General features: G+C 31.5%; 4 protein-coding genes and 1 long non-coding RNA gene across 9 annotated transcripts in view; 4 read left to right on the top strand and 1 right to left on the bottom strand.

Moving 5' to 3' along the window:
- Positions 1 to 28: 28 nt before the first annotated feature.
- LOC145320282 (uncharacterized) lies at positions 29 to 1,474 on the top strand. Its single transcript, XM_080162704.1, has 2 exons — positions 29 to 138; positions 559 to 1,474. The coding sequence occupies exons 1-2, from the start codon at positions 124 to 126 to the stop codon at positions 1,279 to 1,281; spliced, it is 738 nt and encodes a 245-aa protein (XP_080018830.1). The 5' UTR covers positions 29 to 123; the 3' UTR covers positions 1,282 to 1,474.
- Positions 1,475 to 14,997: 13,523 nt separating this feature from the next.
- Positions 14,998 to 45,315, top strand: LOC145322174 (uncharacterized). Its single transcript, XM_080164379.1, has 12 exons — positions 14,998 to 15,038; positions 16,779 to 16,858; positions 17,328 to 17,485; positions 18,113 to 18,196; positions 20,681 to 20,757; positions 20,995 to 21,131; positions 22,494 to 22,594; positions 23,192 to 23,278; positions 24,177 to 24,216; positions 28,364 to 28,387; positions 43,737 to 43,854; positions 44,945 to 45,315. Coding segments are annotated over exons 1-12 (1,020 nt in total). The 5' UTR covers positions 14,998 to 15,037; the 3' UTR covers positions 45,058 to 45,315.
- On the top strand, positions 29,955 to 32,896 carry LOC145320273 (uncharacterized). Its single transcript, XR_013880143.1, has 2 exons — positions 29,955 to 30,351; positions 31,083 to 32,896. It is a non-coding gene; the product is annotated as an uncharacterized LOC145320273 (long non-coding RNA).
- Positions 45,316 to 53,035: 7,720 nt separating the features above from the next.
- Positions 53,036 to 65,142, top strand: LOC145320305 (organic cation transporter protein-like). Of its 4 annotated transcripts, XM_080162723.1 has the most exons (7): positions 53,107 to 53,192; positions 54,250 to 54,440; positions 55,550 to 55,855; positions 58,431 to 58,595; positions 61,642 to 61,920; positions 62,593 to 62,850; positions 63,159 to 65,142. In XM_080162723.1, the coding sequence occupies exons 2-7, from the start codon at positions 54,433 to 54,435 to the stop codon at positions 63,943 to 63,945; spliced, it is 1,803 nt and encodes a 600-aa protein (XP_080018849.1). In that variant the 5' UTR covers positions 53,107 to 53,192; positions 54,250 to 54,432; the 3' UTR covers positions 63,946 to 65,142. The 4 variants fall into 4 exon arrangements, with proteins under 4 accessions (XP_080018852.1, XP_080018849.1, XP_080018863.1 ...); XM_080162726.1 differs by lacking the exon at positions 54,250 to 54,440 and having other exon boundaries at positions 53,036 to 53,192; XM_080162737.1 differs by lacking the exon at positions 54,250 to 54,440 and having other exon boundaries at positions 53,176 to 53,196.
- Positions 65,143 to 67,362: 2,220 nt separating this feature from the next.
- LOC145320255 (uncharacterized) overlaps positions 67,363 to 72,089 on the bottom strand; it is an 8,739-nt gene continuing 4,012 nt past the window's right edge. Inside the window, exons 5-7 of one of the 2 annotated variants that reach the window (XM_080162687.1) lie at positions 71,185 to 71,256; positions 70,488 to 70,668; positions 67,363 to 69,585 (exon numbers count right to left, since the gene is read on the bottom strand). In XM_080162687.1, coding sequence (XP_080018813.1) covers positions 69,332 to 69,585; positions 70,488 to 70,668; positions 71,185 to 71,256 — 507 coding nt within the window. In that variant the 3' untranslated portion in view covers positions 67,363 to 69,331. Of the gene's footprint in view, positions 69,586 to 69,866; positions 70,102 to 70,487; positions 70,669 to 71,184; positions 71,257 to 72,089 lie in introns of those variants that run through there. The other variant, XM_080162692.1, reaches the window with a different exon arrangement.

Raw genomic sequence — 72,089 nt, 5'->3', positions numbered from 1 at the left:
GTAAATATTAACCCCTGTTTTCAGAATTGGCCAATAGAATGGATTGTATTTGTATATATAAACTGTAGGTTGAGTTGTTATGGTCAGTATATTGCCCCACTACTCCAAAATAACTGCTACACAATGGTTGCAACATATGTAAGCTTTAAGATCATTTTTCTTAATTTTATAAATCTTTTAAACTTAAGATTCTATTTGCTTATTTATAGTTTCTTTACAGCAAAGCAAACAATAAGTATTACTAAATTATTTTCTATTTTAAAAAACTCTTTCTTATTTCACTTTTAAATAAAGTCTTTATAGTAATACTAGTCGCTTCGCTCTTAGCCTCTAGGGATGGGCAAAAGAGTTGAGGAAAACCCCTCAATGACAATCTTAACGCTTCTATTAAAAGTACAACTAATTTGGACCAGCACTTTCGGAGATCTTTAACTTCAGACAAAAAATAATAACTGCTTTATATTATAGGATATCACTCGTAATTTCTTTCAATTCTGGTCCTCTTATACAAAAATCAAGACATTAAAAAAACTTATTAGTACAAATTTTCAATTTTAGGTGTTGATATCCCTGTGTATGTCTGGCTTGACCGCTGCAGCCTCCACCAGGCCGAGAACGGGACGCCAAAACAGCGAGGCCCTTATTGTTAACCAGGTTGTTTCCACCCTCCAGCCTGAAATAGCCAACGCCGTTGCAAATGCCCTGGCTGGCCTTCAATTTCAACAACAGCAGCAACAGTCATTCAATGCTGACAGACAGTTTAACAATGGTTTCAACGGTGGCGCCGTCGAGGAGGTTGACAACAATGCCCAGTACAGCTACAAGTATCAGGTGAGAGACGACGAGGAGGGAACCTACATCTTCAAGAACGAGGAGCGCAACGGTCTTGATGTGACCGGCGTGTACGGCTATGTTGCCCCTGACGGCACTCTGATCACCGTCAACTACAACGCGGGACCCGACGGATTCTACCAGGAGCTGGAGCGCGAGGTTGACTTTTTGAGAAACGGCGGAGCTAACAACCAGGTTAATACCCGTGTCCCTGTCCGTCCCGCCCCTGCTCCCTTTGCTCCCGAGCCCAGACAACCCGCTCTTGACGAGGCTGCCCTTATTGCCCAAATTGTGTCCGCCCTCCAGCCTGAAATTACATCCTCCGTGAATGCCGCCATCTCACAGACACAGAGACAGTCTTTTAACAGCGCCAGCAGATCTGTGTCCGCAGCTGCACCTGCTAACAGCGGTGACAGACTCGTCCCTCTGTTTGGCTTCAACCAGGCCTAAGAAGTAGATATGTATAATAGAATAGGGTAACCAACTTAACCTATCCTAATTATGTATGGGGAGATTATACCACAACCCTACAACCCTTACATGAAAGCTTTAATATTTTCCATATTTGTATATTTGTCACTCTTTGCATTCATCCTTTGCTTTGTTCAGTAGATATTTGAAAAAATATATGTTATACCACAGAGTTGAAATTCATTATTATGCGCCATTTATTTTATCACAAATATATGTATTATCATAAAATTTTGAAATTTTGTGTTTTTTACTAAATCAATATAAAGACTAAACTTGTTTAATCTTTATACGTAATATTATACTCGCTGCTACGCCTCTAGGGGCAATTGAGATGGGGCGGTGTCCAAATCCCCACCCACCTCAATTATTTGGGAATTTTTTTCTAGGTTAAATTTCTCTAGGGAGGGTGGTGGTACCATTCCTAAAAATAGATTTAAACTTTCCCAGGACCTATGAGAAGCTAAACTCTAAAGCAGAACCATATCGTTTAAGCGGTTAACGACATTCTTCGCTGCAGACAAAAAACTTACTACTTTGTATAATAGAAAAGTAATTTACAAGAATGACAACATCTCCAAGAAGGTTGCTACAAAAAGACAGAAAGATAGATAAAGAATATTCTTCAAATCTAATTTTTACAAATTAGATTAGCATATTATTTCTTTGCATGGCCGCGACATTTGGATAATAATAATAATGATTTTTGAAAGACAACTTATATAAATCATGGATAGGGACTTTTTATAGTTTCCAGAGGCAAATATGATTTTTTAAAATCTCTGAAAAACATCGAAGCTACTCTTATATTGTTTGTTCGTCCGTCAGTCAGTCCAGAAAGCTATAGAGGAAATGTGATTTTCTCGGCTACAATTGAAGATAAACAGCTGAAAAAATTATTCAAGATTCCTGTGAAATATGGGCATCTTTTCTAAACATTGTTTTGTCCGACTGTCTTCGGCCATGCCTCAAAATACACAAACTTTATTTTTTTTTGCATATTCTATCTCTTTTTTTACTTTGTTAAGACAACTGAACATATGTCTGTTTGTCCATCCCATTTTTGTTGCTTCGTTGCTTAATATGGATGTTTTCATCCTTTTTTTAACTTTTGTCTCAGTTTTTTTTCGCTTTCTGTCTTTCATGATCAATTTTAGATTGAGTTTATCCACTTGTATAAACTTTTATATTCTTTCCTATAATATCCTCTCTCCCTTTTCTTTCTCTTGTTATCTTAATTCCTGTCATATTTTTTTTCACCTCTGTATTTTAAAACCCTTTCCTCAATTCCTCCTCATTACATTCCCTAAATAATTCTTTTTCTCCTTTCTATTTTCTTTCTCTTTCATTCTCTTAATCTTTTTTATGATTTTCTCTCCCCTTCTTTCTCTTTCTCTCCCCAAGTTCCTGTCTCTTTCTCTCTTTATCCCTCTGTCTCATTTTTATTCCATGATATTTTTACCTCTTTATGTTATTTTGTTGTTTTGAGCAGGAAAGAGGAATAAGGAAATACCTTTCCATAGTTTAGTAAGTGGAAATTATTAGGCCGATTACAAGCCAACAACACAAGTATAACAAGGCCACGAGTAGTAATAATAATAGTAAACACAAAAGTTGTAATATTTCATTATAATAATGATAAGAGTTGTTATAGTAGAAGTGGGGGAATTTTTTATTAGCAATCCTTTCAACACAAATGAATGTGTTTTATAATTGTTTTGTAACAGTGTGCTGGCGTATACTGTGATTAATTTATTCATATTTAACCTTTTTATTGTCCTAGTGGTGTATTTTATAGCTGCAATTTAATATAAATTATAGAGGTAAGGAAAATAAAATAAAAAGTCACAAAATTTCAGCTAGGATGTATTTTTTTTATTTTTATTTATCGAAATACCTCCTCTTTAAGGCATTTTGTCTGCCTTGCTGTCCTAGACATGTCAATTTTATGAGTTTTCTTTTTTAAATTAAGGTTGACAACGTCCACAATTTTAGCCGACAGGACAAACGAACATTCATACTTGTAGAATGTTAGCATTTAATAATCAAAATATTTATTAATAAGTTTAAAACAATTGTATATTAAAATTTAAATTGTTGCAAAATTGCTCAAATACATGATACTGGACAAGAACATACATTGCCTTTTCGCAGATTTTTCATAAGGTCATTTGATTAATAAATCAATAAATAGTTTTTTAAAAATTAAAAAACAGAAATTTTTTTTTAATTCTGAACTTTTATCCTTTTTTAAAAATATCTTTTATTTCTGATAACCTTTTCTTTGCATTTTATAATGTTGTCCCTTGATAGTAATAATTTTGTGATGAAGGCAATGTACTGTCAATTAAAAAATACTTATTATTGTTGGTAGCAAAACAAGCATTTTATTTGTTTGGTTGGGAGGAGGGGGGGGGGAGCTTCATTGGCCTTTTTAATTAACCTAACCAGAAATAATCAGATACAAAATACAGAAGACAATAAAGATATATTTTTCGAATAATAATTTTTTTTCAATCATAAATAATAATTTTGGATCTACTGCAGTTCATGGTAAAATATTGCTGGTAACGCAATTTTCCAAAAATCTATGAATTTTAAAGGCTGCTAGCTGTCAAACAGCTGAACATACAGATCATACCCGCACACCATTTTAAGCGGCATAAGGCCTACAAATAATCTGGAATAGCCAAGATCTAATGATGCACAGGGAAAGCTTCACTGAAGAAAAAATGCGTAAAATAGGTCTTTTTTTGCGCATTTCTCTGCACTGCGAGATAATTATGCATTATTGATTTATGGCTATTCCAGATTATTTGTAGGCCTTCTTATGCCGCTTAAAACAGTGTGCGGGCATGATCTGTACGTTTCAGCTGTTTGGCAGCTAGCAGCCTTTAAAATTAATAGATTTTTGGAAAATTGCGTTGCCAGCAATATTTTACCGTGAATTGCAGTAGATCCATAATTTTTGTAGAATAACAGTTCAGGTATAATCCAGAGGAAGGGGACATTGGACTGCTAATAACACCTGGTACCCAAAGATGTACAACCACGTTATTTTATTGTTAGCTCAAAAACGTTAGGTACTTTTGATTGGTTGGTTCCAAACTAGTAGTGTCCAAACTTTTCATCAATAATTTTAATCTTAAGAAGAAGTAATTTTGTCTGTCATCTTTGGGGATGTACCTCATTTTTTTTGTCCATCGTCTTTTCACTTATGATCTCTGATCACTCGAACCATGATTATGGGTTAAAACTTTATAACTAAAAAATAATTTATATTTAAAAGATTATTTTTTTTTCAAAATAGATAATTTCTATAAAAAAAAACAATTAGGTAGTAAACAAACTATTGCCATTAAATATTTTGTAAAAGTGTAAAGTCTAGAATTATTAATAAACCGGAGTGATTGTATGGTAATTACTAATTACATGATAAAACTTACCAACAACTTGAAAACAAATATTAGAAAAGTTATTCCAAAGAATGCAAAGAATGATAATTTCCTTTTATTTTATTTTTGGATGGTAACTCTACTATTTTTATTGTTTTTTTTTCCAAAGGTCTAAAAAGAATCTTGAATACGTACTTAGATAACAAATTAAAAGTTGGATAAAACCAAAAATCTGTGTATACGCTCTTCGACCGCCTTGACTATTAGAATGTTGAAGAAAATTAGTCTAGTCCAACTAGCATCTGAGAAAATCTCATTTCCTCCATTTCTATATGAACAAAGAGACGGACGAACAAAGTTAGCTATAGAGTAGCTTATCTACGAAAAGCAGGTTTCATCAATGTATTTTCAGAAGGGAATTTGAAAAAGAACATTTCAAATAAATGAGAAAATACCCAAAAATATTATCATAATTTGATGGATGAAAAATTATGAAAAGTTTTGTTGTTGTCCTGTTCTGATGACTAATACAAACAAAACAATTCAAACTTTGTAATATCCTGTCTATTCAGGGCTGATTAGGTAATCTTTTATAAATAAAGTCATAAAAAATATTTCACATTTAAAATTGTAATACAAAATTAATTGGTTATTTAGCAAATGTTAAATGAGATATTTTGTATTTGAACCTTTATCTATAAATATGTAGAAACTAATGATTTTTAAATAAGCAATGATAATAACTATGATTTGTAGATAAAACTTTAAAACATATATAAATATTATTAAATCCAAGTATTATGTTTCAAAAGTATATTTTCTAAAGGAAAAAAATAAGAATAATTTATCAGCTCCCAACCCTCTAAATCAAACTTTTCTCACTTTTTTACTATTGATATAAAAATGTACAATTATAGGATTAAAACCAGTTTTTTAGCCCCTAGAGCTCAGGATATTCCTGTTAGGAACGGACTAAAAAATCATATTTCAATCATATGATTATGTACATTTTTCTATTTGTAGAAAACTGGATAAAATACGATGCTATTCATAATTTTTCAGTATGGCTGAGAACCGGTTATTAATCGGTTTTAATGCGATATTAGAAAAAAGTTTTTCAAAATCTTACACCATTCCATTATCAGTTTATTGAATCTTTTATTCCATTACCAATAATCATTTAACTATTGCACTTAATTACAGACTTGGTATTGTTTTCTAGTAAAACAAGAACAAACAAAATAAAAGCTAACAAAGCTGGAACTTGCCATAGTAGAAATATAAAGAATAGTTATTTTAGTAATATTGATCTTGCTGGAATGGATATTCCAAATGTTCTGTCTATATGTGATACATGGTGGAGTTTATCTCTCTTCTTTCAGAGACGAAAAAGGTAAAAATTATAATTTTTGCCATGTTTTATATTGACTGAAGCATTTTGAAACCTGTTTTCGTATGTGCGAAATGCATTACATAATTATTAATGAGTAGTAATTTTCATACTGGAATTGATAGAATTTATTAGAGTTATTTTTTTCTTTTGAAGATTATTTTGTAGAAACGAGATGTAAATGATTTGTTTAAAAAGTATTAGGTTTCATTGTAGTGAATGAGAAAGAGAGAAATAATTAAATAGAACGCAGCATTACAGACAGACAAAAGGAAAGAAAAAAGAGACAGACATAAAAGGTAACTTTTAGAATAGCTTTGCAACACTGAATAGTAATGCAATAATGAGGTGTCTAATGGCCAGCCATAAAACTTTTCAATTGAATATTTCCTTTTTAAGTTGATAGCTTATGGGAATAAAAAGTTTTATTACAGTTTCAAACTTAATTGTTTATAAATATTTTCTCGTATTCATTTGAAACCGATTATTATCCGGTGGATTAGAACCGGTTCTCATCCATACGAAAAAATATATGTCTAGCATCGATTTATATCCAGTTTTCTACAAATATAAAAATGTACAATCATAAGATTAGAACCAGTTATTTTAGTCCTGAGATGCCGAAGGCACGGGCTAAAAACTGGTTTTAATCTTATGATTTTACATTTTTATATGTGCATTTTATATCCGCGAAAAGCTATTTATAATACTATGCGAGAAAAATTATTTTTGACGGGTTAATCAGATTTGTTTTTAAAAATTTTGAGTTGGGTAAAATGAGGGGTTTTAAAGTTTGAGGTAATAAACACCCCTAATAATCCCCACTACCCGTCCTATAGGACATCTATGGCTGCTGCAGCTGTATAAATTCTCTTCTTAGTGCTATATTTCAACTAAAAGCTTTGGCGTTATCCTCTTTTTTCAATTTTGAAAATTTGAGTACCCCCTCCCCCCACCCCCCCCCCCCCCCGACAACGAACAACTATTTTAGGTTAGGTTAGGTTATAGGCTAGGGAGTCGAGCGCTGCGGTCAGAGTTCATAGAGTTCCTGAAATGTGTGCATCTTTTTGATTCAGCTCTTTCAAGATAGGATATCTCTACAAAGTTGATTTTTATCTGAGAAATAAGATATCCTTTGCATTAGAGAGATAAGACCGTATAATGTCATAAATGTAACAATATTAAAAGCTATCATAAAGTTATAATTCAAAACCTATCAAATTAATATTATTGAAATATTATTTTAGTGTAATAATGGCTATTAGCTGCAATGTTTTTATTCACGTCATAGACAGCGTGCAGACTAATTAAAGAAATGTTCTTTTTAAACTTGAACTCTATTTGTAAGAAGTATATTTCCTTCGAAATTAATTTATTTCCTGACTTTATTATTTGTCAAAGTTTTTCCAATGGATTAACTGATTATGGAAACAACATCGACAAAAAAATTAATTAATCTGAAATATGGGAATAAAATGTGTACGACGAAATATTATAGAAATGGTGATCTTAAATATTTCATTTAAAAAATTTATCTGTTCGTTAAGAGACTTTTACTTAAAGGGCGAATATAGGTTTAATATGATATGGGCTCAAAATTTAGGTGCAATTCTACTATACTTTTTGAATATCTATGCCAAATTTAAAAATTCAAAAAAAAATCCTTAAGTAGATATTGCAATTTTAGTGGCAAACTCAACATATAATCGGTGACATTGCCAAGAAAATCGGCTTTTTTATCCTTTATAAGACTTTTTTTTACTATTTTTCTTAAGTTTAATTAATTATTACATTGGCATGCATCTTAAATAATAATTTCAATGTTTATTTTTAAAATTATGCACAATTTTTTTCAATTTTTAATTTCCATCAAAACATTTTGCGTAAAAGTGCGTCATGAGGTCAAATATTATATTTTGAAATCTATTTTCTCTATGACAATCTCTAATTAATTGATGATGATATATCAACCCTTCAACACACACACACAAACATACAGTAATGGAATACAAAACTTTCTCCAGATAAAATATAAGAAAAAAGAAACAATATTCACTTATTATTTTTGTCCCCTTAAAATTAATTATAATAACGATTACCATATATTTTTCATACGACTATTATTTTAACAAAAGCTTTTTTATTCAACCTTCCGACGAAGCCTTGTGTGATGCTAGGGTGTTTGGAGTTTTTAGGGAACCACACTAATTACATAGAATTATCCAGGTTTTAAGCTATAAACAGACTTATACAATTGAATATGTCAATATCTTTAAGTTATTTATAATCTATGGAATGGCATGGTTTTTTTTGAGCCCATATCATATTCAACCTATATTCGCCATTTAAAATAAATCTTTATTTAAATATCAAACAATATCATTTTTATTTGTCCTGTTTCTAGATTTATATTTATCAGGAAGCTTTAGGAGCTTTTTTGTTATCAATATTATGAAAACAAGGGTGTGCAGGAGGAGAATTACGAGTGTGTAAGCTTCCTTCCACATCCCTCACCCCCCTTTGGAAATTTATGTGCACGTGCCTGTATGAAAATAAAATTTTGAAAGTTTATTGTTTGTGGTTTACTACCCTACCTGTATCCCATAAAACATGTTTATGACAAGAATCAAAGTTTTCATAATTGGATAATTGATTATCATGCAAACAATAGATTTTCACTACTACACACATTTTCCTTATACAGTTTAGCTCTATTTATTTAAAAATTCAAATTGTGAAGGAAGATTTTGTCTTAAAAGTAACCAATTTTTTTTATTTTAGCATATTACAAAATATTTAGATTATCATTAAAAATGTATATTTGAAGAATCATTGATTTTTTGTAATGTATGTAAACAGTTTTAGAGGATACATGGCTGAAAGGATTTATTTGACTAAATTGCATTAGACATTTACCCCATCTCCTCCCCTCCTTCCGGATGAACGACTTGACCAATAAATGATGCCGATGTTAGCAATCTAAATTGACGATACTTTTTCACCTGTTATAATATCCACGTATGTTCTATATCCAATGGCATGAAATGGGCTATGATTTGTATGAAAAGGGGAAACTATAAGAAAAGTAAAATAGTTGCTTATGTTTAAGTTTTATAATACTGATCACTATGGATCAAATAAGCAACACCTTATCATAAAATATCCAAGGTTAAAAATGCTCAACTTTCACCTTCATGTGGTTTTTCAGACTATAATGTAAGTGAACCCATGCTGTTTACAAGTAAAGAAATAACTGAACATCACATAATAAAATTGAAATGATGGAGATGCCAATTATTCCCCGTGATCCTGTTGTCTCCAGCATACTGCCAGATGTTATTCCAGGTGCAGAACTTGATTTTCCCATTGATTTTCTTTGTATTTGGATTTGAATATCTTTTGGGCTCACCGGTATTTTCCGCCAATACTGTTTTCGAGATATTGTGCTTCATTGGTGTTGATTTTTAGCAAATTAACAATAGAAACTAATAACCAATACGTATAGTACAATCATCCAAAATGGATAAATATGTCGCTAATCTGAAAATTCAGATTTTCCTATTTATTTGGTTCTTAGTGTAGACTAAAGTTAAATGTAAATAATTTGTTGGAATTTATCTCTTTTTTTTACTTTTTGGTACATTACAGCAAAAATTAATTATGTTTTCTATCTATAAGGAGGTTTCTTAATTTTCTAAACCTCTTAAGGGGCGTTTCGTCATATTTTCACTGTACAGCTTTTGATAGATTATTTTAGATTAGGTTTGGTAAATGTTAATGTTAGTGGATAAATATAGGAGAAAAGCTACTTTGAAAATACGACGAAACGCCCCTTAAGAGGCGATATCACGAAACCGACAATACCCAACGTAAGTTTTCTTTAATCCCTAATTAAAAATATAATAAAGAGTAATAAAAGATAAAAAGCAGGTAATATAAAATTGTAAATATCAATTGTTCTGTTTTTGTTATTCGTATAGGGCCTAAATTTATATAAAATATTTAAATTGTTTTGTCCTGTATTATGCATGCATAATATTATTGTTCGTGTTTCAAATACTTCACTTGTTCTGTTCTTTGAATTTAAGAAGCATAGATAGATTTAGAAGTTAAGGTCCAAATTAAGTGGATTTATGAAGAAAGCAATTTTTGTTAACTTTGAAAGCTGACATTCAGCAAACAGCTGGCAATTAATTGGATATAGAATGCTCGTGAACATAATCAGAAGAAATATAGGGTGCTAACTTGAAACTTATATATTGGTCAGTTTGTTCATTCAGTAGGAGGGTAGGGGATGGGTTAAGGGGGTGGTATGGTTTTTTAGCTGTTTTTTTCATTTTATGAAAATCTGAAATAAAATCCAAGTCATAAGTTGGCTGGCATCACATGAGCTTAGGTTCGCATATCATTAGCAAAGCAATCCTAAAAAATACTTTTGGAATGTCCAAGAGGAAGCTGTTTATAGTGCCTAAAAATGACGTATGCTAGGTTGATACACAGACTAAATTACCAATGACAGGCCGCAAGTATAAATTTTAATTGGCCATTGGTAGGCCAGTATGACGTTATTTTTTTAGGCACTACAAAAATCTTCGGATTAATAATGCACAGAGAACGCTCATCAAATGTAAATATGCTTAAATCTTATGCATATTTTCATTAGCAATACACTACCTGTATATCATTTTGTCTTGGCTATTCTAGTTTATAGTTCGCAGATTACTAAGTTAGGCAAATGAAGTTGGAAGTTAAACAGTCTTTAAATAACCAAAAATATCTTTCTTGCTTTGTTTGACTTCTTAATTGTATTTCAGATTAATTTCAATGGCATTTGAATATGGTTACTTATTTAAAATGTATAGACAATAATATTTCAGGTTTTGTTTAAAGTAAATATTTCTATCAAACATGATAAATAAAATAAATAATTTTCTTTTTCCAAACAATCTGTCCATGTTTCTTAAATTGAATGTTTGTTTAGTGAAGTTGTAAATAATATTATGAGCAAAAATAATAACAAGATGAAAGAAGTTCATATGTTGGAAGAAGGTAAATTAATGCGCATAGGTATATACGATCAGAATGCTGTTTAATATACCTGGAACTATGTACAAGAGAAGCACATCAACCTATTGCAATTTAGATTGTTTATTATTTACATCTAATCCTTTCTGAATTTTTAAAAAAATAATTGCCAAATTTCGTGTAAACAAGGATGACAACATCCATTAAAGCGAAGCTCTGAAACAGGAAGGACAAACAAACATTAACACTTGTAGATTGTCAGAACTGAATAATCAGAATATAAATGTATAAAATTCGAAACAAAATTTGTTGAAAAACCGCTGAAATACAGGACAATGTTTAAGGACATACTTACATTCATCGGACAATTATAATGTACAAAAATTTGATGTTTAAAAAGTTAAAAATCAACATGTTTAAAATTGACGTACGGACATTCTGGTAACGATTATATAGATGCTACGATTTGTAAATCGTACCTAACTACTACAGGTATAACCATGCAAAGTTTGAAATTGATAGGACAACTCTAACATGCCTAAATCAACGAAAAGAGCTAACCGTTATGAACGGACATACGGACCGACCCTAATTATAGAAAAGCTTTGCTTTAAAAAAAAAAGGATATAATATCTTATGCATAACAGGAAATAAAAATCCAAAATGCAACAGGACTGTGCTTTTATTTGTAATACACCTCTTTTTGTAAATAAAACTTTTGAATAAATGTATTTTAGGGTTTTGAATAATAGTGTTTGCTAGTTGATGATAATTGAATGATCCAAACATTTGTAAGATGGCTCAAAGACAAGGCAGAGTACACATAAATTACAAATTATACAATAGGCTTGCTTCCTACATATATGTCATCATCTAGAGATACAGTGATAGGAAGACGATTAAGATCCCTTAACAGATTATGACGTCATGCGATAGAATAGCCAATGAGAGGCCAATATACACTGTAATTGACCATTGGTTTATGCTGGCCTCTCATTGGTTAATTTATCGTATAACGTTATAATCTGTTGAGAGACTTTAATCATCTCTCAGTGATAGATCAGTGAGAAAAAAAAATAATCTTCCTCCTAAGCTCTTTGTTAGAAAAAATTACAGTTCATTTCATGTCAATCCATGGTAAAATTGAATAAAGATTTCACAGCCCTGAAAGTGCTAAATTAGTTTAAAATATGAAAAAATATTTATTTACCATTGATCTATCTCTGTTTACCTGCAATTTGGGCTCCCCTTTACTTTAGGCAGATATTGTATCTAAATCGAGAAAATCTATGAAACCTGAATAATGCTTATATCTTATTTATTACAAAAAATAGTAACGATGGAAAGAACAGATTTTTTGCAAGCATTTTGCATGATGTATTTTTATTTACTGTTGTTTTCAATATCTACTTTCAAATACAATATAAATATAATATTTTTATATACATATTTTAAAAATCATTTTATATTAATCATTAACTTTGATATCATTGCATCACTTAATTGCATGTAGTATCTTAATTTAATTTTGTATGTTTTTATTTCAAAGCCTATTATAGAACAGAGCAGTCAGCAGTGGCGTGCACAGCAATTAACCTTTAGGGGATGAAAAAAGGGCAAGGCGTTGTTTCTAATATATTTTAGGGGTGATAAAGACATCCCGCCCCCCTACACTTCCCTTCCGCCCGTCCCTGTATTTGAGACGGAAGAGAAACAAAATTATCTTAGGCGAATATTAAAGCTTTCACTGCTTTATTTGGAAAATAATTTTACTATTCTACTAATTTCACTAAGTATTGTAGATACTCTTTTCCTATTTTTGTTTAGCTTTTTGTTTTTCACAACGTTTTTTATAATAGTTTTAAGATTGTTATTAATAAATGTAATTATCATAGAATAATAATGATTATTTGTCTCCTAACAATGAAACTTTTGGAACTTATCTATTCTATTTTTGTTACAAATAATTGCATTCCAATTAAATATATCTGGAAACCTGACTTGTCACTTGGTATCAGACAGAACAAAATTGTTTCTTAAACAAGAATGGCAACATCCATAAGTAAGATTGATAGAATTCAAATAAAAAGCCAGGATTTTAGATTTTTAATATCAAAATAAGCTGAGTTTACCATTTTTGTTTTAGAAAAAGAGTTTTCCATCTAAATGACCCAAATTTACATTTAGACTCGAAAGGACTTTAGTTAACAGACAGTAAAATTACGTTACAGAGTGGCCTAAAACCTTACCTTTGTTATTTCACTTTTGAAAAAGGAAAATAAAAAGACAGTATTTTTTCGGTCATAAAACAATGACAAAGATATTTTACTTTTTTATTAACTAGTGGCTCCGCAACTTGCATTTAGAGGCTTTGCTTTCGGCGAAAGAAAAAAAGACTTGATTCTAAAAATAAAATAGCCTAAAATCAACCTGGGACCTATGCGAAGATTTCCTGAATCAGTTCAGTAGTTATTGAAACTTTATAATACTTAACTATATAATAGGACGAGATCTTTAGCTACAGACCAAAAACTTTTTCTACTTTATCATACAAGAAAATGTCGACTGGTTAAAATATTACAAAAGTGTAACCCAAAATGTTCAAAAATGTAAACAGACATATATAAAGCAGTAATAAAGAAATAATTAATTACCTCCAAATTATAATTGACTTGCTTAGTTACTTTAAATCAATGGTGGTAATGTTTAAATACTGTTACTTTGTTCCAACTAATCATGATTAAACCTGACCCACAAAAGTTTTATAGCTAACGAAAGGCAGAACGAGTTTACAATCTATTATCCATTTTTCACTGCCTTAATAATTACACAGGAAATAGTGTAAACAAATTTAAAACTTTTTTAATTGAAGGCTTTTACTTTTGTTTTCAATAAAAGGGAAACTTTGTTTTGGATTTTGATTTAAATTACACTATTGATTCAAATCCGATTCAGTTCCACTGAATTTAAACGGGATTAAAATCATGTATCGTATACAATTTTCTAGATAACAAAAAAAGTTTACCGGATTAATTTCTTCTGAGCATTAATCCCCTCGGGGCCTAAAAAATTAGAATCAATCTTATGATGTATCATTTTGCAATCCATGGACACTGTCTATAATACGATACTATAGTTAAATTCAAAAGCATATATGTTTAATTCTATAATGCTTTATGTTTTTTTACGTGTACATAATTACAAGACAAAATCTTAAAGGCATAAATGATTTATTTTAATGATTTGTTATTTGAACATAAATTTTCATCTTGAATTTATCATCAAGAAATTGTTTTTTTTTACATATTGCTTGACTAAAACTACATACATTATTGCATATTCTATAGCATTTTTTAGGTAACTTTATTTTTGCCTATATTTAGAAACGTTAGTAACTATGATTTTACTTATATAGAAATGAAAACATCTATAAAAATGATAATTTTAGATGGAGGAGCTCCTAGTAGGACCAGGAAGGTCAGATCTGAGGTGTACAGAAACTGGACCGTCACAAGGGAATATATATAATATTTAATCATTGGACAATAGTAACTTTTATTATAATTGTATAGAAGAAAATAAAATTAGACCTGTTTATAGTTATTTTGTAACAATTAATTGAAAGATTTACTACTACAAGACCGATTCAGTAACAAAAGTGTAGCCTTGTTTACAAAAGGTTAAAAGTCTAAGTTCCTAAGTATCATGCACAGTGGGCCCAAGACCGGTATAAAACACGCTTTTGTCGGTCGCATCCGGCTAGAATATTCATTTTTTGTTTAATCTCAAATATTAATTCATTTCCCCCTCTTTTTAAATAAAAGTTTTGTTTTAATTTTGAAAAAATCTGTTTGAAAATGAAATATTGTGTATAAATTGTAGAGCTTGTGGCGTCATCAAAATCACAGAAAAAGACTACAAGGAAAATTTTAAACAATACTTTTGAAGAACCTTTTAATTGCTAACAGATCAACCATACCTTTTTAAATCTGCAAATATTTTTTTAGAAAACCCGTGTATGTGTTTTATGTTAGGTTAGGTTTAATGTAGCCTTTTAAATCGACATTCGCTGAGAATTAGAGCCCCGTGGGTTAAAACCTTCAAAGTAAACTTGACACAAATTCTTTATTTTTAAATTAAGTCGAGGAATGGGGAGGGTTATATTTGTTACACAGTCGCTGAAAAGTGATTTTACCTTTCAATTCTTTCTCTGAATTGTTATCGGAAATACGTCATTTTTGTTCTTTATAAACAAGCATAAATTATTGCAAAAACTGTGCAAATTGCTTTGTTATTGTTATTTATAGTTGTTTTATGGTTACTAGTGGCTACGCTGCTAGGGTCTTCTAGTGGAACTTGATTGAAACCCTCCACTTTAGATTTTACAATAAAACTTCCCTGCACCTACAAAAAGCTTACCTAACAATATTGGATATGCGTTTAGCGGGATCCTTTGCTACCATTGACAGTGGGACATCCTGTTACTTTCATATAAGGATTTTCCCTTGGCCTCCAGAGGCTTTACCCACGGGAGTAGTGTAGCTGTTTCTAACTAGATAAATCAATATCAAATTTAATATTACAATTAAAGAGCCGTTCGAATAATTTGATCTTACTGAAACTTTCTTTATGAAATACTAAATTACATTTAAATAAGCATTTTTGATTTTTTTCAATTATCAAGCATCCAACAGCTAATTTTTGTCTTTTAGTTAAATATTTCAACATATAATGCTAAACATAAAAATCAAAAATAATATATTTGTCTTAACCATATTTTTAGTGGAAATAGTCTTGGCGAATGGTTTTTCTTTTGGTGAATTACCTCTTTCTAAGCTAGACTGATGTCATGAAATGAAATATCATATTTTAGTTTTTAATAATCATTTTCTCTTTAATTTAGAAATTATTTGACAATAATGCAATTATTTTTGCAGTCTTAAAAGGACTCTCCACAGAAAAATCAACTTTGGATTTTTGAAAATCTAACCTGAAACTATTATTCTCTGTTCAATTTTAGGCATTTTTTGTTTTTGTGGCATTGCGATCGAAGCCCTTTGAAAATTTTGTCCGCCGCCTATTTGTACTGCCGCTATAACAATATATACTACACTTTCCTCCACTCAATATATGTTCGCCGCTAAAGAACATTTGCTCCATTGCAACCGGCCGCTCTACGATTTATCCTCTTCCTTGACTGGACAATCCTGCCGCCTCCATTTTGTGTTCGCCTCCGCCAAATAAAATCATTTTTTGCCGCAGTTGCCGCATTCATCGCCCTTCTCCGCCGCTACTCCGCTATACATTGCGTACGTAGCTATACACAACACCTCCAGCCTCCATTTAATTTCTGAACAAGGGAGAGGGGAGCATGTATTAAAAAGCGACGTACAGCGGAGTAGCGGCGGAGAAGGGCGATGAATGCGGCAACGGCGGCAAAAATAGAAGCTAAAAATCACTAAAGCAGCACAAATTAAATGGCGGGAGGATTCACTTAAAGGAGGTAAAAAATTACAAAGGGCTTCGATCGTGATGCCACAAAAACAAAAAATGCCTAAAATTGAACAGAGAATAATAATTTCAGGTTAGATTTTCAAAAATCCAAAGTTGATTTTTCTGTAGAGAGTCCTTTTAATTGTTTAAATATTTTGCGCCAACTTAGGAAATGGATGACAAACATTTTCGCGATCTTTTCTGCAAAAAAGTTAAGCTGCTAAATCTGAAATGTCAGCTCGCTGCCAAAAAGGTAATCATAGATTTTACATAAATTTCAATTATAACAAAACAGCCTAAAACCAGCAAGAGGAAATCGTATTTGCATGTTTTATGGGCAATAGTTCATCTGTGAGATCGAATATATAATTTTAGGATTAATTCCCGTTTATTGGTCCAGAGGATCCGTTTCCAGTTTTGTTGCCCGAAACTCGAAAAGCAAAGTGTATCATACCATATATTTGAAGTTCTTTATAGTGCCTATAAAAAAGGGGATAAATTTAAAAACTTTTGGCTAAAGTATCCCGAATGCCGTCAAATTATATACCTGGCTATAAAGAGCTTGTGGCTGGACAAAGTGTCTAAAGAATCAGCAATGTGACGTCATAAAATTGAGGGGGAAAACCCTAAAAAAAAGATGGATAATCACTCATTTTTATGACGTCAGGAGGCTGATTTTTTAGACACCTTGTCCAGTTATAAGTGCTTCCATTATTTGTAAGGCGGTAGAGGCTCGGATGGAGGCGGGGGAGGTTGACTCCGAAGAGGATGAGGAGAACCTGCTGAGGGCCATGAATGATGCAGAGGCCAGGAAGAATGCGGAGAAGAACGTCAGGCTCCACGAAGCATTCCAGTTCCTGCTCAAGAAAAGAGAAAGGATGTAAGATTTTTTTTATGAAAATTATTATTAATCAAAAGGCTGTTTCGCCTCCGAATTTTGGACTTGGGGTATTTTAAGTGGATACAAGCTTTGGACTGTGGTCATTTAAATTGTTTCTTTGGGTTTAGTTTCTTAATAATACTCGATACATATGTATTACTAGCGGCTACGCCACTAAAGGTATCTAGAGGTAGATTAGTTTTAGAGGGGGTTCATTTTTTCTAGGGGCAATTTATATCAGGAGGTTGGTAACTTTTAGGTATAAATATTTCCAGGACCTTCGATAAACACAGACATCATGTTACTTTTATTTAAGGATTGAACACTAATCCTATTATATAAAGTAGTAAACGTTTTTTGTCTGTCCCGAAGGATCTGGCTAACCGCTGAACCGATATTGTTCTCCATTACAATGAAGCTTCTTATAGGTCCTGAGAAGATTTAAAACTATTTTTGGAGAGGGTGTCTTCACCCCCCCCCCCAAAAAAAAAATATTTTTTAACTCTTTTGAAACTCAAATTTAAAATGGGATGAGGTCGAATTTTCCCCCCTCCTACCAGTGCCCCCAGAGGCTTCTAGGGGCGTAGCCACTTGTACCTGAAAAAATAATACTTTTTTTATTTATAGGAAGAGAGAGGAACAAAGGGCGCAGGCTTTAGAGAACATGAAAATACAGGCTGAAGCTAATTTGAAAAAAGAGGCTGCAAAAAGGTTAGATATGATTATTTTAAGTAAGGTGTTTTTGTCTTTAGCGAAGGATCTCGTCCTTATAATAAAGTAACACAATGATTATTTGTTTGTCTGTATGTTTGTTCCGAAGGATCTCGCTAACCGATGCAACCGATCGGGTTCTCCTTAACAGGGTAGCTTTATAAATATTTTTTGGGAGGGTACCACCTCCCTCCCAAGAAGTATCACAAAAAAATTGCAATATTTCTAATATTCTTGCTTTTGCATAGAGACTTGAACGTAACATGAAAAATTATTCAAATTAGATATTTGAAATAAAGAAGAACATTTAAAGTGCCATTAGAGGCCTCTAGGGGCGTAGCCGCTAGATTCCATTCAAGCATCAAACAGTCAAGCAAGCGAATATACAGACATTTAAATTCTACTGATAATGTGATTTCCTCAGCTTTTATCACAGGTAGATGTCTACCTCGTCAATTACCTTATTATCTCATAGATGGCGAACGTTTTGTAAAGATTTTAATGGTCGATTTATCTCTCTAATGCTCTGAACGATATTAAATTTTCATTCTTTTTATTTCTAAAAGGTTATTAAACCCATATAGAATGTAGATTTATGTCAATTGAGTTGTTATTTAGTAAATAAAAGAACATGAGCTCCGCCTTTTATGGATATTGTCATCCTTCTTTATTAATAACTTAAGACATAGCTACTTCTAGCAAGTGAATTGTCCTTATATAAAAAAAAACGAGAATAACAGAAATTTTACTCGTCTCTGACATGAAATCAACATCGAAGGAAAGTTGTTTTTCTAATGGAAGAAAAGAATATGTCAATGAAAAAAAAAACCTAGCAAATGAAATCACATAAAAAGGGAATCTTTAAATATATTATTATTGTGATAAGACATTAAAATTAGCAGTTTTATTCAAAGTTCTAAGGTTCATGTCACTATATATCATAAGCACTTTTTTTTATAAACTATGATTACTTAAGGTGCTTCAAATGAACCTTTTAGAACTGTACCATAAAACAGATATTTATAATACAATGAGATAAATAACTATTACCAAATCTTTATCCCTGTGTTTCTTTTTCTATAAATATTATTGGTTTCTAACTTGGATATTTGCATTCCTCAGGCAAGTGGTATAAACCAGTTGTCAGGTTGAAACTATTTCATATCTTATATAATACATCCTTATAATTATGCTAATATTTGAATTCAATAATTTAATTTAAGTTCATAAACTGATATAAGGAACGTCCAAGCTTTTTATGTTTAGGTGAGTAAAATGAGAAGTTTTAACAGTTTGAGGGAGGGTAAACAACCTTTTACCTCCACCCTTGGATGTCTATGATGACTATTGCCTTATAGCTACAGCACAAAAATGCAAACTTAAAATTCAAAGTAAAATTCACAACTATTGTGTGTGAGGTAGATTTAAATTATCTCATATACCACAAAATAACATTTTGATTTTGGCAACGTAGCTATTTTTGGTGTTCTGTAGGTAGCTATTTCTTTTAATTGACAAAAAATACCTTTATTATAATCCTAGTCTCCTAGATGTTTAATAGTAATATTTTTGTCTGCATCCAATGCACATTTTGCATTTCGTTTTTTTTGGTATTCTTCTTTTGGTCTTGTGATGGTTTAAGAATACTTCCCAAAGGTGCTTTAAGCTTTCCTAGCTTCTAGATTTATTCAAATTATTATTTCATTATACGTTAAACATGTTGGTAATAAAGTAAATAGTTGCTTTCGCATTATTCCGTAAAGATGTGAGCAAGCTTCCAGTCAAATGCGCTTATTAAGTCTAACTGTTTTTAATGTTGACAAAACGCATAGTATAACTAAACACATATTTAAAAACAGTTTGACCTAATAAGCGCATTTGACTGGAATCTTACAACTTTACTGAATTTTGCGAAAGCTACTTTTCCCTTTTTCCCATTTTAAGAAAAAAGAAATATTTTCATCCTTTCAACTGATAAACTGAAGGAATAATCACAAAAGACAATTGATAAAAACAATATTCCAGTACAATTGAAAACTATGTTCACTTTTATCATTTTTACCTTTAAACATTGATAAATTGATATCATTATTAAGTAGGGATGTAAAACTTGTAAAAAGATTATTTGATGAATTTAATAGTTTTTTGTCCTTAAAAACACCACCCAGTTAAAAACTAAACCTAATAGTGAACATTAGTCTTTATGTTTCATCAAAGCAAAAGCAGTTGTAGTGACTATAAAAAATGACGTCATTCAATGCAAATGACCAATGATAGGCCAGTATACATTGTGATTGAACAAATGTAAATTGTATACTGGCCTATCATTGGTAATTTGTGACGTCAATTTTTATAGACACTATAAGCTGCTTCATCAAAACATAGAATTTAGATTTAGGCCCGATATTTAATTTACTTTCGTAATTATTGTCACATGTCTGGCAGAGTAGCAGCAGGAACTGTTTTAATGTCTATTATATTTAGAAAAGGACCTGCACCACCGAAAGGAGCGGATGAAGACGCAGATTCGTGGGACTCACAAGACTTATCTGACCTTGAAGGTATTGAAAACAAGAATGACAACATCCATAAGTAGTCATAGTTTATAACTATTTTGGGGGAGGGTACCACCACATTCCCAAGAGAAAACACCATTAGAAAAAATGACCAACCCAAATTTTTTTTTTAATTTTTCTTTTTAAATCTAGAATTAAAAGAGTGGGTGTTGACTTCCCCCTACCAATAGGCCTCTAGGAGCGTAGCCACTAGTCTTATTATACAGCAACTCTGTATTATAGATGAAGATCTTGATGTTATGCTGGGAATGAATGGTAGTGATGATGAGAATGAGGGGGCTAATACAAACATGGTTGGGGTGGGTACACCTCCCCCAATCCTTGTGGATGGACAACAACAGCCTGATAAACCTCTGACGGTAAGGGACCAAAATTCTAAGGGTCGCTTTTTATGTGTTTTTCTTTCAATCCTGATTTTTGTACATTTAGCTTTTTGCATGAATGTATATTTTTACAACTAATGATTTTTCTATATTTATATAGTCTTATTTAATTGAATGTATATAATGATAGATTTAATATTTTTTGCGTAAAAATTGGACCTTTAAAATTATTTCTTTTGTGAAAAAAAGGGAAAAAACTTCTCCTTCCCCTTAAATTTATTTCAATGATAATAGGAGAGGTGGGTTTCAGTCCTCAATAAGCAATTAAAGCACTATTTTAATGTTTAACTTTTTATTGTTATTGTTTTTTTGTTTAAATAGCAAGCTTCTAAAATAATTTCAGCGTGAAGAAAAAATAGCAAAGATTAAAGGAGAGCGCAGACACTCTACAGGCAGTACTCAACAAATTATTAAACAGGAGAAAGTGAAAAAAGTTCAATTTTGTAGTGAGGTATTATTGTCATGCAGAGTTGAGCAATTTGTTTGGTGACATGTAAAGGATGATTGGTTTTAAACTACATAAAAAAAAACATAAAGAAACAAGCATTGATTTCAAAACTGAGACGATAGACACAGCACAAATTATGTTAAAATTTTGTCAAAAATGATCCATGTGACGTAATAAAAATGAGTGATTATCCATCTCTTTTTTAGGGGTTTTCTTTCCCACTACTCCTCTCCTCTCATCTCACTTATTTTATTACGTCACATGGATCATTATTGACACAATTTTAACACAATATGGGCTTTGTCAGACGATACACAGAAAATGATAATTCATTAAAATTACAAAATTAGGACTTCAATACTATTAAATAACAATAATTGAATTTGAATGGTAAAATCAAACTACTTTTAAACCTATATTGCATGTATCATGAATTTTTTAATGAACTAAATATTTGAATAGAAACTATTGCTAAAATCTTCATAAAAAAGAAACTCATCAGAACTTTAAGATATAGTTTGCCTTTGTTAGGACAGTTCAATTGTATCTCGTGGTTTCTCATAGAAAATGTTGGGAGTTTTTTTTCTGGAGTTAAATGTTATCTTAAGTTAGGTTAGGTTAGGTTAAAACTAGTAAGGATAGCCTAATAGGGTTTGGGCACTGGCGATGAAAGTCCCCCCCCCCCCCCCCGAGAAATAAACCTCCATATTTTTTGTAAGATTAAGGAGGGGTCGAAGGGAGGAGGAATTCGGTGCTCGCTAGGAATTTCGAATGAAGCTACATGATATTTACTTATCTGAGTGTTTAACTAATTTTAATTTTGTTTGTATAACAATATCTACAGTATTTTACTGAAACTCTATGTTAATTATTAAAAAGTTTTAATTCAGGCCCTGGAAGAGTATAGAAAGAAGAAGAGAGAAAGACAGGAGGCACTAGAGCGGGGAGAGACATTAGAGAATGGTGATGAGGGAGCTGAAGCTGATCAGGAACAAATCCTTCATTTTTTTAAAGAGGAGTTAGTTATTAATTTCTTTAGTTCAAGTTGTATGTTTAAATCAAGAATAAGAATCAATCAAGTTTGGCTTTCTTTCATGTTTCAACAACAACTTTACCTTACCAGACAACAAGATTAAAAATTTAACTAGCTGACAAATAAAAATAAGTGGTCAAAAGCAGTTTACGATAAAATGTTCCTGGTTACGATAATCTCAAATAATCTTTGAACTTTATAGGCTTCTAACGGCCAAACAGCTGATCGAATAGATTATGCTTACACAAAATATTAACTAACTAAAAAAAGGCCTACAAATAATCTGGAATAGTCATTAATCAATAATGCACAGTTATTTCGCAGTGCACATGAATGCGTAAAAAAGACTTCTATTACGCATTATTTCTTCAGTGAAGCTTTCCCTGTGCACCATTAGCTATTCCAAATTATTTGTAGACGTTCATATGCCGCCTAAAACATTCAGCTGTTTGACAGCAAGCAGCCATAAATTTATTTAAGATAATCGTTACCAGTATAAACATTTTACTGTGAACTGCACTAGATCCAAAATAATTGTGGATTTGACTTTAAGGAGGATGAGGGTAAGGAAGAAGGAGGAGCAGAAGAAGAGGAAACAAATGAGGCACAGACTACACCGACAAAAACAAAGGCTAAAAGAAGGTAAGTGTTTAGGTTTATAAGGTTAGTTTGTTTAGGTATAGTAAGGTTAGATAATTTGAACCATAATAACAAACATTATTCTTAAAGATTCTTAAATTGAAGTGGATGGGGGTGTTAACAAACCAATTATTTTATTTAAAATGCGCATGTAAAATCATTAAACCAAGTAAAAAATTTCTCTAGGAAAAAAATGTGTGCGTCCCTACCCTTAATGGGCTTTGCTATAAAAATTGGTGGAAGGGTTCCAACCCCCACATATATAGATTTGGTTTTTTTTGGCACTACCACCAAATAGCCTAAAACCATCCCAAGACCATACTCAAAAACCAACTTACTTCTGCTGTATTTTGAATACATAAAATTTTAATTGACAATGACTAATGTTAAAGTTATCAAACAAAGTTACAACAAATATTTGAGAAAAAAAGTTTGAAAATGATAGCAAAACTTTAAATTGCATTTAAAATTAATGCTTATGCAACCTAGTAATTTTATGAAAATGAATGAAAACAATCTTTCACAAACAAAACAAATAGTTTTATTTCAGTTCAGAAACATTTACTGTATGCACTAACTATTTTTCAGTATGGGTTAATAATCTCATAGCTTTATGAAAATTTCCACGAAAAAGAACATATAAATCACATACAAATCATTCCTATGATTTTAAATTTTCCTATCTTCATACAAATTGCTATGGATGATTTCTCTTTGGATTATGGAGGTATCTTCTCATAAACTAGTTATAAATCGTCCCTGAATCTTAGAAGAAGCTCCACTGTAAAGAAGAAATAAATCGGTCAAGCGGGTAGCAATTTCTTAATTTATACACAAACAGTCATCCTGTTACTTTTATAAAAGGATTAATATACATATATTAATGCTATATTTATTTCAGAGCTAGTAGAACAAAACGTATCCAGAAAATTTCCTCCAAGGTAAAATATATAATAATTATAAACTCCGGGAGTGAGGGGACATTTGTCTGTAAATCATACGGGTACCCAAATTTTATACACCGATATAGCTCATTCGTTTGGCCTGTCAAATCTTGATCGACATTACTTGGATGTTGCACCAGATTTCCATGTACTTTTAATTCCGTTTTGAATGCTTATATGAGTTTTCTTTGCTTTAATTCTCATTTTCACGCGCCTTACGTTGCATAGAACCAGAAATTACATTAGTCAAAGCAGATTTTACATCTTTTGTTTGCTGCTAAAAGTCAAAATAAAAAAAAATTCATCTACTACGCTTTAACCGAAAGAAAGCCATACCATTATGAAATTCTGAGAAGTGTAAAATAAATTTAAACTGAAATGAAACCTTCAAAAAAATGCAGTTTAATATCAATAAAGTTTGCAATTCATTTCTAGTTTTTGTGTTTGTTTGTTTGTTGACTGTTTTCACTTTGTTTTTTGAAAAGAAGCTACTCTTTAAACATCTTATGGATTAATGTGTTTCATTTTGTCTGTAGTTACACTCTTTTTATTAATATATAACACATTTGCCTTTTTTGTACTTAATCATTGTAATAATACTTTAAAAATGTATTTATATTTTTTCTTAAATTTTCTAACAGAGAAAGAGATGATTTCTCTTTTTTGTTTGTTTGAATTTTTAAGTAGAGGTTTGCAAAAGAATAATAAAGAGGGATATGTCCCTACCCATGAAAACAGAAGGGGGGGGGGCATAGGCGTCCAAGGGGTGGGGTAATGGGCCATTTGGCACCCCCAAACGATTTTGGGGGTGCCGTAGGCACCCCCAAAATTTTGTGAACAATACCCCCCCAAAATTGAATGTTCTTAAAAAAAATTTTACTGAAATTTTTTTTTTGGGGGGGGAGGGAGTAATCCCCGCCCCCCCCCCCCCAAAAAAAAGTCATAGTGTGACTCGAGCCTTGAGGTGTAATATATTTTATGTTCCTCGTTTGGTCTCCTAATAGTTAATGAAAAGTATATCCTAAATGGCTTTTAATAGTTTATTTTAGGATAGGTTATATTGGTTTAGGTGATTGCCCCACATGGTTAAGCAATTGGCCCCCCGCAGGGGCTAGAAATAGGAGAGAAGCTTGTTGCCACAAAAGGGACTATACCCCATTATAGTCCATCCAGTTAAAACAGTTCTTAACCATGATAACAAAAAATTTAATAGTTTGATCATGTTTTATTTGCTTGGGCCTTTATAAGGGCTAAAACCACCCCGGGGATCTATGATGTAATTGTAAAGCACTGAAGATTCCATAAAATAGTTACCTAACTAAATTAAATATTTCATTAAATAATGAAAAAGAATTTCTATAGGCGATTTCTTTTGGGAGGATGTCAGGGTGTCTCAAAACTAGTTATAAAACTTACCAGGACCTATAAGACGCTTCACTTTAAAGTATAATCATATTAGTTCATTGGTTAGTGAGTTAATTATTGTATTTTTATGTTCTAAAGAATGAGATACTACTATATATTTGAATAGTAGTGGCGCCCTTAGCATCTAAGAACTCGTGTTTTCTAAAGGGTAAAAAGGGAGGAGAAAAATAGCCTAAAACCACTCAAAGGATTGACCTATAATAGTGTGGAACCATCATGGGATCTAAGTGAAGCTTTCCTAAAAAGGAGAACTCAGTATTAAAAGTAATGAAATCTGAAGCTATAGTCAAATAAACCTTACTTACTACTTTATGTTATAGGATAGTACTTATTAACTTAATAGATTAGGTAGGTGCTTTTTTTACATAATTAAATTACCCCCCCCAAAAATTTTACCCCCGGGGTAAATTAGTTTGGGGGGGGTAATTACCCCCCCCAACAGATTTGGGGGGAGTATTTACCCCCCCCCCCAACAGACTTTAGGGGGGGTAATTACCCCCCCCAATCAAATTTTACCCCCTGGGTAAAAATTTTGGGGGGGGTAAACAAAAATTTCGGCGCGCTTCGCGCGCCATTTTACCCCCCCCAAACACCAATTACCCCCCCCCCAAAATTTTTTTACCCCCCCCCAAAAAAAAAGCTTGGACGCCCCTGGGGGGGGGGGGTGTGGATACACCAGGGCAAGGGTCTAATACTGCTCCCTTATAAAGCCAAGGGGAATTTCAAGGTAAAAAAGTAAAACCGCTCTTAAATTTAAGGGGAGTGTTTATTTTTTTTCTTTTGAGTGGATGGGTGGGTGCTGATTACATCCCCCTTATAATAAAAATACACCCCTAGTGTTGTTTGTAATTCAACTCCTAAATCTCAAAACCCCTCTATGTTGGTTTATTGGAAGGTGTTAATATTTTTGGGAACGCGAAGTATTTATACTGAACATTATTGTTCTTGTTCTATCTTTCCTTATTCCATCCTATTTACTTGTCAATATACAAGATCAAAATATTAAAAGGACATTCTTTCAAATTATTATAATGTTGTTTGTTAAAAATATCTTGTCTATCAGGAGGAATTGATACATTATTACTTAAATATTACACCATATTTTCATGTTCTCTAATAAAGTGAAAATAGCAGCGGGCCAAAATAACGATATCCCCCCCCCCTAATGCTTGATGAAAGAACTAACTAATAAATTTGTTCCATGCTAGTAACCTAAATTGACGACAATTTTTCCACTGTCATAATATCCACGTCTATTCAATATATCAATTTCTATAGTAGGCTTTGGTATATACCCCAAAATACTAAGGATTATTACTAATATAATCAATAATGATAGTAAAATAATAACCATAAAGAATTACTTAGAAATAAATATCGTGTAATTAAAATGAGTTTACAAGACCTAACGATATTTTCGATATGCCATATTGTGCATGTACATAAGAAGAAAGGAAAGGGGTTTCAAAAGAGAAATGGAATATAGGGATAAAATTTACTAATTTATATGATTCACTAGCGGCTTCGCCCCTAGCCTCTAGGGGCTTTGCCCAAGAGGTTTAATCAAATAATTTTTTTTTTTTTTTTTTTTTGGGGGGGGGGGGCGGGGGGTTAGTTAACCCCACTTTTTAAATTTTATTTTTAAGAAGAAAAAAAAAAAAATTTTTGGGGGGGGGGGTAATTTCCATTTTTTGGGGGGGTTGGGGGTGTCCCAACCCCCAAGAAAATAGTTATAAATCTTCCCGGGACCTATGAGAAGCTACCCTGTAAAGGAGAACCCGATCGGTTCAGCGGTTAGCGAGATCCTTCGCTACAAACAGACAGACAAACAAACAAACAGACAGACAAACAGACAGACAAACAGACATCGTTCTACTTTGTATTATAGATATGGAAAATCATAAAATCATAAAGCTTAACAAATTCTATTAATTATTTAATTTTGATATATCTCTTCATTTTTTTTATGTTTTTATATGTCCCTTTAAAATGAAATTTTGCATTAAACTCTACAATATATCTTTCTAGTGCATTAAATATATATTTTTATATAATAGAAGAGCGGGAATTCATACTATTATTTTCAAGTCATAGGTATGATATAAGCATTTTAAATATCATAAAACTTCTATTGTTTTTGTTTCTTCATTTAAATTTTTGAACAGATGAAATTGGACCTATTATGCCATAGAACAAGTTTCTTACACATAGGTCATGTTTCTTAGCCCATTAGGTAAAATCTATTCTATAAATCCCTAATAGAATTTTGTTGTATTTAACCCATTATGCAATAGAGCAAATTTCTCATGTATGACTGGATGAAATTGTTTCTTGACCATGGTCAAATGAAAGAATGAGTAAATGCTAATTTTTTTGTCTTATATTCATCAAACTTCTTCGAAATAAATTAATATCTAGTGGATTAGAACCGGTTCAAACTGGTTTTAATCTTTTAATATTTAATTTTAATATCCGCGGAAAGCTGTCTATGATACGATGCAATTAATAACAATTAATAACTATTCTTCAACTTAACATTTTTATGAATTCAGTAACTATTCTGGTACCAAATATTATCAATTCGACATCTAATTTAAAAATTGACAAAAACACACCCCCTTATTAACAGTGTTTTTTTCTAATTGTAGAAATGACAGAACCACTAATGGTATGAAAGAAGGTACTTGATGATACTAATTATTTTTTTTTATATTTTCAGGAAGGAAGAAAGAATTCTGACCAGGCAATTGATTATTGACCATTATAAATAATTATTTCTAAAATATGAAAGGACAACATAATTCCTCATTTTTTTTGTTTTTTTTAAAAACTTATACATTATATTTCATAAAATACCAAAGTAATACCTCTTAATTAACCTTTTCATTTCATGGCCTTTGTCTAAAAGTCCTAAATGTGATTGTGCATGGTAATAAGTCCCAACCGTTCTAGGATAAAGTATTTACCCTACTCATGTTAGGAATGTCATAACAGCAGCAAGCCAACTTTTAACGTCTTTAGTTATGGTGAGATTAAGGCCGAGATGATATATACAAAATATAAAGCTCATGTGTGGTTGTATACATTATGAATATCGGAGCCGGCTCTAACATACTCTTTTGGGATTTGGGAGCCGATTTTTCTTCAATTCATAATGTAAGTGTAATATGACACCAGGGCCATGAGAATGGAATGTTGAATTCATATTGTACTAGCTCCGACTTTGGCTCCAGACATTTACAATATAGATTTTACTTCTTATTTTAAAAATATTGCATAAAAAAACACTAAACTTTGCCTTTTTTTCCATATCTATATCAATATCTGTCTATCTATCTATCTATCTATCTATCTATCTATCTATCTATCTATCTATCTATCTATCTATCTATCTATCTATCTATCTATCTATCTATCTATCTATCTATCTATCTATCTATCTATCTATCTATCTATCTATCTATCTATCTATCTATCTATCTATCTATCTATCTATCTATCTATCTATCTATCTATCTATCTATCTATCTATCTATCTATCTATCTATCTATCTATCTATCTATCTATCTATCTATCTATCTATCTATCTATCTATCTATCTATCTATCTATCTATCTATCTATCTATCTATCTATCTATCTATCTATCTATCTATCTATCTATCTATCTATCTATCTATCTATCTATCTATCTATCTATCTATCTATCTATCTATCTATCTATCTATCTATCTATCTATCTATCTATCTATCTATCTATCTATCTATCTATCTATCTATCTATCTATCTATCTATCTATCTATCTATCTATCTATCTATCTATCTATCTATCTATCTATCTATCTATCTATCTATCTATCTATCTATCTATCTATCTATCTATCTATCTATCTATCTATCTATCTATCTATCTATCTATCTATCTATCTATCTATCTATCTATCTATCTATCTATCTATCTATCTATCTATCTATCTATCTATCTATCTATCTATCTATCTATCTATCTATCTATCTATCTATCTATCTATCTATCTATCTATCTATCTATCTATCTATCTATCTATCTATCTATCTATCTATCTATCTATCTATCTATCTATCTATCTATCTATCTGTCTATCTATCTATCTGTCTATCTATCTATCTGTCTATCTATCTGTCTATCTATCTGTCTGTCTATCTATCTGTCTATCTATCTGTCTATCTATCTGTCTATCTATCTGTCTATCTATCTGTCTATCTATCTATCTATCTATCTATCTATCTATCTATCTATCTATCTATCTATCTATCTATCTATCTATCTATCTATCTATCTATCTATCTATCTGTCTATCTATCTATCTATCTGTCTAACTATCTATCTATCTATCAATCTATCTATATCTATCTAGCTATCTATTTATTTGTCTGTCTCTTTATCGATCTCTATCTATCTATCTATTAAGCTTTTTGTCTATCTATCTATCTAAGGAAGTGATAATCTGTGTCTGTCTCTACTAAAAAAATGACCTCTTCCCCTCACAATTTTTTGTTTAAAAATTGATATGAAAATGGGGTAATCAACTTCCCCCCCCCCCCAAAAAAAAAAAAATTACCATCATTTTACTTTTTCTTTTAGAGTTTAACTCCCTCCCCCCACCTGAAATGCCCTAAGAAAGCCTCTAGGGGAGTAGCCGCTAGTATTAAGATAAAAAGCTGAGGTGGATACTTAAAACATTGTCAACGTCTTGAAGTCTTGCAGTCTTCAAGTATTTTGGCAAAAAGTAATTCTTAAAAACTTTTTCTTGAAGAGCTACTCTTTGAAGACAAGTCTTCAAGTAGGTAGTTGAAGACGTCTTCGAAGTGTTCTCAATTTACATCGAACAGTGTGTGTATGTTAGTCTGCAAATTAGGCACTTTTCTTTAGTGGGGGGGGAATATATTCCTATAGGGTGACAAACAAGTATTTTCACAATTTTTTTTATTTTAATATTTATTTAATATTTCCACGGATAGTAAAATTAAATATCATAAGTTTATTATCAATTTCTATTTTCCGAGGGCCCGATGCTTTATTTTATTATTCGGTGAGAATTGTTTATTATACAATACAAAATCCTATTATAAATGGTTTTATGCTATTTTCTACCCTTTGAATATATAGTTCCTAAATGCTAGGTGCGAAATCGCTTGTGATTTTCAGTTTGAAAAAATGTAAATAAAACTTGAGAAAAAAAGTTGTTAATTCTTATTAATGACATAATATTAGGAGGGAAAGCGAGAGGATTTTTTAACGCAAAATTACGCAAAGCTACACAAAACTTGACGTCTCTTCAAAAGTGTCTTGAAGTGTTTTTAAGAAGAGGAAAAAATTTAACCTCGAGTCTCGGAAGACTGAGTCGTCGAACGTGTCTTCAAGTGTTTTTAATGTTTTTAAGTATCCACCTCTGAGAAAATAAATATAAATAAGCATAAATATTTCATTGCAGAGCTACTCTTTAGCTTTTTTTATCATTCTAAATATATTTCTTTATAACTGGTCTATATATCTGTCTATATTTAAATAGAGGGGAAGGGAATTAGTATTAAATAGTTATTTTATCTGAAAGCTCAATATTTACTTGTATCTAAACCTTGAAAAGCAATAATCAAAGTAAGACCTAGCTAATGTCTTTGCATGGCCTCTATAATCTAAATCAAATCTATTATAATATCAATTTAGAATTTATCAAATCTTATTTTCTTTAGTTATGCTATAGATAATGATATGATTGTCCTTGTTGGATGCATAGTTTAATCTTCGCGTGGGACATTTAACGAACTTTCCCTTAGATCTTATGTAAATTGAGATAACAGAATAGAGTGTGCATAGAAATTGTTGACATCCCACTTAATGAAATCATCCTCTACCATTATTTTTAATTGTAGATGAAAATCGTTTGAAAAGCCTTCATAAAACATATTGTACACGTAAAAGTTTTCTTTTAAAAAGATGAATTCTGGCTTACTATCGTTTAGAACATAATCTAAAAATAATGCAAGTTAATGTATAAAATATGATAGAAAAACACAAAAATTGAGGGCATGTTCTGTTGAACTTATTATATTACATTTTGAACATAAATTTGATTCAGCTAACTTAAATTTGTAAAGTTTATTTCTACTATTTAGAGTTCTATTCATTTGTTCAAGATAATTGGCATGTTAAATATTTTTTTAATGAAATATTAAGCATTTCTTTGTTTGGAATACATAACTGATCACTTACTCTAGTTTTTAATGCAGGTAGCTCACATGAGTTTTTATTTCTATAAATTAGTTTAAAATGAAGAGAGAAAACAGATTTGTTCTTTAAAAAAACTGTTCCAATTGGAATCAAAAGTTGTTTTGCTCTCTTCATGCTAAACACACAATCTCTAGGAAAAGCTGTTTTTGTTGACTCTACTAGTTTACTCAATTTATTTATTCAAGAAACATCTCTAATTGTATTTGATAGATCAGATTTTATGTATGGCAAAAATAATACTTTATCATCAATTTTTCTTGTTTCAAATATGGAAGCAATGGTTAGCTTTTTAGCTTTAAGTAATACATTTTAATCATGTTTATTAAAAGGTGTTGAAATATAAGCAAAATTTGATGAGATAATGGGGGATTGAAAGAAAGTGATTGGTTCATGCTCTAAATCATAAAAAACTCGCTTAGCTTATGAAAATAATTACCACCTGCACATGGATAAAGACTCTTAAAAAAATTTTTATGCTCAATGATTGTTTTATAACTAAATGTAGGTAACATTGCTTGAATGTTTAGATGTTTATGCTCTAAAATTAAGCTAATGGTAGTATCATTATGCTGAGAAGAAAATCTTAGACAATTCATAAAACTATTTAGCCATATTGAAAATGCTTGGGTGTCAGGTTTTAGAAAGTTCAAACCACCCTGAGTGAAATCTTGTTCTATACTATTTTGTGAAATATTATATCTGTATGATATTTTCCCATCAGGATTTCTATTAGACCATAAAAACTTTGAAATAATTTTCCAAATTGATTTACAATATTTGTTTTAAAAGAGAAGTTTTTCTAGAATTAGGGTCGGTCCGCCTGTCTGTACGTCCGTCTGAAACGGTTAGCTTTTTCCAAAAAGTTTTAAATTTTTTCTTTTAAATATATACTAAATAAAATTATATATATAATATGTGATCAATTTGTTGTTCATATTATATTTCAGAATCAATTTCAGAATAAATATTTTTTTACTTCACTTTTATTTTTTTTAAAGCGAAGATTTTCTATAATTAAGGTCAGTCAGTCCATAACGGATAGCCTTTTCGTTAATTTAGGCTTTTTAGAATTGTCCTAGCGATTTCAAACTTTGCATGATGATTCCTGTAGTAATTAGGTACGATTTAGAAAGCGTAGCAACTCTATAATCGTTACCAAAATGTCCGTAAACATGATCTAGATAGATAGATAGATAGATAGATAGATAGATAGATAGATAGATAGAAAGATAGATAGATAGATAGATAGATAGATAGATAGATAGATAGATAGATAGATAGATAGATAGATAGATAGATAGATAGATAGATAGATAGATAGATAGATAGAAAGATAGATAGATAGATAGAAAAATAGATAGAAAAATAGATAGGAATATAGATGGATAGAATCAAATAAAAAGAAATAGCCTAAAATCTGTCTATATAACAATAGTAAGCTTCCCTGACAATTTAAGAATGAATAGTTGTACGAGCCGTTGGACATAAGCTCCCTATGTTCCCCTTGAATTAACCTTTACAGATCTAAGTAAACAAGAATGACAATATTCATAAAAACGAGGTTCAAGATATCAAAATATCAGACGAATATTGATTTAATCTTACAACCAATCATTATTACAAACTTTTGTGGTTCAGAGAATCATTTGAGGTAAAATACAATATCGGATTTGGAATCACCATTAATTATAAACTGTTAATGGCTTTGTTTTTTTTTATTTTTTTTTGTATTTTTTATTATTGAGGGTTTCCGTTTAAAAGTCAAAAGTTTCAATCTTTTTAAAAATAGTATTAAAGTAAGCCTAAACGACAATTGTATCGAAATATTGATCTGAGAGAGAACTTTTCAAAAGGAGATATGTTAGGCTTATTGAGCCGGACATTTAGAAGACTTAAACTCGTTGGTAGCTCAATCCTAGCTAAACTGAAATGAAAAACCTATACAAAATTTTCTGAGAGGCCAAAATTCTAATATGTGTTTTTGTATACGTTTTTCTTTGTCATTATGCGTCTTCAATTATGATTATCAAATTTATTCATTCTTTAGATTAAAATTATTGGTTAAAAAGTTGGAACATTTTAAAATTAAAGAAGCCAGTATACTTATCAATTTAAAAAAGAAGTACCCAAAGTTTTCACACTCTACATGTGTTAATGTTCTATGGTCCTTCGTTTTTAGAGCTTTGCTTTTATGGATGTTGTCATCCTTGTTTTCTTAACAGTAAAAGATAAATTTACACTTAATGCTCACTGATATAGAATCTTCACTGTCTATCTTCAATGGCAGCTGAGAAAATTGCATGTCCCCCATAGCGTTACAGACTGGCGGACTGATGAATAGACAAAGTAAACTAAAGAGAAGCTTCGCTACTAATAAATAAATTAACTTCTAAGATTGTTCTATGTTTCTTAACTCCTTAAATATGAAAAAAGTTTTAATTTATGATTTAAAAAAGAATGAATATTAAAAGGTTAAAAGTATTGTAATAGAGGGTCGTGGTACCCTCCCCTGAAATAGTTAAGAACCTTACAAGGACCTATAAAAAGCTACATTGTAAAAGAAAACCATCTCGGTTCGCTGGTTAGCGAGATCATTCGATACACACAGACAAAACAAACACACATACACACACTGTTACTTTAATATAAGTTATTTTAGTTAATAATTTTTTAAATTGAAAAATTTACACAAATTTACCAAAACAAGGATGACAACATCAGACAAAATAAATTTGTTGCAAAATAAATTAAATACTAAACATGCTTTCATCTCTAGGGTTGCTCTGTATCTAAAGGATAGAAAAGAGCTTCAAAAATAGCTTAAAACCAAGACTTAAATCTAAAATTTAAATAGCCCAAAACCATTACAGGACCTTTGGAATTACATACACTCAATTATTTTTAATATTTTCAAATAAATTAAGCTTTCTTAGAGGCAAAGTAGTCTGAAAATTATACTGGTGCTCAAAGTTTTGCAAACACATTATCTCGGATGTTCGCCCAAAATATTAGAAATAAGATGATTAAATTTTCCCTAGCTACCAAATTTTCTCATTTCTGCTAAGATAGTCTAAAACGTATCTAAATATTGGTTTTAGACGAGGGACTTTGGAATTATATCTCCCGCTCATTGAGACGGTTCTGTAGAGTATTTAACCTCGACTGTAGGTCAATCCTAGCTCAAATGAGAGAAAAAATAAAAGACGCATAAAAATTCGGGGTATGGCTCACTCAATTTGCTAGGATAGACCTACAGTCAATGTTAAATACTCTACAGAACCGGCTCAATGAGCCTAAGAGAAAACTTTGAATAACTAAAGTCAATATTTCGATATGTTTTCCGGGGTAAGGCTCACTTTCAAATTTTCAAAAAATCAGAAAAAGTTTGGTCCAGTATCAAAAAATTAATTTTACACTAGGGGTTGTTTGGAATTATATCTCCAACTCATTGGGCCGGTTCTGTAGAGTATTTAACATCGACTGTAGGTCAATCCTAGCTCAAATGAGAGAAAAAAATAAATACGCATGAAAAATTCTTGGAATCTCAGAAACGCCTAATAATTTTTTGCAATATTTATTTCTCATTTCTGCTAGGATTGAGCTACAGGCGATGTTAAGTACTCTACAGAACGGTCTCAATGAGCTACACTTAGATATCCTAGGAACTCATAGTCTAAAATGAAGATTTCCATACGTTTTACAGAATAATCTAATTGGTGTATAGACATCTAAAATATGGGACCTTGTTGTCCTAGGAATCAATATTCCAAAAATCAGATCAATAGCATAAACATCATACAAATAAACGTTAAAAATCAGCTTGTTTTAAATGGACATTTGGTTTCTGGTAATGATCATAGAGTGGCTATGCTTTTAAAATTTTACATAATTATTATTGGAATCATCATGCAAAGTTTGAAAACAATTCAAAATTACAAACTGATGACCATGCAGACAGACCCTTATTAGAGTTTTCTTTAAAAAAAGGTTTTCTAATAAAAAAATTCAAACTGTATAATGTCATGGATCTTTAGGGATAAGACAAAAAATGATAATTTTAGTAACATCCAAATAATTTTACACGAAATTACCACACTTGTAGATGAAAAAATTATGTACAACCCCAAAGATGATACACAAAATAACCTGTTCTGTAGATTATGATTAGTGGTTGAAACGTTTAGTCACTCAACTTTATGAAAAGTCAAGAAAAATCCACAAAGTTGTTAATCCAACAATTAGTAAACTTTATTTTAAAATTTGGGGACTAGTGTAATAAACAATCCATTGTCCCCTCTCTCTCTCTCTTAGGTTAACACTAAAAATTTCAGCTTTCTATGAAATTTATATTTCCCCTTAGCCGTACAGATGGATGGACGGACAGACACACAAAGTTATTTATAGAGTAACATTGCTACTAAAAAGAATATAACATAAAAATATAACATAAAATGACATTTAAAGTTTTTTTATTACCAATTTGTTATAACTATAACTAGAGATCTAAAGGGATTAGACAATGGCCGATAAATTGATAAACAAAAATAATCTATCTATCTATCCATCTATCCATCTATCTTTAACCTAAATAGCCTAACAATGAAATTTGTAAAATTCGCTTGGAAATTTGTATTGATCCCTCCTCCAAATAGCTTAAAACCTACCCTGGAACTCAGTATAACTTCCCTAAAAATTTTGTTATTATCGGTCCAGCCGTTTATAAGATCTTAGTTGACATACATACACACATACATACAGAACAATAAATTGATAAATAGGACAGGTTGTCTGATTAGAACAAAAATTGTTATCTAGTGTCGCATCCCCCTCATTAAAATAGCATATAACCTATGATTTACCTCTTAAGTAGATAAGTCTTTAAAAAAAATTAGTAAATAATGCTGTTCAGTGGTCATACAAACCATCAAACATCAAAGTTTGTCTTTGTAAAAGCTGAGAAAATGAGAAAGGACATTAGTGATAGACCGACGTACAATATGATTTATAAGTAGATGGCATTAATCATAAAATTTTTTAAGGGGAGGGTAATTTGTGTTTGGGGGGGGGGGTAAAAAGCGCGCTTCGCTCGCCTTAAGTTGTTTTACCCCCCAAAAAAAATGTTACCCGGGGGTAAAATTTGCTTGGGGGGGGATTACACCCCCCCTGAAATCTTATGGGAGGGGACGGGGGGTAAATACCCCCGTGATAAACTGTCGGGGTGGGGAGTAATTTAATTTTTTTTTGTTAATAATTGGGAAAATGGTACTTCTTTGAATAGACATTGTTTAGACATACCCAGTGCATTGTTAAATGAAAGGGCCATTGCAAACTATAACATATATTTTTATTTTTTATCATGGTTCAGAACTGTTTTAATCTGGTGGAACTATATAGTCTTTTGAATTTGGGCGGTAGTAAAAAATCTTGAAAGTGGAAGAAGTTAAGCGCGCGAAGCTTGCCGGAATTTTTTGTTAGGGATTATTCATTGTTTGGAGGGTGTAAATACCCCCTCCTTAATGGGTAGGGGTAATTTTTATATGGGGGGGGGGGGGGAGGTAACACAACTTTAACCCATCCCCCCCGCCTTGGACGTCATTGCTCAATTGTATAGGACCTATTAGAAGTTTAATTGTAAAGAAGAATCACATTGATTTTGCATTTAGTATAGACAGACACAGATCCTGTTACTCTATTTTAAGGACTAGCTGCTAGGCTTTTATTTTTATTAGAAGAAAAGGGTACATATCTCCTACATAAATTGATGTCATCTGGAGGGTTACAGACAGACTAGCCAACTAATTAAGGCAAAGAGTAGATACTCAATTATCAGGGTATTACAGGCTGATGGAATAAGTAAATCATATATTAGATGCTCAACGGTATCGAGAATATTTTCAATCAAAATTAAAGCAGTCTATCTGTAATGTCAGATAGGAATTTGTGATTCACCCTCAGACTGATATTTATATATACAAATTATAGATATGCTTTGCATAAAAAAAATATCCTCCTAGAATATAAAGTAAAGCTTTTTTGTTTGTAGCGAAGGATCTCGCTAACCACTGAACCGATATGGTTCTCCTTTAGAGAGAAACTTCGTATAGGCCCTGAGATGGTTTTAGGCTATTTTATTTTTATAAATAAGTCTGGGTATGGTTTTAAGCTTTTTTCTGCCCTTCTTTATCCCTTCGAATATAGAGCCCCTAGATGCTAGGGGCGCAGCCGCAAGTTTAATAAAAAAGCAAGGACAGCAGTGAAGTTTAGGGTACTTTCCCACAAAGTGCATATCGAGAAATGAAAGCACATTGCCATATATCAGAAATTAATTGTAAATGTGGTGGGATGGGTTTTTGCCATATGCCTAACCCCTCCATGGGGCCCTAACTCAGCGAAGTTTACACCTGATGTGTCCTAACTCTGGATGAGTTAATAATTATATATTTATTATACATTTTTATTCTGATTATTAAGTTATGGCACTCTACAAGTGTTAATGTTCGTTTGTCCTTCCGTTTCAGAGCTTCGCTTTTATGGATGCTGTCATCCTTGTTAAGTATTGTCCTAGTTTTTAAAAGCGAAGCTTTTCTATAATTAGGGTCCGTTATTTCGTCCGTCCGTAACGGATAGCTTTTTTCGTTAATTTAGGCATTTTAGAATTGTCCTGTCAAATGCAAACTTTGCATGATGATTCCTCTAGTACTTAGGTAGGATTTAGAAAGCGTAGCAACCCTATTAGCGTTACCAGAATGTCCGTACGTCCATTTTAAACATGTTGATTTTTTTACTTTTTAACAACAATTTTATATGTGATAAAATGATCCGATTGATCTGATTTTTGGAATACTGATTCCTTTTACAATAAGGTACAATATTTTGAGCGAGGCATCTCTATATAATTAAGTCCTAAAAATGTCAGTATGTCTTAAAAAAGAATTCTGTATTTAAGAAGTTTTGCAACAAATTTACGTACAAATTTGTCAAAACTTATAAATTCATATTTTGTATATAAAGTTCTGGGACTCTATACAAGAGTTAATGTTCATCTGTCTTACAGTTTCAGAACTTGGCTTTTATGGATGTTGTCATTCTTGTTAGAATAATTTTTAGGTAAAGGGAAAATATTTATAGATTGAATATTGATATTATTTGTATTAACAAGTTTAAAATTGAAACTGCGATATATTATTACTTGAATATTACATCAGTATTTCATTTTCTCTATTAAAGTGAAACTGCAGCGAGCCAAAATAACGATTATCACCTTGACCCAATCCCCTCAACTCCTACCTCCAACCCAACTTTAACTGTCCTTTATCTGTCTATTTGTGTATCGATCTGGCTGTCTTTTTCATATATACTTTTTTTTAATGTAGCCATTTCTGATTCAAAAAATATATATTTCCAGAAAAATGTAAATGCGTGTTGAAAATAATCTGTTATAATTATTTGCTCAAACTTAAGGTCGGGAAAAAGGTGTCGTGTATCTCGACCAGTTGGCTAAAATTGAAATTTCTTTTTCTTTAAAAACAAGGATGACAACATCCATAAAAGCGAAACTCTAAGACAATTAGACGAGTGTTAGAATTGAAAAAAATTTTAAAAACTGCTGAAATACAGGATAATGTTTAAGGACATAAATATATATCGAAAATAATATCACATACAAATTTGTTGTTAAAAAAGTTAAAATCAGCTTGTTTAAAATGGACGTACGAACATTCTAATAACGATTATAAATTGTACCTATCTCCTACAGGAATCCCCATGAAATGAAATTCTAACATGCCTAAAGTAACGGAAAAAACGGACGGACCAAACATAATCATAAAAAGCTTTGCTTTTAAAAATCATGTATTACATAATAGTTGAAAGGAAACAGTGGGTCATAAATAAGTTTTAAACATTTCTCGGACCTTAAGGGATAAGATATTGGAGGATAAATTAAATTACCCCATCTCTACATCAATTGTTGAAAAGTTTGAAACCAACAAATAGAATTTAAATAAAGGTACCCAAAGTTTTTTAGTCTACAAATAAGATAAAGTAGTTAGAAAGCTTTGTGTACCAGTGAAATTTATAGTCCAATGTCCCCTCCATCCCTGACATATATACCCATTTTTTCCTTGCTTTTGTAGAAAAAAATATTTAAACATTCCACCCCCCCCCCCCCTCACAATGAGTATGTTCATATCTATATATATATATATCTATCTATCTATCTCCTTCAAATAGCTTAAAACTTACCATATTAATTTTATTATAATTGGTCCAGCCGTTACTAAGATCTTATTACATACACACATACATACAGATTGATAAATAGGACAGGTTGTGTGATTAAAATATATTAAAGAGCTAGTGTCGCATCCCCCATTAAAATAGCATAAAACCTATGATCTTTAAAACCCCCCTGAAAATTTTGCAATAATCGTTCCAGCAGTTTTCGAGATCTTAGTTGACAATCTCCATCCACCCCCCCCTTTGCAATAATCGTTCCAGCAACTTAAACTCAACCCGAGACCTACATTAAACTTCCCTGAAAATTTTGTATTGATCAGTCCAGCGGTTAAAAGTTGTGTGATTTAACTGTTTATGAGATCTTTGTTATCACATAAATACAGAGAGATTGATTTATAGAATAGTCAATAAGATTTGCCGTTTTATAGATCTTAATTAAAATAAATAAATCCCAATAAATAAATGTTTGTAACATTCATTCAAGCCGTTTACAAGATTTTAATTAACAAATATAATAGGTTGAGCGATTTTTAAGCAGTATATTTTTCGAGTATTTTAAGAAAAATTTATTATTTTACAAAAAAATGTAAAAAATGTAAAAAATGTCTATTTCTTGAAAACATAGTGGAGATTTTGTCAAATATTTAATTTTTTTCCCGGAGCCGGCTCCGAAAAACTGAAAAACATAATGTTAAAAACATAATGTAATTTACTTATAAAGTTTACTTATACTACACTATGAATTTCAATTTTCGGAGCCGACTGGCTCTCGGAGCTGGCTCCTCAGTTCATGTTGTATACAATAAATTTAATTTTCTAGTAAGTGTACCTATCTTGAAAACAGGTGTGCCAATGTTAGTAGGTTTATCTAACTTTCAAGTATTTTTTACTAGAAATTTTTAATTCTTTAGTACCAATCCGCTGGATTAGAGTCGGTTCTGAGGCAGATTGAAAAGTCATGCATCGTTATGACTTTAAGAAATTTTCTACGAATAATAAAATAAAAATCATAATATTAATATCAGCTTTGCTAGCCGGGGCCTCCTTATAATTTTTCATTTTACCATCTGCGGAAAAATGTTTAAAATACTATGCGATTAATGACTTCTACATATTGTTTAACCATTTTGTTGGAAAATTTGAGAGATAATTTGTATTCCATTTATGAGTTACTTATAAAGAATTTCCAGATAAATTTAGTTTCAGCCAAAACAAATAAGAATCAGCAGAGGAGTTTCTCTTTAACAATAATAATCTTCTTGGAATTGTTAGAAATTATTATAAAGTTTTTAGTTATAACTTTTTTATTATAATTGAGTAGGAACAGGAAAATGATAACTTTCCAGTATTATGTCATAACTAATTGCTATAGGCTCGACTCCCCTGTTCAACTTCTCTGCTATTTTTATATCGTCAATATACTATTATAAGTTATGACTTTATTGCTAAAGATGATAGTTGAATATGTTCATCGACAATGTCAATGTGTTATTTTAAAATGGATTTATCATTTATTACTTGGATCTAACACTGGATTTTTATGTTCTCTAATAAAGTGTATCACGCAGCGAGCTAAAATAACCCCCTCTCCTCCTACTGGATGAACGAAGTGATTAATAAATGACAGGGGAAATAGCAGCCTATATTGTTGACATTTTTCTACTGTCACAATATCTACGTATATTCTGCATTCATTGTCTTAAGCAGTCTTAAGGCGACATACGCTATTGAAACTTTATTGCAGCCATTGGTATCCAGTTTAACAGGTCAGACTAGAAATTATTAACAACAAAGACCTGATACACCATTTATTGTTCTTTTTGATTACTTAGGTATTGCCTTTTTTTCAATAAAGTAGTTACTCTATAAATAATTTATGCATCTGACTATAAAAAAACCTAAATTTTAAAGGAACGATTAAGCGCTTCTTTGGCTGAGGGCAGTTGTAAACTTGGCGGCTGCGAATGAATATGAATTATGATACCTTTTTGGCTTTATTTTTAATAGCCATATTACTTGGAAAGGGGGAAGAAGAAATGAGGGGCTTATTCCATCCATTCTTGTATAAAATACCCACTTTATATAAAACCCATAGAACGCTTTCTTTTAAATATAAAACACTTAGTCAAGCTATCGACGAGATTTTACTGAACACAGAAAAACTGATAGTCACAACCAACAACTTTTGTAATAAGGGAATGAAGTTATTTATTACAATTAATTGATTTGCATGTTGTCGTTCTTGTTTATTTTATTTCATGATAAGACGAATCAAATACAATTTGATATCGACTCTTCTTATTATGTAACTGTGTTCAATAAGAAATTTACAACAGTACTAGTGATGCAAGTAATGGGTAGTAGCTGATATATCAATATTCTATTAAATACAAAATGAAAATTTAGGCTTGTATTTGGGGGAATTTCCATATTCCTTTATTTTGTAAGACGGGAAGCTCATACTATAAAAAAATATTTTATTAAGAAGCCTAAATCAAAATTTTAATTTAGGGTTGGTCTATCATTAATGTTCCTGGGACATCTAGAAGTCAAAAGTAGGAATTAAACATAAAAAATTATAAAAAGGGTCAGCAAAAGTTATATTCATCTTATCTTTATTCTCTCCTAATTTTATCATAAAGTGTAAAATTTATAGTATCTGTAAGGAAAAATTCATTCTCTAAATTGTATCCTTAAATTCTGCATTTGTTTCATGTTTACTTATCCTATTTTATAAAGTAGTAAGAAAATAATTTAGTCTGAAACTTTAGATTTCAATAACTACTGAACTTCTTGAGTTCTCCTTCTTAAGGAAGCTTCAAATAAGTCCAGGGACAGTTTATGAAGTTGTTCTGGTCCCGTCTTAGCCCTGAAATTACAGAGCCACAGGATGCTAGGGGCCCAACCATATATTGCATTTAGAAGGAGGGAGGCAAATATTATGAAACTGGCAACTGTTTAATGGAATGAGAGGTTGACAGACTGTTATTGTTTTGATAGTGCAATATTATTTGATATCTGTACTGTAGGTACTGAACGGGTATGGGCAGATATTAAGTGATTTAAATTCTTTTTATTCTAAAGAGTTTTCTGCTTAAAATGGTTATTAAAGGCTGACAAAAAGAAAATAACGAGGTAGATTTTAATCAAGAAATACATTAACCAAGGACCAAGGAGTAGGGGGGGGGGGGGGGGTTGGATAAAATGAGGGTTAAAAAAAGTTTGGGTAGAGGTTAATCTAATGTATTTCCAACAAAAAATTAAGGGGGGTTGGGGAAGGGGTGTTTGTTAAAATAGATTGAAATTATTGAGTGTAAAATCATAAATATAATGGTAAAATTATTTCTAAACATTTACTGCGCTCCAAAAGTGAATTTATTAATCTTAATATTAATATGTATATTCATGGGAAAGTTGTACTTAAACGGTAAGTATCTATATTGAAATAGGTTTAATCAAGTGTTCCATCTGTTTGCCAGACAAGGACAAACTATAAATAAAAGAGGCCTGTTAATCTTTTTAGATTTCATCCATATTAGTGATTGTAATAAGTAGAACATGGCCAATAATTCTGTTATACAGACCCGTAAATCTCGCAAGGATGAGAAGAACAGTCTCGAGGTTTATGGTAACCGGAACCGTCGCAGCAGCCTGGTGGAAACCTCTGGTAAAGGCATGCTGGAGCTTCCAACATTTCCAGGTATAAAGTATTTGGATCATGGAAAGAAAACGAAGTAGCGGGTCTTTATCGTACTTCACATTAGCTTTTGATAGGTTATTTTAGGTTAGGTTAGGTGATTGCCCTGCAGGGTTAGAGCCCCACCACAGCGGCGAGATATAGGAGAAAAGCTACTGTGAAAATACGATGGAACCCGCCACTTCGTTTTCTTTTTTATTGTTGCGAAGCTGTTCTACAGGTTAAACGTGAGTCGATATATATGTCTAATTGGGAAGGCCATGTAAATAAAAACTTACACATGTTTTTAATTATTTAAGCATATATGGGTTCTGTATTGAAAGGGGTAAAAAAGGAATAGAAAAGTAACCTAAAACCATCCCAAGGCTTAAATCTAAAAATACATTAGCCTAAAACCATCCTAGGACCTTATTATTTGCATAGAAAGGAGAACTCAACCAGTTCAGAAGTTATTAAAATCTTAAACTTCAAACAAAAAACCTTACTGTTTTATGTTTTAGCTATTAGAATTTTAAATTGCATATGTTGATTTAAACAAACGTTGATTTATATTGTAGGAATGGATATATAATATACTTGATATTGACAGTGAAAAATTTTCGTCAATTTTGTTGCTAATATGAACATCATTTATTGGTTTATTCTTTGATCTAGTAGGATGAAAGGGGATGGGTAAATGGGGAGTATCGTTTTTTAGCCAGTTGAGATTACCCCTATAATTAGAGTACTAGCGGCTACGCCCCTTGAGGCCTCTAGTGGCATTTTAAATGTTTGCTTTTAAAAAATAATACGTTACCTACCTACGATACCTTGCAATGTGACGTAGGAGTCTCTATTCGAGAAAAAAATATTTTATATTTTTTTTATTTCTCTTGGGAGGTTGGTGGTACCCTCCCCCAAAATAGTTATAAACCTTCCCGGGAACTATGAGAAGCTACCCTGTTAAGGAGAACCCGATAGGTTCAGCGGTTAGCGAAATCCTTCGGTACAAACAAACACACAGACACACAAACAGACAGACATCCTGTTACTTTAGTATAAGGATATGACAATCTGGCGCAACATACAAATAATATTATATCGATTAATGTAGGAAGAGAACGGCGGGGAAGCCTACGACGTGCAAGTACTCCAGTCACCGTTAAAATCAACGATAAAGACGTAGACATCAAACGCAACGGCCTCAAAGGTTTAAAACTGGCATAAAACCATCGGAATTAATAAACTGGATATATACTATGTATATTTATTTTGTAGTTGGGTAAAAATAGAGAGAATAATAAACGGTGAAATACAAGTATATATTAGAATAGAGAATTATACATTAAATTTGTTTGTCTTTTAAATTTGAAATCTTTAAAAGTGAAATTATATATAAACTTATTCTATAATGAAAACTTAATTAAAAAGTGTAAAAGTGATAAAAATAAAAAAAGACAGAAGAAATTAAATTCTCATATCCAAGTACAGTAATGAAATTTACCGTTTAAAGCAATTGTGGTATCTAAAAAAGATGACATAATTCATAAAATCAAGCTCTAAAATCAAACGAGCATTTGATTTCGTTAGAAAAATACTTACATTTTAGGGCTTGATTTAACAGATGCTTTGCTTATAATATTTACCTTGTTGTACTTGGAATCAATATCCTTATTATAGAATAACAGGATGTCTGTTTGTTTGTTTGTCTTTATCGAAGGATCTCGTTAACCGCTAAACGGGTCTGGTTTTCCTTAACAGGGTAGCTTGTCATAAGTCCCGGGAAGGTTTATAAATATTTGGGGGGAGGGTACCACCACCCTCCAAAGATAAATCGCCCCTAGAATAAATTACCTCCGCCCCTCCAATTTTTTTTACTTTTTTTTAAATCCAAATTTTAAAAAATGGGTTTTTGGATTCAACTCCCCTCTCAAGTGCCTCTAGAGGCGTCTAGGGGGAGTAGCCGCTAGTTCCATATAGTGTGATAATTTTATCATGCAACAAAAATGTTGTCAAAAGTTAAAAATCAGCATATTTTAAAGTGACATACGGACGTTACAACATACAGAGTTTGAAATCGATAGGATAAATCCGAATTGCCGATAACAGCTATCCATTGCAGACGGACAGACCCTAATTATAGAAAAGCTTCGTTTTTTTAAAAAGTATTAAAAGTATTGACTTTAAAAAATATCTCTAAGTTTGAGAATTTTAAAGCTAAAAAACAATAAAAATTTCCAAACAAACTTAGTTAAACAATTATGTACTATCAGCAAAAAAATATGTAATTTTTTTGTCCATAGTTTTGAGATACCTAAAGTACTTTGGTGAATATGAATACGTTTATCCTTGTTAAAATACTATTATGTAGGATTTCTAGAATTATATAACTCAATATAGAATTAATCATGTATGATGTAAGTAGAAATATTTAAATTTGCATTTTGAAGTATTTACATATTTAAAATGTCATATTAATTGTATTTTTAAATAATAATAACTTTATTACTTCTGAAACACAAGGCTTATTTCTTGAATAATCAAATTTGAATTTTAGAATTTTGGGTTGCAAGGGGCAATAAATTTTCAAATTTTTAATTTTTTTTCCATTAAAATATTTCAGGCAAACTTAATTATACAGTGCGTTTTTTTATGAGAACTTTTTTGAAAGCAATTTTACCCCACTTATAGTTATCAGAATTTAATGATTAATGGCTTATTTTCTTCGTTTTTTAAGGCAATTAATAGAACAACAAAAAAATATTTCAGTTTTTATTTAAAAAGTACAGTAAAATCTAAATTTCAAAACTTAGGTGTCAACATATAAAAATGGTTTTAGCGCATTTTTCTTTAAAAAATGGATTTTCTGTAGTCGACTTTGGGGGGCCAGTACTCCCTCCCTGGTTGAGATATGACCTTCAAACTTTGATATGTTCTAGTACATGTCCCTAATAGTATCTGTATACATTTTTAGCTCTATATCTCAACTTTGAATTGTTTAGCAGCCAGTCTTGCAAAAGGTTGATTATTTGAGCATAAAAAAATGCGCTAAAACCATTTTTAGATGTTGACACCTAAGTTTTGAATTTTAGATTTTACTGTACTTTTTAAATAAAAACTGAAATATTTTTTTGTTGTTCTATTAATTGCCTTAAAAAACGAAGAAAATAAGCCATTAATCATTAAATTCTGATAACTATAAGTGGGGTAAAATTGCTTTCAAAAAAGTTCTCATAAAAAAACACACACTGTATTTCTCCATCTTTTAGTGAATGTCAAAGATGCGGAGACAAATTAAATTGTTTGAAAAATTAGATATGTAATTAGATGGTGATATGTAAAAATTAAACATTATTAACAATGCAATCAATTCATCTTTGTTTAAAGATTAAAATTAAAGGTCTTGTATAAGTAAAATTTCCTCAATTTTGAATAAAAAGGAATGTCAAAAACCATAAGGGGGATGGCAAAATCCTCTGCACGCCACTGGTTGTAGCCCTTTGGTTATTTATGATCTGCTAACAAATGTACATGTTTAATAATTTGAACCATTTTGCATTTAAATAAATTGTGTTAATCTTATTAGTCTTTCTAGAAATAAGAATTCATTATTACCACAGAATATGATAGAAGTTTTTTTCAATTAAATCTGGAAGTAGTTCTTTTAAAAATTTAAATTTTTTGCATTAATTCTTTTGGTTTAATTTGAATATATCTATTGATTGTTGTAATCTTATTTTAATAATAAATAATATATTTAAACTCTGTGTTATTGGTTTTATTCAGGACAAGAAAGGAACGTTGGTAGCTTAAAAGCAGGACTCAGTTACGGATAAGCTTCAAATTTAAACCAACTTGTGTGCAAAAAAAAAAGGTTTCCGAAAAGATGGATTGTCTGTTTGGGAACAGGTTTAGACATCCTGTGAATTTCAAGGCTTACACGTGGCTGCCGAGCCATGCATTTTCATAAAAGTGCGACCAGCCGGAGTAAACTGTTAAATTCCTTCTCCATGCCATTGAATATACATTTTTCCCTTTTATTTTAACATTTTAGTTTTGTTTAAAATTGTTAAGTTTTGGTTAAAAATTAAGGAAAGAATCCGTTAAAAAGTAACATAATGTCTTTCTGTAACGATGGATCTCGCAAACCAAAAAAAACGAAGCGGTTCTCCTCTAGAATGTAGCTTAACATAGGTCCAGGGAAGGTTTAAAACTTCTTTGGAGAGGGTACTACCACCCTCCCAAGAGACATATTACTGCACCAATTTTTTTTAACTTTTTGTCTTTATAATGAAAATGAATAGAGTTCAACCAAATAATTGAAGCTGGTTCTTGCGCACTATCTATCCAATCTATTAAAGACAACCAGCCCTAGGATTGTATAATTGTTGTGCAATTAAGTTTTCTAACTTCTAATGTCATGCATTTGACAAAGCAGTTGTAGGTAAAATTCCTTAATGTTTCCGGGAATGACGAAAAATAGAGATATTAAATTGAATGACCTCCGTTACTACGAAAAGATTTACTGTTGCTGAAAATTCAAAGTCGTCTTTTAAGCGATATTTTCAAAAATTAAGTTATTTCTTTGTTGTTGATAATATTATTACAGTGCAGTGGTGTACATCAAAATTATCTAATTATTCAAAAATAGCCTAAAAAATAGATTTAATGGTATCAAAAAATGAAATTTAAAAAATTATCATCCCAATCGTTTGCCCCTATAATCCCAGGGAAATTTATTTAAAAACAAAAAAATCTCTAAACCTTTCTTTTGAAGGTTTTAAATTAAGAATAAGCAGTAATATCCTGTTAAGAAAAGACTCTGACGATCAATAATAAAAATGTTTTATAATCAAATTATTGTACTTTAACCATTGCTCGGCAGTCGCGTGTCAGCCGCGACGAAGCCTTAAATCTTAACCTGTTAGGATGCTTTAGATTCTTTGTTTAATATGATTGCCATATTTGGGTCAGGTTTAGATTCCCAGCTGATTTTAAAATTGTAAACGATTGCTTTCTCTGAATGCTTACAAGTTTCTGACGCGCGGCTGCCGAGCCTTGACTTTAACTATTATGATAGGTCAAATTACATGTATCTTGTATAATCATATTTCTTAGCAATAAAACAAGGACTCATTTTTTCCAGGAATAAAATATTTGGTTATAAAGTTATAGACATGTCAGCATATACGTGCAGAAGAGAGAGTTTGTCCCCCGGACAAAGTTATCATGCCCCTTACACCCCTATGACAGGGATCAACACCCTGATTCAACTCCTAAGCAATCAAGTTAAAAAGTTACACTCCCTAAACATTATGGGATGTGTTAAAATTTTACAAAACTTTTCTATCGACGTTTTCTTTCTCCATATTTTTTTCTGTGTATATATCACTCTATCAGGAGATTTATTTAATCAAAATATTGGCTACTAAGTTTTACATCTTAAATCCATTACAAAAATTTCAGGAGCGCTTCGGGCACACCCTTTCGAATCCCTGTGCACGACACTGTTTGGGTTAAAACACACCCATTGCTTCCATCAAATATTTTGTGTCTTAAATGCACAATTATTAGAGGAAGAGTTATGGAGTAGCTAAAAATATATTTGCTTGGAAATCAATTTATTATCATAGCAAATCAAATTTCAAGCAAAAAAGTATGGTTTTTTTGTATTATGTAATCTTCATTAAAGGGTGTAGCTTTTGGGAAAAAAGACTACAGCTGATTTTTAGTAGAAAGAACTCTAAAACAAATAAATGGTAAAGGAAGCAATATTTATCTTTGACTGTGTTATAGCTGCAAATACGTATCAACCAGGGGAGTTACTTAACAAAATGTCATGCTCACCAGCTCTATTGAAAGCTGAGATAGCTCTCCATTCCTCCAAACGATTAGGTCCGGAAGGGGGCCTGCCAAAGCAAATAAAGGCGAAGGTCTTTAAATCGGACCGTCGGACAAACGATTGTTAAGAATTATAATTTAAAAAACAGAATATCATTTAAAAGTTTGAATAAATTTTAGCATGAATCTGTCGCAAAATTTCTTGAATATATAATGCTTAATAAGGACATACTTACTTAATACTTTATTATGGAAATGCTTTGCTTATATTATTATATCTAATCGTTCAAAATAATTGTTTCAGAAATCAAGATAATATGATTAGATAGGGGTATAACTCTAAAATTTCAACTCTTCCTAAAAATACGTTTCGATTAAATAAATAATCGCTGGGTTAGAACTGGTTCTCAGTCATACTGAAAAATAATGTATAGCACGTATTTCAAACAATTTTCCATGAATATTAAATTAAAAAGCATAAAATTGATTCTTAATCTTATAATTTTCATGTTGATATCCGAGGAATATTACATAATTTGTACTATGGAAAGTTGATTTGATCTAGCCTGTAGTTAACAAAAAAAACTGCTGATAAGCCATTGCAAAAACATAATATATTTTTTTTATATCAAAGTAGTTTGCTAAGGAAAATTATTTCCAGTATCGCTTAGAAATGGATTAAATTCCGCAGGGTTAGAACCGGTTCTCAGTTATACTGAAAAATCATGTATAGCGTCCAAACAGCTTTCCACGAATATTAAAATAAAAATTTAAAAAATACCTGCTTTGTTAGCCCGCGCCTTTGGCCCCTTGGTGCTACCAAATAATCTTTCATTTTAATATTATATAATATCTGTATATAAAACGATGCGATAAATAACTATTCCATATAAGTTTGAAACAGATTAATTTCCTCTGAATTAGAACCGGTTCTGAATCATGTATCGTATCGTATTATATACAATTTTCTACAAGTTTTAAATGAAAATTATAAGAACAGTTTTTTTGGCCAGGGCTTTTGGCAAACAAAACTAGGAACTAATCATATAAATTTTCATTTACTATCCACGGAAAGTTGATCTAATAAATAACTTTTATGTCATTTATGGACATTAGTTCTGTCCGTTTATTTCTTCATTAATAATACATATGTCCTTTGAGTTTGTTTATTTTATGTCTGTCTTTCTGTCTGTCTGTAAGTTTCTTTATTTGTTTGTCTGGCCTGCCTCAATTCTCTGAAGAAATTCAGGGATTTATAGGGATAAGTCAATGGCCGATGAATTGATATACACTCCCAATAATGATGCACAAAAATACCCCTTCTGAAATTCAATACAAGTAGGTTATTAGGTCAAAGAATAAGAAAACGTTATTATACGACTTTGGGGACTATTGTGTAATAAAGAGCCTAATGTCCCCTCCCTCCTTGGAAGAAATTACAGTTGTCAGGGTTTGATTGGAATAAGGGAAAGGGAGAAATCAAGGTAAGAGTTGGAGTTGCATCTAAGCAACAAAAAAATAATACTAAAAATTTTGTGAATCCTTAAGACTACTAGGATTAGAATAGAACAGCATTTTTAAGCTTTAAATCGAAGGGAATATTCATTTTTTACAGAGACCTAAAGAGATAAGACAATCGCCGACAAATTGATGTACTTCTTCAATGAAAACACACAAAATTACACCTTCTGTAGATTAAAATTAGTGGTTGAAACGTTTGCACGCTCAACTAAATAAACCAACCAATCAAAATTCAGTAAAAGTTCCCAAAGTTGTTAATCCAACGAATAAGAAAACGTTATTATAAAACTTTGGGCACTAGTCTAATAAACAGCTCATTGTCCTCTCTCTCTCTCTGATTCTTTTGAATATCCCCCTTTTCATTGATTTAACTATATTTCAATAATTAGCAATAAAAAATCCTGTGATTTTTCTTAAGTGCGTTTAATTGTATAAACAATTTTAGCCTTCTCTTCCATTGAGTCCAAGAGGATTTATGACAAGGCCGTGACCAGTGTCAGAGGGTTGGGATGGAGGGTTGGAGTGCTTGCCCTAGGAGGGTTAAAGTTCCTGCACTCAGAGGGGTAAGTTAAAAGGACAATCTAACAAATACAAGAGAGAAATAAAGAGGGTGGTAATATACAACATTATACAATATACATACATACCAGGCATACATTTATACTACCCCTCGATATCCTCCTCGGAGACCAATATTTTTTATAATTACTACACCCCCAGCCCACATATTTATAACCTCCTTTCGGTTTGGGTTTCATACAGCCTAGTAAATGTTTAAATTAATTTGTGCATTTATATAATTGATTTATGATCATTAATTTAGTTAGACTTTGATCACTTACTTGATTGACTAGACTGTATATAAAAATTATTATTATACTGTTAATTATGTCAATGACCTAATATTATGTAAATATAAAAAAATTAAGATAAAATTAATCAAATTTTCAAATGGTTTGATTTTTTATGAAATAATAATATTTGAAAAATCACGTTTTTAATCACGTGCATGTTGATTATGTGTAAAAAGCTTAATCATGAATGCGCACACACCTACGGAGAACTTGGCAGAGATAAAATTTTCCATAAAGTGGCGCCGGTCACACCTCCCTGACATTACAAATGGGTTTTAATGTTACATTAAAAAAATTAACTAGAAAAAATCTAAGAAGAAACACAAATACCTTTCTATCAAGCCTCTCTTTAAACATACAACCACAAGCGTGCAGAAATGGGTTTAACCAACCCCCTGACAAGTGTATGCACCTCAATGACACTCAAAATTAAAACACCCAAAGGAGGGTCAAGATAAAAAGTCAAACCCTCCTGAAATTTAAGAAGGTGTAAAAGAAAATTTCAGGCGTCAATTTACCATTGATGTTTTTTTTGACGTTTTTGAGTAGATAATCCTCCTTAATATCGTTACTAAATTTCAACTCTATTGTGGTCTATAATACACCCCCTTAAAGATCACACCCCAAAACTAATTTGATAAAAAAAAAAGAATAAAAAGTCACGTCATTTCCTTTCTAATCAAAAGCTTTGATTAAGTCTAAAGTAAATTTATCTTTCGATACAGTTATTTTTCTAAAATGAGACTCATGACAAAAATAATATTTTTTTAGATTCATAAAAAGCATATAGTAAACAAAGAATGAGTAAAATAAAACCTAAATCAAATTTAAGGTATATGTGACAAAGAGTGAATTGGAGAATAGCGCTGGGAACACAATAACTTCTCTCTCAGGGAGGTTTTACTTGTGTCTAGCTTTGCACAAGAGCACACCAGAGGGAGAGAGAGGGAGAATATAATATATGTGAGTATTTCTAGCAGGAGCAGGATCCAGGTTTCTCTTAAATATAACATAATACACAGATAGATAGATAGTATATAGGGCTCTCTGAGAACCTAGCTTACTCTCTGTCCTGAACAATATCTCTCCAGTAATCAGCCGCAAGCACACAATATAACAGCAAGCAAAGAAAAGCTCTGTAATCACGTAGGTTTAATAGTTGTTTATTTATTTAACAAAGGTTTTAATTCCAATTTGAGTTTAGTCGAAAAATAATTTCAATTTGAGTTAATCATGATTAATTAATCTTCCATGCAAAGTGTATGAATTTTGAATTTAAAAATAAAGTTTCAAATAATTAATTTGTCTAAAATTGGGTCATTACCCCTTAATTTAAAACAAGAATACATTGAAAAAATACACATAAATATTAATCTTTAGATTTTTAGTTGTACACTTTATGTAGTACAGTTAAAACATAAAGGTATTCTTTAGATTGATTAGTAATTAAAAAGTTGAATATTTTGATATTTATCATTTGTGTTAGCTTGTCAGATATATGCTTAAACTTTTTATTTACTCTTTTACTTTCTTTTTTATTGTTTTCTTTGACTCATGTAAAAAAATGCTAATCTAGCCTTGTCTTTTTATTGTCAAATATCTTACACTCTTTAAACATAAAATTTTTTTCTTAAAAGTAAAATAAAATTGATAAGCAAATATCTAACTTATATCATGACTAACTTTTTTGTTAAGAAAGAAAACCTACCATGGAATTTTGAAAATTAAGTATAAATTAATTTGATTACTAAGTTAAAAAGCGTATTTTGAAAATATCTTCAAATTCTTTTTTAGAAGTATGTCTAATGACTTTTACTTTTAAAATCTAAATAAATACTGAAATCATAAGGTGCTATTTAAAAATAATAAAATAGAGTGTAATGCAGTTCATTTAACTCATAGATTGTGCACACTTTATTTTTTGTTTCCTTGACCCATTAAAACTTTCATAATTTCAAGTCAATTTTTTGCATTTCTTTTAATACTTTCTTTTTAAAATTAGTCATTAGAATTTCATGCTTTTAAACTTTATTTAACAGTTATTTTTTTCAAAACACGCTTTAGTTTTTTCAAAGCTAGATAAAATTTACAAGAATGGCCTTTGAAATAAAAGACCATACCAATAAATTTTGTCCAGATTTTAGGTGTTAAAAAGTGAAATATAGAAAAAAGTAAAAGTCTAACTACTCTGTATTGTTTTTAGGTTAAGCCATGACTCTGAGCTGCCAAAAGTATTTTATACCTGGACACATGGAGAGCCGGGAGCTAGTATCCCGGAACAAATTATCATTATTTACCATATTATGTTGTATTCCATATTGTATTTGTGTAAATTTGTACAATCATTCATATTCATCAACATTATCATTCAATCCACATTTTTACAATGGTCAGGTAAGATATCAAAATAAAAAATATTTTCATTAATAATCAAATTTTTGTTGACTTACTTTCTAAACCATTTGTTTTTTAAAAGGGAAAATTATATTCCCTTAACTTCATTTGTTTTTTTCAATAATTAGGGTAAAACTATGAATCATTCCTGTGCTTTTTTTCCCTGCTTACCCTCCGAAGAGAAAGCCACTCTGCTAGTAGCTAGCTCTTATAAAGTGGCAAAATGCCAATGTCAAAAATCATATAAGCAAGAATTCTAAAAAAGCTACAGTATTTTAAGTTAATTGATATGTTAAAGTCAAATATTTTAAAAGTAGGAACGTTTTTGTTTATATCTTATTTTTTTTCTCTAAATACAATTCCAAAATTATCATTTTTTTACTAAGAATAAAAATTTTAACCTTATTTCTTTTTATTTTTTTTTATTTCTGTGCATACACAATCATAACAATTATACATAGCTGAGTTTCATTGAAATATAATATTTTTACTTCAGTTATTGAAGGCTGAAGAAAAAGGGTTTTAATCAAATTTTTCAGCTATTAAGGCGAAGACATTTGCTGCACTCCACAAGGCTTTAATATTTTTAGAGGTGCCACAAAAAATATTTTTTTTCTTGTACATAACATTTTTTTGTGCTACCTCTAAAAATGTGTAACGTTTGCCCTTGACCGCGAGGCCTAGGTAAAGAGTATGCGGGTTCGGAACGGTCACGCCCGACGTTCCGGCCCCGTGAGGCTCTTGACCATGGGTAGGCGGTCATTGAGTGGACGTGTACCCGGTCATGGCCTCATATGGTAGTTTTATTTTTAGAGCAACGGAGTTATGCTTTAAGTGCAACGGATTTTTTATTTTAGAACGCCGGCCTCCGCGAGGCTCTTGAGCTCCGAGTATGCGAGAATTCATAGAGGTCATTCAGGATGACCTTCACAGCAAGGTTATTTAGAATGACCTTTAGTCCCGCGAGGCTCCTAGCTGATTGAGTAGGCGGATTAGTGTTTGTGTATCATAAAATTTGTTTTCAGATATTTATATAATTGTATGCCACTATAATATTTTTTTGTTTTATTTTTATAGGGTTAGGAATAGGTTTATACAGTTTTTTCTAGGATACAACGACAAGGACAAGTACAAGCAAAGAGCATCATAATGGAGACTGAAGCTGCTGCAGAAAATCAATCGGACATGAGGCGCAACTCTGGAGAGAGCTGCAGCCTAACAACAGCCAGCTCATCAGACCTAGTGCTGGATGTTGACCTTGTGGCCGCTCAGATGAATGATCTGGAGGATGTTGCAGAGGATGATGTCAAATCATCTGATGTCAAGTCTGACGAGGAGACAGTCAGTGATGACACTACTGCTCCGCTCTCCCAAGGAGTGGATTCGATCCTGGATTATCTTGGCCAATTTGGAAGGTAAGCAAATTAAAACTAATTTTCTTCAGCCTGTAGGAAAAATTAGTTTAGAAGTTTTTATTTAACTATTAGTAATATATGGATTATGATTTATGATTAAGTACTTTGATAAAAGATATTTTTTTGGTGCTTTCCCTAAATGTTTCCCAATGAAACCACCCCTCTCATGTAAGATACATTAAAATTAGGGGGAGGAAGGGTACTTTTTACTATGTCCAATTCTTATGGGGCAACACAGTGTCCAATATAACATAACCTGACCAAAGCAATAAACAAACTTCTTTATTTCATTTAATTTCAAAACTCTCCTCTCCCTCTGAGGTTCTATGATCGACCAGGCCCTTTGACATAGTCTTTAATCAAATTTTGTCATAATATTCAGTATTTATGCCTAATGTTGGACAAAATCGCGACCTTAATACTTAAACCTTGCAGTTGCGCGCTTAAATATTGCACGAGATTAAAATAAACTGAATCTAATAAATCCAAACTAACCCAAACTACTTGATATCTTTATTAAATGGGTGTATTTCATTTCTATTTTGGTTTAATTCCACATTCACCTGTTGAAAAATATCATAAAAGATTGTAATAAATACCCTCTTATCTTTAAGTTATAATTTACTTTTTGCAACTCGGATTAATGTCCTCTCGACCTATTTCAAATGAATTAGATTATTTTGTTGCGTCTTGAAAAATGTGTACAGGCAAAATTCTTTCAACGATAATTGCCTTTATTCTTGGCGTCTTCGCACTAGCCTAAAGGGATTTGAAAACAAGTAAAAGTAATCTCACTTAACTCTTCTAATAAAAAAAGCTCAGCTAGTAATCTAGCCTTTTCCTTCATATGTTATTAGAGTAAACCAGTAAAAGTACGTTCTTAGATTTAGCTAAAAAAATACAGTAGTATTCTAAGTTGACTTTGAAAATCTAATAATAATAATAATGTTTATTTGGTGCTGCCAGGTACCCCCCAGCTTAGGAGATAGCACATACAATACTCTAAATTGCTGCTATCTATCGACAATTTAGAGTTTACATTATGATGTTTAATCTCATACAAAAATAAAATAATATAGACTAAGAGTTTAATTATTGACTAAGTATAAATTGGTGGAAAAGAAGTAAAATTTTCAGGATATGCACCAGAAGCTACAGGAGTACTATCTTGACTAAAATGGGGATAGTGTATTTGATTCCTGAAGCCCCTTTTTAAGGAATACGAAAAGAGAAAAAAGAATATAAAACATATTAAATGTGAAAGAGAAAATTAAAACTTTAATTTAGTTAAATTGAGTTGTGAGAATGGTAACATTCATAGCTTTTGAGTTTTAAATCATACTATCATTAAAAGATTAAAAGTACACTTTAGTACAAATTATTTGTAACTTTTTCCCTTTATATATGACCCTAAACTTTCCACCCAGAATTTTATAGGCAGAGAGTTGTTTTAAAAAGGTTAAAAAATGCATTTTGATGGCGTAATCTCTATTTGCATGGAAAGTTTTCAAAACAGACTTCTTATGTCATCCTTTTATGTTTAATTTGTAAAGTAGCACAGCTAAGATAAAATCAGGGTCTGTCAGTTTGCATCTTTGTCAGTTTGCATCTTTGTCCTTTTATAGTTGTATCGGCCAATATAATTAGCTTGAAATTACAGGGGGGTTATTGCTTAATTCGTTTTTTATATAATTTTTGTAGATTGGTTTTACTTCGCTATTATACTAACAAAACTATTAATATACTAGCGGTTACGCCCCCTAGAAGCCTCTAGGGGTATTTAAAATAGGCGGGGTAAAAATAGGCTTCCCCTCATTTTTAATTTGAATTTTTAGGAAAATTTTTTTTGGGGGGGTTGGGGTCATCTTTTGGGGAGGGTGGAGATACCCTCCTCCAAAATAGTTGAAAACTTACCTGGACCTATGAGAAGCTTCACTGTAAAGGAGAACCATATCGGTTCAGCGGTTAGCTAGATATTTCACAACAGACAAAAAAAGCTTAATACTTAATGTAATAGGAGGATAGGATATATAGAAACATGTAATTAATTTATGACATGAATAAACTATTAGATTTAATTTCATGATTAAATCAAATGTCAAAATTTAATCATCTGCATTATTATATGTTAAATGTTTAATTTTAACATTATAAATCAAAACAATAAAATTAAATTTCTCAATGTTATTTTGAAAAAATATAAATATGATATTTGTATGACATTTAACAAAAAAATACACAAAATATATGATTTAGTAATATTTAATAATATTGCAGAATGTCAATTTAAAAAAAAATAGAATAAAAAAAATGTGAAAATGTAACGATTAAGAAACTTTACATGTAGAAGTTTACCCTCAGGGTTAAAAAATAGGCACCGAAGGGTTTGATCACCCCGCAGGGGCTAGAAATAGGAGCAAAGCTACTGTAAAAATACGACGAAACCTGCTACTTCGTTTTTTTTCCCCTGATCCGATTGTCTTCTTATTTTTTTATAGGATTTTAATCATATCGTAAATGTTCCTTTTACTTGTCTAAATAGTTATGATTTTTTTTTTAAATGAACTATTTTCAGGTTTCAGCAGGTTCTGTACCTGATGCTGTGGCTGCCAGCAGCTTCTATGGCTGCTGGAGTGTACAGTGCTGTGTACCTGGAATGGAGCCCCAACTATACCTGTGCTGATGGAAAGGATGAAGGTAGAAACATGGACCATACCGACTATGATGGGGCTTGCTTCAGGTAAATTTTTAAGTATCAAGAAAGACTATTTCTGTAACTTTTATTATTTTGGTGAATATTTCGTATTTTTATGACTCTCTTGGAATAATAGAGTTTTTGTAGAGAAATGAAATTTTTTTGGCATCTTTAAGATATAGAAAGTCTCAATTTATTGAGGAGATTCCCATTAATAATTACTGTCCATTCTAGTTGTGAGGTTTTTGGTCTGAAGCTTAAGATTTTAATATCCAATGTACCGATCTCTATTTTACAAAAGCTTTACATAGATCCCTGGGTGGTTTTATGCTAGTGCATTTTTAGATTTAAGCCTTGGGATTGTTTTAAGCTATTTTCTTTCCCCTTCTTACCTGCCACTTTGAATACAGTGGTTTAAGATACTAGGGGCGCAGTTGCTAGTTTATCATATAGTAAAAGTTAATCATATAAAAATATTGGGAATGATAAACAAATAATAATGTTTACAAAAATGTACCTTATGCTTTATGGCTAGACAGAAACAGAGATATAGGGGACAATGGGCTGTTTATTACACTAGTCCCCAAAGTTTTGAAATAGTGTTTTCTTAAGGGAGCAAACGTTTAAACCATTAATTGTAATCTAAAAGGGGGTAATTTTATGTATGATCTTTGGGTATATACATCAATTTATCGGCCATTGTCTTATCATTTTAGATCCCTGAGACAGAAAACTATACAACCATGAGCCAGACAACTAAATCCAGATAAATCTAGAAATACTCCAATAGATATATATATTTATTAAAGCTTAATAGGATTACTATATTTTTTTACTAGCGGCTTCGCCCCTAGCCTCTAGGGGCTTTGCCCCAAGAGGTTTTATCAAACTAATTTTTCGTGTTTTAGATTTTAAAAAAAAATAATTGGGGGGATGGGTATTTTTCATTTTTTGGGGGGGTTAGAGGTGTCTCATCCCCCCCCCCCCCCCAAGAAAATAGTTATAAACCTTCCCGGGACCTATGAGAAGCTACCCTGTAAAGGAGAACCCGATCGGTTCAGCGGTTAGCGAGATCCTTCGCTACAAACAAACAGACAGACAAACAAACATCGTTCTACTTTGTATTATAGATAGAGACTTTGCCATATACGGTCTAAACTTTGTAGACTTTAGCTAGGAAATCCATATACAACTTTATACTTCTACACAAGGTTTTTGTAAAATAAATGAATTCTAAATTCAATATCAATAAGATTTCTTTTGGAAAGTTTAAGTTTTGGACCTTTGGTTATATTTTCCGATGATAGTAAAATCATAAATTAAACGGATTCGAAGTCACGCTGTAATATGTCATTATAAATATAATGATATCTTTGATTTAATTTTAGATAATCAAGTTTAGTTGAATGCAACCGTAGCTGAATAAATTAGATATCTAACATTTTATTCTTTTTATAATAAAGATAGAATTTATGTAAGCTAACCATAGGATTTTCAATCCTTATCTAAGTGACCATAATTCTTCTCTATGATATACTTAATACTTATAATCTCTATAACTTTTTATGAGAGGGACATAAGATTGTTTATATAAAAAAGTTACATAACTTAATATATTCTTCTATTGCAAAAGAACAGTTTTCTCAGGGATAAAATGATTGTTTAATCTGTGTCAAGGACGTCAAAACTTATTTTTTGAGGGCTGGGGTACAAAATCTCAATAAGTGTTATAATGGCGTGTGAATTTGTCCTCTTTTATTCATTCTCTTGTGGTTGGAAGTTGGTAGGAGTTAAAATATTTGAAATGTAAAAAATACTTGATTTGTAAATTTTTGGAGCTTTAACTATAGCAAAAAGAGTAACCTTTTTACATTTTCATTGATACCTACTTTGTATCCTAAAAAAGCTTTAACTAAAAGGTATTAGAGTAACAGTGCTACTTATATATATTGTCTTTTTGTTCATCCCTTAATTCATGAAATTCTCTGTTACAGAGACTAGAGAGAGAAGTTATTTATCGCATCGTATCTTAGACGGCTTTCCGCGGATATCAAAGTGAAAATTATAAGATTAAAACTAGTTTTGTTAGGCCCGAGAGACCGAAGGCCCGACCTAACAAAACTTGTATTAATCTTATTGTTTTTATTTTAATATCCGTTGAAAATTGTCTGTAATTCAATGCTATACATAATATTTAATATTGCTGAGAACCGGTTCTAATCCAGCGGACATCAAACGGTTTTGAAGCCATACTGGAAAAATGAATTATTCCGACTCAGCAATTTTTCTCTTTGCAATGGAATTTTTCTCTCATAGAGTTTTTTCTCTCAATATATATATAAAATATTATGTACTTTATAATAATGAATTTATTTGTGTTATTGCGTTTTAAACCATGGATTTTTTGTTAACCCAAAAAGGCCTCTAGGATAGAGCAAAAATAGTTTAATTAAAAAAAGAAAGAATCTGGAAAACTCTATTAAGTGAAGTTCTATTAGAATCACAGAACTATTATTAAATTAACCAAAACCTCATAATGGTTATCTAATGCTTAATATCATAGACATCTTTCTGCGGATGTTAAAATGATAAATTAATTCCAGTTTTAATTTCTTTGAAGACTGGGCAAACAAGACTGGTGTTAATCTTATGATTTTAATTTTACAAATCGTTAAAAATGGCTGAAATACAATGCTACCCTTGATTTTCAGTATGCCCCAGAATTGGATCTAATCCAGCGGATGTTAATCTGTTTGGAAGCCATACTGGAAACTTACAAAATCTTTTAAACTATTTCTTATTGTGGTATATAATCCAGAGAGAGAGGGGACAAAGGGCTATTTATTACACTGGTCCTCAAAGTTTCGTGATAACGTTTTCTTATTTGTTAGCTTAACCACTTTGGGGACCATAGTCACATAGTGATTTTTAATTGGTTAATTCAATAAGTTGAGTGTTTTTACGTTTCAACCCCTAATTTTAATCTACAGAAGGGATAATTTTGTGTATCATCATTAGGGATGTACATGAGTTTATCGGCCATTGTCTTATCCCTTTAGATCACTGTATATAATTGATTTTTTATATATAGATCTGACAATGTGACCAGCTGCACAGAGTTCGAGTACGACACCTCCCTCTTCAGCTCCACCGTGGTGTCCGACTTCAACCTTGTTTGTGGCAGACAATACATCCAAACTCTGTCCAAGACCATCTACATGATGGGCATGTTGGTGGGCTCCTTTGTGTTCGGATGGATGGGAGATGTGTGTGGCAGGCGGATGGCTTTTCTTGCGACCACTGTCTGTCTGACCCTGGGTAGTGTGGGATGTGCCGTGGCCCCCAATGTGGAGATGTACATTGTCGCCAGGTAAAAATCAGGAATTTATATGACAGTCCTTCCAATATAGACAATTTTTTACGAATAATAGATAAAAATCTTACCATTAATACCAGTTTTGTTAGCTTGGGCCTAAAACTGGTTTTAATTTTATGGATTTTCATTTTCATGTCCGCGGAATGCTGTTTATAAAACGATGCAATAAATAACTATTCCTGAAATTAATACAAATGTTATTGATTTTCTACTTTGAACGATAAAACATACCTATATTATTCTTTATTAAAACAAACAACAAAAAATTAACTAATAATAACAAAAAAATCAATGTAATATGTTGCATGTATTAAATATAGGATTTTTTGATTGACATTTTAATTGATTATATTGTATGTATTAAAATAATCAAAAAACAAAGTTGTTGAGCACTGAACGAAATATCCAAAATTATATCAAAAGTAAAATACATTTTTTGTAGAGTTTTTAATATTTTCTGTCAAGTCTGCAAAGAAAATTTAACCTAAAGTAAAACCCTTTCTGGCTAAGCTGATTGAATTTTAAATTAAACTTTGTAGTAGAAATAACACAAAATTCCATCATGAAAGTATTAGGAAATTAAGTAAAAACCTTCAAATAGAACTTCTTTCGTCGTATTGTTAATTTAATCAACATAGGTAAAATAAGAATATATATTTTATTTAGGTTTATAACCTCTTGTGGAGGAATGGGAATCTTTATCACCGTTTTCGTGCTTTCCATGGAATTTATCGGCCCCAAGTTTCGAACCATGTGCGGTGTGGCCATCCAGATACCCTTTGCCCTGGGAGAGCTGTATATTGTGCTGATGGCCTACCTGATTCGTGACTGGAGGATGTATCAGACTCTGCTGGCTATTCCCTTCTTCTCTTTCTTTGCCTATGTATTCCTAATGCCTGAGAGTGTTAGATGGCTCATTTCAAGGTAGACCTTATTTTTATTTTAAATATAAAAGCACACGCATAATTTGATAGCGTATATAAAAAAAAATTGTTGTTAAATAATACTAGATATACTAGAGCATTTTGGGGTAATGGTATCATTAGTAAGTGGTTAGAAGACGATAGCAGGGGCTGTGACCCCTCTATATTTAAATCTTAGAATTAACTTCTTAATTTTTATTCTTTCGGTCCACCATCTTCGCTTTTAATCATGATTCTAATCTACTTAATTGTACAAGAAATAATTCTGCCTCTTAGAAATTTAATTTGATCATTCTATTTCATTTTCAGAGGAAGAAAAAGTGAAGCTATGGTTGTCCTATCCCGTGTAGCAAAAGTCAACAAAGTCATCCTCCCACAAATGGACGATGAATCCGATGAAACAGAAAACCTGCCAGAAATGGAGGACAACAGTTCGAAGCCAGCAAACGCAGGCATGTCTCAAATGTTTCTGAACCCCACCCTGTGTCTAAGATTCTTCATTATGGCTCTTAATTGGGTTGTAGCAACTCTTGGATATTATGGTTTAAGTCTGAGCTCTGCGGGACTTTCTGACGATCCTTTCACTTCCTTTGCCCTGTCCGCTACGATGGAGATCCCCGCGTACCTGTTCTGCATTTCCTGCCTAGATAAAGCCGGCCGCAAGGGAATCCTTGCCTTCAGCCAGATCCTAGCTGGAACCACCTGCCTGACTGCAGCCCTAATGCCTGCTCACCTCGCCACTTTCACAACAGTTCTCACCTTGATTGGAAAATTTGGCGCATCCGCCTCATTCGCCATTGTTTTCATCTTTACCGCTGAGCTCTTCCCGACTCCAGTCAGAAATTCAGCAATTGGCCTCTGCTCAACATCAGCAAGAGTTGGTGGATTATTGGCGCCAACAATTGCCTCATTGGCATCAACAAACCCACTGCTGCCGTTCTTGATAATGGGCTGTTGCAGCTGTGTCGGTGGCCTGGCCGCCCTTCTGTTACCTGAAACTGCTGGTCTACCCCTGCCTGATACTGTACAAGAGGCTGTCAGTATAGGAAGTAAAAACAAGAAGAACAATTATAGGAATATAATGTTGACAATTTAAATTAGATTTACTTATATCTCTCTCATTATGTGTCTATCCATCATTCCATATTTCTGTTCTGTTTCTAATTTGGTCATATCATAATTTATTTCCTTATCTATTTTATACATATATATATCTTGCATTTAACCTTAGCCATTAATCTCTTACAAAAACTTTTCTTTAGATTCTTTGCCACAAAATCTCAAATAACGTTATTGTTCTTTTTCCATTCTTATATACATTATACATATAAGAATTGTGCACTTTAGTTTTCTTGGAAATTTCCATATATCATCAATAATATACATAAATATATTTTTATCAGGAATTGCCCAACATTATATTTTCTTTGCAGGCAAAACCTTTTGGTTGTAAATGAAAAGTTGATACAAGGAGAAAAATAAATCTACACCAATCCCTCTATCCCTGGTGGTTGTTTGTCAGAATCTCGTTTTTTCATCATTGTTCTCATTAAAGTAAAACTCAAAGAAAGCGACCGGAATAAACAGCGACATGATCGCGGCGCCTTAACTACAACAAACAAAGCATTTTTACGTCGTTTTTATTAAACATTTCATATTCATATGTATTTATAACACAATTTTATAGTTAAACAAATTTTAGAAAAGACTTGTGCTTCGCTGTTTTACAGTGGAGCTTAAATTAATCAATATTTGATTGAACTAGTATTTCATATTCTAAGACAGTTTTTTTACAAAATATTTAGCAAATTTTTTCTCAATACTTTATTTCCTAGTACAATATTGTTTACTTGTAATATTAAAATTTTTTATAATTCCTTGCTCAAAGGGAATAATTGAAAAAGGTTGTATTTCATATTATTATTATATCTACTGTAAAGTATTATAGTTTTTCATATATTTGTGATAGTTATGGCTCTATTAGGATTTACAACAATTTGAATTAACTTTAGAAATAGAAATGAAATAATTTAGGCAAATAACAAAAGTAAATACCATTAAAGTGTTCAAAAAAAAATTCAAATAAATTAAGCACAAACTTTTTAAAAATAACTTTCAAGAAAGCCAATTTATATACATACATAGTTGAATGTTATAATAAATATAAAATTATTTATATATATATATGTTTGTAATATAAAAATTTAAATGGCCCACATTCCTAGGCATCATGAATGAAAATATAACTCTGGAAAAAAAATGTTTTTATGTGATAATAAAGATTTAGATAAAATTTTTAGTTTTTCTTTCTACTGTTGCGTTATCTGTGGATATCGATAAACGTTGAACCAATATGGGTCTCCTTTACGGTGAAGCTTTTTATAGGCCCTGGGAAGGTTTATAGCTATTTTTGGTAAGAATGCCACTACCTTTCAAGAGAAATCGCCCCTAGAAAAAATGACGACCACCCTCCCCCCATTTTTTTCTTTTTAAGACTAAATCAAAAGTTGAGAAGGAGGGGTGGCGCTACACTCCCTACACCTAAAGTATCATAGTCTTGGTTATTTTTAAAATATTACCTTGTAACATTATTCTAGAAATTAATCCTTATATAAAAGTAACAGGATGTCTATCTCAGGGAATGGTAATTTCTATTTTGGGGGAGGTTACTTTCCCCCCCCCCCCACTCCCCCAATCGGCATTGAAAAAATTCCCCCTTCTCAAAAATCAAAATTGAAAGGATTGACGTACCCTCACTCCCTCCCTCAAGTGCCCTTAGAGGCCGTCAGTTTTATATATTGTAGACATGCGGTAGGTTTGGTGAATCCAGCAAAATTCAATAAAATTAAATTTAAGGGTGGTAGGGTTGTTGGTCGCAACACTGGATATTTAACAAGGATCGAACTGAAAAGACGATAAATTGATGTAAACAAAATCCCCCCAACCATGGATTAAAATTATTGGTAGAAAATTAAGTCCCTGCAGATGTTATGCCAACATATTCGAGAACGTATCTTAAATCAAGTACAATTACAATCCAATGACAAAATATAACTAACCAATTTGTGTGAAGAGCTATAAAAAAGGTTCAATCTTTACATGACGACATTCAACTTATCTTTATTTTCTACATTTCAAAAACTCTAGATAAAAGGAAAAAGAAAAATCTTTATTTAAAAAAGGCTAAAAAATAATTCTAATCTTGGCAATAGATTAACTCCTTGACAGATGAAGATTTATGTGTCCCCTCAATTGCAGTAAGTGCATTATGCATAGATTAGGCTGCTTCCAAATTTTATATTCCAACACAAAATGAAAAAAACAATATTAGTTATTTATCGCATCGTATTATAGACAGCTTTTCGCGGATAATAAAATAAAAAATTATATGATTGCGTGCATTAATTTTATAATTTCATTTTATTATCTGTAGAAATTTGTCTTTAAATAGTATGCAGGATTTTTCAGAATGGCTGAAAACCGGTTCTAATCCAACGAAAATATCTGTCTTGAAGCAATACTGGAATAGTTATTTCTCGTATCGTATTATAAACGGCTTTCCACGGATATAGAATGTACAATGCCCCGTGGTGCCGAAGGCACCGGCTAAAAAAACTAGTTTTAATCTTATGATTGTACATTTCTATATTCGTAGAAAACTGGATATAATACGATGCTAGACATAGTTTTTTCGTATTCATGAGAACCGGTTCCTATCCACCGGATTCAAATGAATACAAGAAAAGACTTTAGACTTACTTGTTCTAACCTATAAGCAGCCGGAATCTAATGCCAGTCGGACGACGGCTTAATCACTTTTAAGAACTGCAAAAATTTGAGAAAATCGCAATCACGTAGTCGCCAAATTGCAGTTGTTTTATATAAAAAATTTACCACCAGTGCAGCTGTGTAATATCAAGCTGGCTTGGCATTCGGAATTTTGCCTCACCACAGCCGTTTTTTTGTTTGTTGATATATTCAGCCGCCAATATTATTTTTGCTTTTTCTCAAAAACCTTTTTTTGTGTTTTGGTATAAATCTTGTACTAAAGTGTTTAAATCCTGTGACCTTGCAGTCAATTGAGTTGTTTTGTCAAATTAGGTTTTGAAAGGGGGGTAATTTTTCTAAAAGGATTATTTTTTTGTATTTGTAATTGGAAAGCCTTCTTAAAAAAGGAAAATATAACCAAATAATGGATTTGGCTCTTACACCAGATTTTCATGCTATCTAATAAAGTGAAACACGCAGTGGGCTAATATAACAATTCACCCATTCCCCTCATTCTGGATAAACAAATTGACCAAGAAATGAAAGAAGAAATAGCAACTTAATTTGAAGACAATTTTCCCCCTGTCATACATCCAAATATTAATGTATATTCTATATCCATTAACCGTGTGCTGTTTTTATACTCTTTCAATATCATATCTTCCACAAACACTTTAAATCTGTTCATCGCGAAGACATACACAAAAGACTATAGTGAAGCTTAACTTTTTAATTGATCACATAATTATTTTATTGGAGATTTATTATTATTTTTGAGTATTATATCACATATTTATATAACGCATACAGAGATAGGTCAATAAAAAATAAATTAAACTTCCATTGAATTACGAATTTATAGTATACTATCTCCTGGGGGTCATGAAAATACTCTAGAACCCAAGACATTTACAAAACTTCCTTAAAAAACGAAACTTAATTACACCAGTTACCAAGTTTTTTAGATTTTAAAACTGTTGAACTTTATATTTTACATTAAGAATAGAAAGATATTTGGTGATGAAGTTATTTATCTCTCATTGACCAAAGACTGCATTTACATTACTTGTATTTTTTTTAGCTTAGGCTTATTTTACTTATCACATCATAATATATTATACATTATTCTAAACTACTGTAATAAAAGCCTTATTTATTATGTCATCTAAGTTAAAGCTATCAACTATTTTTATAGAAAATGAATAGATCTATATATTCATTAAATGTTGATTTATGAAAAAATAAACGGGTCAACTGGAGTTCACGGTAAAATGTTCCTGGTAACGAAAAAAAATCTATGAATTTTAAAGGCCGCTAGCTGCCAAACGTATCATGCCCGCACACCTTTTTAAGTGGCATAAAAAGGACTACAAATAATCGGGAATAGCCAATATCAATGATGCACAGGGAAAGCTTCACTAACGCAAAATAAGTCGTTTTTGTACATTTCTGTGCAATGCGAGATAATTGTGCATTATTGATTAATGACTATTACAGATTATTTGTAAGCCTTCTTTTGTCGGTTTAAATTGTATACGATCATAATCTATGCGTTCCACCATTTGGCCGTTAGGAGCCTTTAAAGTTTACGATTTTTAGAGATATTCGTTACCAGGAACATTTTACCTTGAAATGCAGTTTAACCATGAAAACTTTGAACAAAAATTTAAGTTCGCTAAAGTTATTTTGGCCAATAAAAGTTAGAGACTAAGATATGAAATTGTTTTGAATAATTAAATTAAAGAAGTTATTTACAGAAAAAAAATAAAGTTTATCTTTAATATTTGTTGATTAGTGTTGCTTGCCATAATGATTAATATTTGCAATGATTGTCACGCCTAGTTACCAACAAAATTTCGTGATAAATTATTATACAATTATGAAAATTTCTTCATGTTCTTTTGTTCAAATTCTAATGGTTTTCTTTTGATTGGGAAAAGGGATATGACAACTAAAGAAACTGTTCTACCTATTTGTAATACTATAATTTACTTTTGAAATGGAAGCTCTTCATAGTGCCTATAAAAATGACGTCATACAATACAAATAATCAATGTTAGGCCTATACACTGACAAAATTATCAATGGCAGGCCAGTAAACATTTTAATTGACCAATGGACGTAATTTTTTATATGCACTATAAAAAAGCTTCTTTAAAATGTCATGTAACTACTTTATGAGGAAAAATGAAATTAGGTTTAGGTGATAAAATAAACATTGTTGCATTTTGCTTCAATAATTTTGGCTGTTGGAAAAGTTGACAACAAAATAGATTTCATTTAAACAAGGAAAATATTGAACTTAGATGCTGGCCAAAAAAATTGTAAAAGAAAAAGAAAAAAATATTAAAACTGAAATTGCCTGTTGTACATTATTATAAATTCTTGAAATTTGTTTGATAACATCAGGGATCTTAAGAGACTAGACATTGGACGAAAAATTGATGTACTGCAATGTACAATGTACATCCCCAATTATGATAAACACAATACCCCTTCTGAAGATTAAATTATTAGTTGAAAGCTTGTAAACTACTAATTTAGAAGAAACCAATCAAAATTTAATAGTACCCAAAGTTACTTAGCCATCGAACAAGAAAATGTGGTTCTAAAACATTTTGGGTACCAGTGTAATTTACAGTCCAATGTCCCCTACCTCCCTGCGATGAAATATATGTACAATATTTAAAGCTTACATAGAAACTATACAAGTATCAGGGCACCTCACTCAATTTTAACGAGTTCCAAGCATCATCATACGAGGGAGGATTCGAACCCTTCTCCTCGTGCACCGTAAAATACGGATTAGCTGCTAATTGTGAGGTGTGTAGAAATGAAGACGGGGCAGAGGGCGAGGTTGGGCCGCTGGATGGCGAGTTTTGGAAGGCGAGTGAGGCGGTTGAGGTGGCGGGAAACGCGCCGAGCGGGGACACTGGAGTGGATGTACTACGCACACGATCATTTTCACCTAGGAGTACGAGAGGTCAGGTTATATGACATGCAACCAACAGGTTTTCTTTCTAATAGTGCAGTTTTTTGGCAAAAAAACTTTCTCTTTCAATTTGGATGTTAAATAGACATCTTAACTTGAAAAAAAACACTGTTTGACCTATCTCTTAAAATTGATTTGATGCAATGTTTATAAAAAGTCTAATATGAAATCCTTCAAAAAGTAGGCTATGCTTTTTGTAATTTTAGAGTAAAAAGCAGGAAAATATTCAACTAGTTGAAGACTTTTTAACAACCAAATTGTATAGTTACACTTTATTGCACTTGTTGTTATCAATATCACAGTTTATTTTATAATTGTTTTTAATAATAAGGCACTTTTGGAATGGTTTTATGGCTTGATGAATCAGTCTTTGAATTTTTAATATATCACAGCTTAATGAATAAGTTAATTAGCATAACGAGAAAGAGACATGGCTTGAGGGATCAGCTTCAGATTCGCTCAGAGATCTCACATGGCCATGGACAGGGTATCCTAGGCAAAAACCCAAGGATTTTATTTAGATTTTAAGAGCATAAAACCATTTTGTAAAAGTAATGACGTCAAATATGGATGGGAGGGAGTATAGGAGTGATTACCCGTCACCATCAAAAAATTTCCGAAATGTTATCTATAACATTTTTTCGAAACCCACCTATCCCCCCCCCCCCCCCCAATATAGATTATCAATACTTTCTAACTACAAAGTGAAATTGTGAATACACTTTGAACAAAAATGGCATCATCTTCGTCGATATATAAATCTGACAATGAACGTTTTTAGCAATCCACCTATATCCAATAAAAAAAAAGATAGAAATATAATTGAAATAGACAAAGATTTGTAGAGAAACTGTGCAAAAATAATAAATAATTTTTACCTGGAGAAAATCTAACATCCAGCATTGAGCTTGCGTTTGCTGTTAGATTTGTAGAGGAACTGCGCACCCTGCGGGAGCTATTCGCTGCGGTTAACTGTACCCGCACAATTTCCAGCCGTTCCCGCAATTCTTCGTTCCGCTCTCTGTAGGGTTCCGCAGATCTTTCCCGCTTTTCTTTAAACTTAAATAATAAATTTGTTCAAATTTATTTCGGAAAGGTTAGCTCTTTTCATTTGATTTAAACATGTTAGAATTGTAATATCGATTTCAAACTTTGCATGATTATTCCTATAAAAGTTAGGTACGATGTAGGAAGTGTGCAACTCTATACTCGTTACCATAATGTCTGTACATTAATTCAAAACATGTTGCTTTTTCACAAAGAAATTTCATGTTATACAATTATCCTAATCATCTAATTTTTGGATTACTGATTCCTAAGACAACATAGTACAATGTACAATTTTCTTTAGTAAGTTCTAAAAATGTAAGTATGTCCTTAGACAGTGTTCTTAGCAGTTTTGCAACAAAATTACTTAATTTCTTTCTATATTTTATACATTTATATTCTGCTTATTCAGTTCTGTAACTCTACAAGTGATAATGTTCGTTTGTCTTCTCATTTCAGAGCTTCGCTTTTAAGAATGTTGTTATCTTTGCCAAATCTACCTTGAAATTAAATAAAGAAAACAATTACCTTTTCTAAATCTAGAGTAACTCTTTCCAGCTTTTCTTTCAGTTTGGTGGCTTCTTTCTCTAATTTAGACTCCTGAAAAAACATCTTTGCATAAAAGCAACATCATAGATCCTGTAAAGGTTTAAATCTATTTTGGGGGAGGGTAACACCAGCCTCCCAATAGAAATATCTCCTAGTAAAAATGACCCCCTCAAAAAAACAATTATTTTTCTTTAAAACAAAACCAGCCCCTCAGGTCTATCAAAGCTGGTTTTCATCTTATAATTCTTCATTTTGATATCAGTGGAAAGCTTTCTATTATACGATGCAATAAATAACTATTATCATAGGATTTGACAACATTGTCAATATCACCCTAATTTATATATTAAGGGAAAAGAATAGAGGGGGCATGATCCATATGTAACACTGCCTACAGGGCGGGGACCCTGTTCTGATGATCCATGTGTAACACTACCTACAGGGCGGGGACCCTGTCCTGATTTTGTATTGTCTCTTTTAAATCAGCTTATATAACGTCGGAAATATAAACACAGAAGAACACAAAGCAATTTGCTAGCAGACGAAAAGGTTGTCTCCCACTTGGGCAAGACTGAAGTCTGCATTATACACCTATAATTATACATTTAATATTTTATGTATATTAAGAGAAATATTTTTACTTACTTAATATAATAATCAACAAGTGTTTTTACTTTTTTTTTGCATAAGATTGAATAATAAGATAATCAAAAGTAAATTATACAAACAATTTACTATTATAAAATAAACAAAAAAATATGAAGCCAAGATATAATAAATGAATAAATTATCAAATATTTGGAAATATAAAAAGCTTTACGAATAATCACGCAACCTCTTTAAGAAGATACCAAAACTAGATAAATTTTGCCTTTTTTTATTAG

Source organism: Acartia tonsa, chromosome 1 (genome assembly GCF_053477335.1).
Source record: "Acartia tonsa isolate MP-2025a chromosome 1, ASM5347733v1, whole genome shotgun sequence".
Taxonomy (NCBI): Eukaryota; Metazoa; Arthropoda; class Copepoda; order Calanoida; family Acartiidae; genus Acartia; species Acartia tonsa.
This window is presented reverse-complemented; position numbering and strand designations above follow the sequence as displayed.

Coding starts and splice junctions, on each gene's coding strand:
- LOC145322174 (XM_080164379.1), top strand. Junction 17,486..18,112: donor CTCAAGAAAAGAGAAAGGAT/GTAAGATTTTTT, acceptor TTTTATTTATAG/GAAGAGAGAGGAACAAAGGG. Junction 21,132..22,493: donor AGCCTGATAAACCTCTGACG/GTAAGGGACCAA, acceptor GTTTTAATTCAG/GCCCTGGAAGAGTATAGAAA.
- LOC145320305 (XM_080162723.1), top strand. Junction 58,596..61,641: donor TATGATGGGGCTTGCTTCAG/GTAAATTTTTAA, acceptor TTTTATATATAG/ATCTGACAATGTGACCAGCT. Junction 61,921..62,592: donor GAGATGTACATTGTCGCCAG/GTAAAAATCAGG, acceptor TATTTTATTTAG/GTTTATAACCTCTTGTGGAG.